The sequence below is a fragment of the Homarus americanus genome, unplaced genomic scaffold (assembly GCF_018991925.1).
Source record: "Homarus americanus isolate GMGI-L3 unplaced genomic scaffold, GMGI_Hamer_2.0 scaffold23598, whole genome shotgun sequence".
NCBI classification, from domain to species: Eukaryota; Metazoa; Arthropoda; class Malacostraca; order Decapoda; family Nephropidae; genus Homarus; species Homarus americanus.
The window spans coordinates 2,453,569-2,525,657 of record NW_024731054.1 but is presented as its reverse complement, the minus strand read 5'-3'; the positions used below and the strand labels follow the sequence as shown (position 1 = coordinate 2,525,657).

The 72,089-nt window shown below is 44.0% G+C and overlaps 2 protein-coding genes and 1 long non-coding RNA gene across 3 annotated transcripts; 1 reads left to right on the top strand and 2 right to left on the bottom strand.

Annotated features, from left to right (window-relative positions):
• Positions 1-3,480: 3,480 nt before the first annotated feature.
• On the bottom strand, positions 3,481-6,815 carry LOC121867451 (allergen Asp f 7 homolog). Its single transcript, XM_042367360.1, has 3 exons — positions 6,720-6,815; positions 4,695-5,033; positions 3,481-4,224 (listed from the first exon to the last, which is right to left on the bottom strand). Exons 1-3 carry the CDS (start codon positions 6,723-6,725, stop codon positions 3,997-3,999), a joined length of 573 nt encoding a protein of 190 aa, XP_042223294.1. The 5' UTR covers positions 6,726-6,815; the 3' UTR covers positions 3,481-3,996.
• Positions 6,816-63,035: 56,220 nt separating this feature from the next.
• On the top strand, positions 63,036-65,523 carry LOC121867506. Its single transcript, XR_006089166.1, has 3 exons — positions 63,036-63,116; positions 63,766-63,921; positions 64,193-65,523. It is a non-coding gene; the product is annotated as an uncharacterized LOC121867506 (long non-coding RNA).
• A 1,017-nt stretch (positions 65,524-66,540) lies between these two features.
• On the bottom strand, positions 66,541-69,656 carry LOC121867449 (vegetative cell wall protein gp1-like). The gene is made up of 3 exons (XM_042367359.1): positions 68,650-69,656; positions 68,275-68,412; positions 66,541-68,020 (listed from the first exon to the last, which is right to left on the bottom strand). Exons 1-3 carry the CDS (start codon positions 69,568-69,570, stop codon positions 67,961-67,963), a joined length of 1,119 nt encoding a protein of 372 aa, XP_042223293.1. The 5' UTR covers positions 69,571-69,656; the 3' UTR covers positions 66,541-67,960.
• Between the last annotated feature and the right edge of the window lie 2,433 nt (positions 69,657-72,089).

Sequence of the window (72,089 nt, the reverse complement as noted above, 5' to 3'; positions counted from 1 at the left end):
TGTACCGTAAATCTTTCCTCAGTGTTGACTTTTTCAGTTACAGGTGGTTTAAATTACAGGTGGTTTAATTACAGGTGGTTTAATTACAGGTGGTTCAAATTACATGTGTTTTAGGGGTAAATAAACACCATCACTGTTATCAGGTTTCGAGGAAAATTTCACTGAAGTTTTTTTAAGAATCCGAGTTGGGTTTTGGGCTCAGTGTTGCCAAGGTTAGGTGGCAATAGTGTTGTCAGAGTCAATATTAACTTAAGACTGTTAAAACGCACCAGTGTTACCAATTGCAGATACTGGATCAACTGTTTCCAAATCACATTTTTTTTCTTTAAATGTCTCCAATATACTAATGTATATATGTACTTTTGTGTATAAATTTATCTATATAAACAATTGTGTATTTGTGTATATAATTGTATGTATTCATTGTACTGTACGTATATACTTCTACATCTATGTATACATGTACCCGACCTTCACTAAGTCCTATGTATACTTCCTATGTATTGTTATTCTCACAGTTCTGTAATGTTCCTAGACCATGTTAGAGGTGACGCAACCGCCCCTCTTGTCTATGTAAATTACCCAGAGCATAGTGTATGTATCCCACCCACACACACACCCACACACACACACACACACACACACATCTCGCACTCACTTCCTCATCACTCTAGGTTACTTGTGTGTTGCCTTCCGTCCTCGTAGAGTGGGATAATGACAGGTAAGTGATGCAGGTAAGTGATGCAGGTAAGTGACACAGGTAAGTGACACATCTCCGACCTTGCGGCACCTCCAGGTACTGGGGGAAGGACATGTCAACAAAACAGTGGAGAATTCTTAACTATTTTTTTTTATTTAACTGTTGGAAAAGGTAAGCTATTTAACTGTTGGGTGAGACAGGCCTTTTAACTGTTACGCTAGACGAACCTTACAATTCCTTCAGAACTCCACCAACATGTTACAAAAAATAATTAACCTAACCAGACCAAACCAATTGAGTACAAAATGGCTGAACTCCTTGAAGACTATGACATTGTTCTCCAGGTGTGGAATTGTCATCATTAAACGAGTTACCTGGTAGTCGCCGTGTTAACAGGTGCCACAAACACATCTAATTAGACTTGATTATGTGAATTATCTCAAGTAGTTTTGGTTGGTCTCAGGGGATTAACGAGGTCGTGTGGGAGCTCGTTAACACACTCTCACACACTTAACTACCGTAACTACTTCACTAACTACCATGAGCACTCTAAATTACTTATACCTTCACCTTCTTTGGTAACTTCAGTTATTCATTTGTTTCCTTCTAGAAATATAGATACTGAGAAATAGATCTTCCTCCCCTAAACACTTCATCACTGCTTGGCTGAATTTGGAACACTTCTTCAGCAACACTTCAGCAACACCTCAGTACACTTCTCCTCCTCTGTGTTTGTTGTAAGTAAGTGTGTTTTAACAGTTCCCAACCTGGTGGCGTTTGTTTACAAGATGTCTGTATTTCGCTGTGACTGTATCATTACCTGTCGACTGTATTAAACTGTACCTGGTAGATTAAACCCTCAATAGGTAATTTCATAAAACATAAACCATAATAAAACAGGAAATTAAACCACAGATGAGAAATGATTCGATAAAATAAACCCGTTTCATTGATGTAATAAATCATGTCATCTCTATTGACACTCGCCTTGAACGCATCCGCTCCAACAATTAAAAATGAACGCGGAGCCAATAAGACCTTGATCAACGCCCCCTCTCATGTCACTCTCAACGCCCCCTCTCACACCACACTCAACGCCCCCTCTCTCAACGCCCCCTCTCACACCACACTCAACGCCCCCTCTCACTCACCACACTCAACGCCCACTCCCCCTCCACACTCAACGCCACCCCTCACACCACACTCAACACCACCCCTCACACCACACTCAACGCCCCCTCTCACTCCACACTCAACGCCCACTCACACCTCCATTCGTGTTTGATAAATCACTGTGAAGTATAAAAGACATTAATTAAAAACTTTATTGTCTTTCTCACTTGTTATACGAGACACCAGTGGTAGAGTCATGTTCCTCCCGACCTTCAGTACAGTGTGGTGTGTCATTATGGGGAAGTTATATTGATTAGGAATTGCATTTTTACCCCACCTAACCTAACCTAATGCTAACCTAACTTAACCAAACCTAACCTAGCCTAACCTAAAATAACTTAAGGTGAAGAAGCTTGGGTGGTTTATCATCACGTTTTCCCCTTTGTCTGGTTGTTAGTCAGACAGTGTTCGCTCCCGGACCTATAGCGAACTCTACTCTGTCTCCAGGTGTTTGTTATGGTCGTATCCCACAAGTTGTTCCTCTTGGCAGCTTGATATGACTTATAATGGCTTAGTTTGGCTTGACATGTTTATAAAACTCTCCTGAATACTGTCGACAAGGAAAAAGATCCTGGCGTTGTGATGGATCATTCCCTGAAGGCGGAGCAACAATAAAGGGGCAGTAGTGAGGAAAACAAACACAGATTTGAATACAAAGATATAGGAAAACGCCCCTTCAACTGTACAAATCTCGCGTACGTCCCAGTCTGGTCACCTTACCTGCAGAAAGACCTAACATCCCTAGAAATGTTCAACACAGAGCGACTAAGATGCTTCCTGAACTACTGTATATCATCTCAATTATCCAAGTAGACTGAAGGCCTTATAGGACTAACAACCCTTCAGACAAAACACAATAGGACAGATCTTATTGAAACTTCTACACTTTGAAAGTGATGGAAAACGTGAACCCGAGACATTTCTTTGTGATGTCACGCACCACCAACACGAGGGGACAACTACAAGCTCTCCACGTTATCATACTGAAGGAACATACGGGAACACTTCTTCACACAGAGGGAGGTAGGCCTATAGAACGGTCCACCAGCCCAATCAAGAACAGTTCTGAGCTTCACAATGGCCCTTGACTAAATTATCAAGAACAATGGAGGGATCCTACACAGGCCGCCGCCCTCCTTCCCCCGGCATGGCCACCTATAGTGGGTGGCCATCTGGGCCATTTGGTAAATAAGGTAAAAATAAAGTTTTACCTCCACCTCTCTCACCTTACCTCTATTACCTCTCACTATCTCTCCTCTATCATCGTCTCACCTCCACCTCTCTCACCTTACCTCTATTACCTCTCACTATCTCTCCTCTATCATCGTCTCTCCTCCACCTCTCTCACCTTACCTCTATTACCTCTCACTATCTCTCCTCTATCATCGTCTCTCCTCCACATCTCTCACCTTATCTCTATTACCTCTCACTATCTCTCCTCTATCATCGTCTCTCCTCCACATCTCTCACCTTACCTCATCTCTCAGTAACACCTGGAAGCGATTTGTTGACATTGTGGACAAAAACAAAAGAACATCAATAATTATGTTTATTTTTCTTTGTACATTAACTTATAACTAAGAGATAAGGTCAGATAATATATAGTGTAAGAGTATTTTTCTTTATTAACGTTATAAAGTACAGTTTTTACAGTGGTGATTGAGGAAGATCTTGGAAGAATAAAAGAATTTGATTCGTTTTCTTCTTCCAAGCCATCCACATGCAGCGCCATTGGCTTACATCGGTATTGGACGGAGATATGATTGGTCAGGCCCCTCTTGCTGGAAATCATGACGTCATGGGATGCTGGCTAGAAGAGTGCCGCTATTGGCAAGAGAATTTTGGTGTGGGGGGGGGGGGAGGAAATCGTGACGTCAGAATTCTCAGTTACCCATGCATGTTTTTTCTATGGTGAGAGAATGATACAATAGTGTATTTTGAAGTAATGAGTGATGATGAACACAAGATTGTAGAGTAAAGATACTTCACTCTAATCCCTCACAGCACCCAGAAATAATCTCAGAACCTGACTCAAAAATTTCCACATCATAGAAACTTTTGAGATAAATGACGGCGGCGGAGATGACGTCGTCCGAATGCGTTGTGATGACCCGAACTACACCTTACTTAACGGGTTCGTAGGTGACTTCGGCTTGGTACCCATTAATAGGATCGACACGGAAACGGACGATCTGCATGCGGTTGTCTGGTAGAAGAACAGAGTATTCGCCAGTGACGTCCTTACCGTCACTGTCCTCTACGTGGTTGAAGATATTGCCACTTTCGGGATCGGACACTCCCCACTTGATGTTGTAGGGCATCGGCATCATGGTGGTGGTGGGGCCGCTGGGCTGGGAGGGGGGGGGAGGAGGGGGAGTCAGTTATAAACACAAGATAAATAAAAATACAGATAAAACCCAGATAACAGATGTAACAGAAGACTAATAGATTGTTTTCATTTATTTATTTTAGTCTTTATCTATCTATCTATCTATCTATCTATTCCCCAGAACTAACTCTAACCTAACTCTATCCTGTCTCTGTCATCATTCCATTTACTTGAGATCATCAATAGGTCACAGCGATCAAACCCAACTATTGTGTTGGGGTCCATTAGAACTGGGGTCAATAATAACCTTGGGTCTATTAGAACTGGGATCTATAATAACTAGGGCCTATTAGAACTGGGGTCTATAATAACTGGAGTCTAGTAGAACTGGGGTCTATTATAACTAGGGCCTATTAGAACTGGGGTCTATTATAACTAGGGCCTATTAGAACCAGGGCCCATTAGAAGAAAACAAACCTCGCATCAACTCACCACTATCACATCAATAATCACGTTCTCTGAGGGTTGTTCGTCTGCAGGTGGTGGGAGGTAAGCTGAAGGTGGTGGTGGGGGAGGAGTGGTGGTAGTAGTGGTGGTAGTAGTGGTGGTAGGAGGGGGCGTGACCTCTACTTTCTCTGAGTTTTGGGCGGGAAGCTCGTAGAGTCCAGAGGGTTGGGCAGGAGGGTCGTAGTTGTAGCCTACCACAGGAGCCTGAGCTGAGGCTATGGCGATGAGAGGGTCGTGGTGGTGGTGGTGGTGATCCAGACCGTCTAACTTAGCGGGGGCAGCCAACGCACTGCCCACCAACACTGATGTTATGAATGCCAGTACCTGTAAGTGGGGGGGAGGAGGAGGTTACAGGGCGTGTAAGGGAGAAGCATAGAGAGAGAGAGAGAGAGAGAGAGAGAGAGAGAGAGAGAGAGAGAGAGAAAACGTGAGGGAGAAAGAGACAAACAGACAGGAAAAGACAGAAACAGACATAAACAGACAGATATTCTAAACACACACCACCAAATTTACCTCCCAACAGATAACCATTTAGACCCTAACATTCCTTCCTAGACACAAGTTTCTTCCTCAGTCTTAAATTCTCTGTAATAACTGAAACATGATCCCACACACCTGGACACACTAACCAAGATGTATGTGTGTGTGTGTGTGTGTGTGTGTGTGTGTGTGTGTGTGTGCGTGTGTGTGTGTGTGTGTGTGATCCCTATATAATTATCTTCATATATAAAGACACCCAAAGGTACCTGCCCTGTACCTTCTCCTCTTCTCCTCATCTGCTTAGCCTCCAACCCACCCCAGCCCACCATAACCCAAATTCTATTCACCCTAACCCACTAACCCACCTAAACCTATCTGCTTACCCAAACGTCCACCACACTCCACCATCCACCCCCCCTTACATAATACTAACCCACCATCCACTACCCAACCCACCCTAGCCCACCCCGGATCCACCTCACATTATAGAATAGAAAGGCACATCAAGGACAAGGTAAGGATAGGATTTCCCTGGGTAGTGCTGGAGGCTGTAGGATACCTGAACCTATCCTACCTATCCTACCAGTCTGTATAACTAAAAATGTGACGCATCCTTTCCCCTAGGGTGTGACGCAGGAGGATTAGGGGAAGGATTTACCGAGTGAGGAATCCTATTTGTGAATCCTTAACATCCTTAAAGTTTATTCTTATATCCTAAACGTATCCATTACCCTGATATAGGACGCTGGAGGATTGAAGGAAGGATACAGCTGGTAAAGAATCCTACATACACATTCCAAAAACTCTCACTGCTCACACCTCACCCTCACCTTCATCCTCACACTTCATCCTCACACTTCACCCTCACACCTCCCCTCCACCTCACCTCCACTTCATCACACTCCTCCTCTACGCCTCCCCACCCCATTTCTCCTCCACTTCACCCTCACCCTCCCCTCACCCTCCCTCACACCTCACCCTCACACTTCATCCTCACACTTCACCCTCACACCTCCCCCTCACACTTCACCCCTCACGCTCCACCCTCCTCACGTGTCACCCTCACCAGACGACCTTCAGTTAGGTAAGGAACACCTGTAATACATTGTCAACACTGCAGTCCCTTCCTTCCCCTCCCCACCCCTAACCCTAACCCCTCCCCTTCCCTCCCCTAACCCTCCCCCTTCCCTCCCCAACCCTCCCCTACCCTCCCTCCTCCTCCCCCTCCTGTATTCCCAGATGAAGGAAAAGCGATATTATTCCTCTTAAGAAATTGTCATATGAGTATTGTTCAGTTTATGTCCACCTCTCTCTCTCGTTTCGTGGGTTAATCTAGGTATTCCAATTCATTTCTTCCTCCTTCTCCCTCTCGCCCTTCTCCCCACACTCTCAGATTTTCCTCAACGCACTCTACTGCCTAACGCACCTACTGCTCCCACAATCACTCTTTTTTTTTCACTCTCAACTGTCCTTCCGTTGCACTCTCCCCCACTCCCCCCCACACACGCCTTGCTCTCGTTCTGTACCAACCTTCATCTCGTAGGCTCGTAGGGTCTGTCCTGTCCTGGCCTGTCCGTCCTGCTACACACTGCTCAACTGACCTGCTCCTTCTGCCGACACCACCGTTTATATAGCTCACTCCCCAGACCCCTCCTCCTCCTCCTCCTCCTCCTCCTCCTGCCTCCTAAGGTCGACCGCCCCTTCCACCCACCGAGCCACGATTTCAGGGTCAATCTTCCTAGCGGGATGAGACGTCATGGAGTATCTCAGACTAGCCCTTCTTCAGGTAGGTCTTGAGGGGCTGAGAAAAGACTTTAATTATTTTGTTTAAGTTATTTTAGTTGTAGTTTATGGGTTTATTTCTGAATACAATTAGTTTTTATAATGGGTGTTGCTGTACGATGTTATAACGACTATATATAAACAGATCTAGTCGTTGAGTCGTAAGGTCGTAGAGGTCGTTTTTCTTTATCAACCCTTTAGGAATCTTTCACCTAGAGGGTCGTCTATGGTATCAACCCTTCACACTAGACGACATAAGGATCAAATTAACCGATCCTTCCCTCCCCTTCATCACCTATAGAGACCGAGGCGTAGCAACACAACACACACCAACACCCACCCTCCAACACTCTGAGATAAGGACCAGATTCCTCCAGCACACACGTTTGGTAGCATCCCGACCTTCAACCAACCGAGTCAACCGAGCTCTTTCAACATGGTTAGTCTCTTCCCGTCACAATACACTCCAGTAATTACCCCCTAAGAGTCATTAACTGAAGTGATTAGCGATAATGAGTAATAAAGTCAAGTCTTGTGAACATGGTAGGAGACATGATCAATTCATCACACGGCTAGCCATATGGTCCCCCTCCTCCTCCCTCCCTCTCCCTCCCTCCTTCCCTCCCTCCTCCCTCTCACACGAAAGAATGTGATCTTATGTACGGCTAACAAACGCTCAGACAGTGATTATTTTCCCTTTGGTCTTACATCAACCATCGGTAATTAGTGGTAGGGGGAAGGAAGGAAGGCTTTAGGTTCCTTTAGTCTGTATTTGAGAGTATAAAAAAAACCTCTAGTTTATTTCACCTGAAGATTAGTAGTAGTAGTAGTAGTAGTAGTAGTAGTAGTAGTAGTAGTAGTAGTAGTAATAGTACAGTGGTAGTAACTAGTAGTAGTAGTAGTCACTGAATGCCGCTTAGATCTGCGGCTCAACTAACCCAGCACAGCAAGGATAGCTACTTATGTATTATTATATTATTTATTGAGGTAAAAAAATGGCGACGAAGGTGTGGCTATTGGGGAGGCTGGAGGCCATTAAAAGTAGTAGTAGTAGTAGTAGTAGTAGTAGTAGTAGTAGTAGTAGTATTCCCTCTCCCTCTACCTCCCTGCCTCTTCCTTCCCTTCCTCCTCTCCCCTCCCTTCCACCGCTGTCTCCCTCTCCCTTCCTCCTCCCACCTTCAACCCCACCCTCTCCTTCCTCCCTTCCCCCCCTCCCTTCTTCGCATATATAATAAAGACAGACGTAAATAACTATCATCATTTCCTGTCACCTAACCTTCAACACCACTGCCGAGAAAATTCCCATGAGGTGAACGTAATAGTGTGACCCTCCCTTTACCCTCCCTTTACCCTCCCTTTACCCTCCCTTCCTCTCCCTTCCCTTCTTCTCCGTCTCCTCCATTTCTTCCTTCTTTTAGAGACTTTTTACATATAAATAGAGTGAGAGAAAGAGAGAGAGAGACAGACGGACACTGACAGAAAAATATACAGACAGACAGACAGACAGACCATACACAGGTGAACACAGGTGACAGGGGCGTGGCTGTCTGGGTTCTACTGTTATGGTGTGGTTCTGACACACACACACACACACACACACACACACCTAGTGCCTCTCGGTGCAGTCATCCATCACCCGCCACCACTAACATCGCCAGCACGACCAACACCGTAATCATGGGATTTAACCTGCCTCGTCTAACACCTGTGTCTCTCTGTGTGTCTGTGTGTGTGTCTGTCTGTGTGTCTCTCTCTGTGTGTCTGTGTGTGTGTGTGTGTCTGTGTGTGTCTGTCTGTGTGTCTGTGTGTGTGTCTGTGTGTGTGTGTGTGTGTGTGTGTGTCTGTGTGTGTGTGTGTGTGTGTGTCTGTGTGTGTGTCTGTCTGTGTGTCTGTGTCTGTGTGTGTGTGTGTCTGTGTGTGTGTCTGTGGCTGTGTCTGTGTCTGTCTGTGTGTCTGTGTGTGTCTGTGTGTGTGTGTGTGTGTGTGTGTGTGTCTGTGTGTGTGTGTCTGTCTGTGTGTCTGTGTGTGTGTGTGTCTGTGTGTGTGTGTGTCTGTGTGTGTGTCTGTCTGTGTGTCTGTATGTGTGTCTGTGTGTCTGTCTGTGTGCGTTTGTCTGTGTGTCTGTGTGTGTGTCTGTGTGTGTGTGTGTGTGTGTGTTCTGTGTGTGTGTCTGTCTGTGTGTCTGTGTGTCTGCTTGTGTGTGTGTGTTGTGTGTCTGTCTGTCTTGTGTGTCTGTATGTGTTTGTGTGTCTGTCTGTGTGCGTCTGTCTGTGTGTCTGTGTGTGTCTGTGTGTGTGTGTGTGTGTGTCTGTGTGTGTGTGTGTCTGTCTGTGTGTCTGTGTGTCTGTCTGTGTGTGTGTGTGTGTGTCTGTGTGTGTGTCTGTCTGTGTGTCTGTATGTGTCTGTGTGTCTGTCTGTAGTGTTCTGTCAGTGTGTCTGAACGTAATGGTCTTGTCACGTTCAGTAGGAGAAAAAATTACAATCTTATCTATTTCGTAATTCTGGTTTACTGTATAGAAGAGAGAAAAGAGAGAGGAGACCAGAAAAGAAGAAAGAGAGAGAGAGAGAGATAATAAGTAGAGAGAGGGAGATAAAGATGGCTGAACAGATAGATAAAGAGAGAGAGATGCAAAGAACGGGAGACAAAATGGAGTAAAGGACAAAAACAGACAGACAGACAGACAGACAGACAGACAGACAGACAGACAGACAGACAGTGAATCAAAATGCAACAGCTTCTTAATAATAATAAATTAATTACGTTTCCTCACCTTCGTCACCACACAGTGTTACCAGAAGCTACACCCCACCACACAGTGTTACCAGAAGCTACACCCCACCAGGCAGTGTTGCAGAAGCTACACCCACCACACAGTGTTACCAGAAGCTACACCCCACCACACAGTGTTACCAGAGCTACACCACACAGTGTTACCAGGCTACACCCACCACACAGTGTTGCAGAAGCTACACCCCACACCACAGTGTTACCAGGCTACCCACCACACAGTGTTGCAAGCTACCCCCACCACACAGTGTTACCAGAAGCTACACCCACCAGGCAGTGTTACCAAGCTACACCCACACCGCAGTTTAGAAGCTACACCCACCACACAGTGTTGCAAAGCTACACCCCACCACACAGTGTTACCAGGCTCCCCACCACGTGTTACCAGGCTACACACACCACAGTGTTGCCAAACTTCCACCCACACAGTGTTCCAAAGCTACACCCCACCAGGCAGTGTTGCCAGAGCTACACCACAGTGCCAGAGCCACCACAGTGTGAAGCTACCCCACCACAGTGTTACAAGCTACACACACGCAGTGTTACCCAAGCTACACCCCACCAGGCAGTGTTCCAAAGCTACACCCACCACACAGTGTTACCAGAAGCTACACCCCACCCACAGTGGCTACACCCACCACAGTCTTGCAGAATACACACCACACAGTGTTACCAGCTACACCCCACCACACAGTGTTTAGAAACTCCCCACCACAGTGTTGCAAAGCTACACCCCACCACACAGTGTTACAAGCTCCCCACCACACAGTGTTACCAGAAGCTACACCCACCACACAGTGTTACCAGAAGCTACACCCCACCACACAGTGTTACCAGAAGCTACACCCCACCACACAGTGTTACCAGAAGCTACACCCCACCACAGTGTTGCCAGGCTACACACGCAGTGTTACCAGCTACACCCCACCACACAGTGTACCAAGCTACACCCCACCACACAGTGTTACCAGAAGCTACACCCCACCACACAGTGTTGCAAGCTACACCCCACCACACAGTGTTACCAAGCTCCCCACCAGGCAGTGTTACCAGAAGCTACCCCACCCACAGTGTTACCAGAAGCTACACCCCACCACAGTGTTACAAGCCACACCACAGTGTTGCCAGAATACCCACCACACAGTGTACCAGAAGCCACCCCACCACGCAGTGTTGACTCACCCCACCACAGTGTCCAAGCTACACCCCACCACACAGTGTTACCGACTACACCCCACACACAGTGTTACCAGAAGCTACACCCACCACACAGTGTTACAGAAGCTACACCCACCACAGTGTTGCAAGCTACACCACCACACAGTGTTACCGAAGCTACACCCCACCACACAGTGTTACCAAGCTACACCCACCACGCAGTGTTACCAGAAGCTACACCCACCACACAGTGTTGCAAGCTACACACCACAGTGTTCAAGCTACACCCCACCAAGGTGTTGCAAGCTACACACACAGTGTACTACACCACAAGCTACACCCCACCACACAGTGTTACCATACACCACACAGTTTGAAGCTACACCACACAGTGTTACCAGGCTCCACACAGTGTTACCAGGCTACCCCCACCACAGTGCCGGCTACCCCACCACACAGTGTTACAAGCTACACCCACCACACAGTGTTACAGGCTACCCCCCAGTGTTCAAGCTACACCCCACCACACAGTGTTACCGAAGCTACACCCCACCACACAGTGTTACCAACTACACCCCACCAGGCAGTGTTACCAGACTACACCCCACCACAGTGTTACCAGAAGCTACACACACACAGTGTTACCAGAAGCTACACCCCACCACAGTGTTACCAGAAGCTACACCCACCACACAGTGTTACAAGCTACACACCAGGCAGTGTTACAGAAGCTACACCCACCAGGCAGTGTTGCCAGACTACACCCCACAGTGTTACCAGAAGCTACACCCCCACCACACAGTGTTACCGGCTACACCCACCACAGTGTTACCAGGCTACACCCACCACAGTGTTACCGACTACACCCCACCACACAGTGTGCCAGGCTACACCCACCAACAGTGTGCAGGCTACACCCCACCACACAGTGTCATACACCACACAGTGTTACCAGGCTACACCCCACCAGGCAGTGTGCAAGCTACACCCCACCAGGCAGTGTGCAGGCTACACCCCACCACACAGTGTTACCAGAAGCTACACCCACCACACAGTGTTACCAGAAGCTACACCCACCACACAGTGTTGCCAAGCTACACCCCACCAGGCAGTGTTCCACACCCCCCCACCACACAGTGTTACCAGAAGCTACACCCCACCACACAGTGTTCACCACACACACAGTGTTACGACTACACCCACCACACAGTGTTACAAGCTACACCCACCACACAGTGTTACCAGGCTACACCCCACCACAGTGTTACAAGCTACACCCACCACACAGTGTTACCCACCAGTGCAAGCTACCCACCACACAGTGTTACCGAAGCTACACCCACCAGGCAGTGTTCCAGGCTACACCCCACCACACAGTGTTACCGGCTACACCCCACCACAGTGTTACAAGCCACCCCACCACACAGTGTTACAGAAGCTACACCCACCACACAGTGTTACCAGAAGCTACACACCCACCAGGCAGTGTTACCAGAAGCTACACCCACCACAGTGTTACAAGCTACACCCCCACACAGTGTTACCAACCCCACCAGTGACCACACCCCACCACACAGTGTTACCAGAAGCTACACCCCACCAGGCAGTGTTGCAAGCTACACCCCAGTGTTACCAGGCTACACCCACCACACAGTGTTACCAGAAGCTACACCACAGTGTAGCTCACCCCACCAGGCAGTGTTACAAGCTACACCCACCACACAGTGTTACCAGAAGCTACACCCCACCACACAGTGTTACCAAGCTACACCCCACCACACAGTGTGCAAACTACACCCACCAGGTGTGCAGCTACACCCACCAGGCAGTGTTACCAGAAGCTACACCCCACCACACAGTGTTGCAAAGCTACACCCCACCACACAGTGTTACCAGAAGCTACACCCCACCACAGTGTTCCAGAAGCTGTCGTTAAGACCTTGAAACATAACACTATCACATGTGCCGACCTCTCGTGTGACTGCCTGGGTACACACTGAAGCCACACTACACCACAGCCACTCTATACCACAGCATAGCCACACCATACCACATTCTAACCACACCACAATTACAGCCAACCCACAGCCACACCACACCCACAACCTTGGAACACACACACACACTATCCACAGAAACCCCACCCACACACAACCCCACCCGCATCCACACCAACCCCTTCCTCGTGTGTGTGTGTGTGTGTGTGTGTGTGTGTGTGTGTGTGTGTGTGTGTGTGTGACAGAGACTCCCACTAACAAGCCTCGTGACTCTACATAGGCATCCGGTTATGGCAGCAGGTAATGTAGCGACCACCAGGTGAGGGGTGAACATCAAGAACAAGAACATGAAGAACAACAACAATAACAAGAACAAGAAGAAACAATCAAGAATAAGAACATGAACAACAACAAGAAACATCAAGAATAAGAACATGAACAACAACAACAATAACAAGAACAAGAAGAAACAATCAACAAAAAGAACATGAAGAACAAGAAACATCAAGAATAAGAACATGAACAACAACAACATGAAGAACAAGAACAATAACAAAAAGAACATGAAGAACAACAACAATAACAAAAAGAACATGAAGAACAAGAACATAAAGAAACAAAAGAATAGGAACATGAACAATAACAACAACATGAATAACAACAATAAGAATAAAGGTAAGAACAAGGATAACATGAAGAACCACCCATCTCCCCTATAATCCACCCCACCATAATTCATATCCTCCCCACCCCACCCTCCCATCTCCCCTATAATCCTCCCCACACACGCACATATACCCATTTCAAGACATTTCCACGAATCTTAGGACACGTGTACGTCTCAACCTCCCCTTCCTTCCCTCCCTCCCTCCCTACCATGTCCTTCTGGTCACCCAAGACACATTTCCTGACCTAAGCGTGTCCTCACCTGCCCCTCAATGGACACACCCATTTCCTGATGAACCAATACTGACCGGAAACATCTGAGGAGTGATACTGAGGAGTCTGTCTGTCTGTTTATCTGTCTCTTTTTGCGTCTGTCTGTCTGTTTATCTGTCTCTTTTTGCGTCTGTCTGTCTGTTTATCTGTCTCTTTTTGCGTCTGTCTGTCTGTTTATCTGTCTCTTTTTGCGTCTGTCTGTCTGTGTGTTTGTCTGTCAAGGATCACAGACGCCTTAAGGATCTCACAACACATCCTACTGAAGAGGCAACAAGACTTGACACGCCCCTGGGAAGTCCGTGTGTCCCTCCCTCTCTCCCTCCATTCTTCTTTCTCCCTCCTTCCTTTCCTCCCTTTCTCTCACTCAATCCTTCTCTACCTACCCTCCCTTCCTCCCCTTTCTCCCTCTGTCCTTCCTTCCCTTTCTTCCTCTCCTTCCTCCTTCCTCCCTCCCTTCCCTCCTCCCTCCCTCCCTCCCTCCCTCCTTCCCTCCCTCCCTCCTCCCTCCCTCCTACACCGATGCCCCAAAATAGGTTTGAGATGCATACTGGTTTTAGCTTAGGCGGATTAAACAAGGGGTTAAAACTGGTTTAGCTTCAGGGGGAAGAAGAGGCTACACAACATGGTTTGCTTCAATGGGTTTTTCCGCTCTTGTTGTTAGTGGGTCATACGTTCGTTATTATTGTCGATTTTGTCTATTCCTCTTTCGTTAATGGACAGATAAGGAGAGAGAAAAGTGCTATATAAGTTTCTCTTATGTTAAATAGGTCTTTCCTCTCTTCTCTTGTTTATGTCCTTTATTATTGTATATTATGTTTATTCCTCATTCGTTAGGGAGAGCTGGAGTGAGGAGAATGCTATACAACATATCAACATGAATAGGGATTTTTTCTGACTTTTCCTGGTTACTCGTTCGTTAATATTGCTCTCTCTCTCTCTCTCTCTCTCTCTCTCTGTTATGAATGTAATATATGTATGTATGTATGTATGTATGTATGTATGTATGTATGTATGTATGTATGTATGTATGTATGTATGCATGTATGGATGTATGTATGTATGTATGTACGCATAAAAGGTGACGTTCTCGTGCCTACATATGTAAGTGCCCATCAGCATGACGTCACAGGGCCACAGGTTGACCTTCTATGAGCTGGTATTCCCCGTGACCTCAAATATGTGGTCAGCTGATTGGGGTCACGTATCACGGAAGAGAGTGTGAGGGCTCATATCATATTAACTTTGTGTGTTTGTAATGTTTTGTTTAAGTTGTTCTTGTAGGGTGTGTGTGTGTGTGTGTGTGGACATACATACATACATACATACATACATACATACATTTATGGTGAGCGGGCGGACACACACACACACACACACACACACGACACGTAAGGTAGGGTAGACCCCCTCATTAAGAGATCGTGTTACCTGCCCATCCATCACAGGTGAGTGGGCGTCACATCCGTCACTGGGTGTTACGGCTCTGTGTTACGTGATATTCGACGTGTGTGTGTGTGTGTGTGTGTGTGTGTGTGTGTGTGTGTGTGTGTGTGTCCGTCACTCACCATAAACACCTCATTTAACTTAATTATCTAATCTAACCTGTGTATTACCTGGTGTACCTGTGCGGTGTCCTGGTAGGTGGTAATGGACAGGTAATACCCCTCCTTTATCTCACAGGTGACAAGAGATACACAGGTAGGCAGTGACAGGTGGTTGGTATCACTCTCTCACCAGCTGTTGTGGTGTGGTATCAGCTGGTACTTTATACACCTGAGTCTTGTTCTTATCACTGAAATATTTTGTTCCTTGTCAGTCCTCCCTTGTACCTGGTCAGTCTTGTCGCCCCTACCCGGTCCTCTCCTTTTACCTGTCATTTACACCTCTTACTCACCTGTAGCAACACTTCTTACTCCCTCTATTACACTCTTTACACCCCTGCCACAACCACTACACCTCCCCCACACTCCATACACCCCTCCCATACTTCTTACACCCCTCCCACACCTCTCCATAGCTCTTCTCTCTCCTTCCCACACCCTTCTCACCTCTCTCCCTTACCCTCCTTCTCTCTCCCACACCCTCCCCTCTCCCCCCACACCATCAACAGGTATATAGTGTGTGTGGGGGGGTCATCGCCAATCACCTCATACCTCCCTCCCTCACATGTTTCTGCTGGGTCGACCAATCCAGGAATTTGACACGAGAATCCCTGACGCGTCGAGCACACAAATGACCCTCTCGACCTTGAGGAAGACCAACACCTTGCATAAGTCTGACCTTGAGAGATAACTCCACCCGAGGACTTTAACTATATATATTTACTAGAATTTATATATGTAAATGAGTAACTTTATATTTTATGTTCTTCTTGTTCTCCTTCTTCTTGATGTTTGAGTGATACTTGTAGGAAGAACAAAAACAAAAGGAAAAACAATAACATGAACAAGAAGCATAACAAGACGTGTGAAAGGCCAGAGTTCTTAATAGTCCAGGAACAAACTGTACCAAGCAGGAACGACAAACTGTACCAAGCAGGAACGACAAACTGTACCAAGCAGGAACAACAAACTCTCTCTACCTATTTAATTACACAAGACTATACTGACCTTCCACTGTAACGCATACGGAATAAAACACCACATATATCATCAGTAGATAGAGACGATAAACAACTGTATCTTTACATAATGTAGTCCTTAGTGAGGTGGTTGGGATAGCACTGTGTTGTTGAGATGGATCGTAGAGGGTTAAGTCAGTCGTGGATGTGAACTAAGTCAATAAAATGTAAACAAACAACGATGAACAGTCGACTTGATGGGTTAAATATCAGTCATGTCGCCTCTTGTTCTGCTCCACCAATCTCCTTGAGATTCAGACTTGTGAATCCGAAGCCTTTATGGACAGAATAATGCATTAGTGTCTATGGGTTCTGGTTCACGAATCTGAATCTCGAGGTTCGTGGTTCAGGGGAAGAGGTGACACGACTTTTGTGGGGTGACTGTACATTACAAACAACATCCGCCTCGACTCAGCAGCTTTATCACCGACGGTCTCTCGCTCTCTCTCATGACAAAACACAACTAGTAATAGAAACTTCCCCTCACACGCAGCCTCACTAACATCCGCCATCACTATCTCAATAGAAGTAAATGATAAGGACATCTAGACATGCAAACTGTCCTAATTCTATCAATTTTCCTCTACGTGTGTCTGTCTGAAGGTCGCTCTTAAGGTAATCATCTGCCCACTATGAGTTTCTGAAGGAGAACTTGTTTTAAAGTGACATACACGTAAGTTGAAATAATTCTATAAATCTTGTTCATCCAGAGTCAACTATTTCTCTCAAGGTCGCTGCTGATTGGCTGGTTGGTTGGGTAAGATGCTGGTCTCCACAAGGGCGGGAATATACCCACGAACCACTGCTGTTTTGAGACACGCTAATGCTCTAACAACCCTTAAATATGGAAACTGTGGTAAAATCTATAAAATATGACGAAAAACCTTGATGTTTATTCATTGCTCGCGCTGGCGTAAGAATGTCAATGCCAGACGGTCAGTTTCGACAGTGATTCTAAATTTTAAAGGTACTTGCATCATCCGTCAAGAAGGTCGACCTGTACCTCCCTGACCAAGCAAATTTTATATATTTACCCGCGACATTAGTATTCCTGGAGAGGCTGAGTTGAGTAATTGTTGTTTGTGAGTTGCATCTTGTGAAGTGGAGGATCTAGTCAGCTAACTAACCACTATGAGTAGAGATGCTCCCGACTTATGTAGGATATCTTATCAAGTTTTAAGAGAGTTAATTTGTTGTATGTTTTCCAAGTGATGTTGTTAGTTATAAGATAGCCAACTGTTTGTATATTTACGTGCGACTTATGTATACAGTTCTTATACTTATATGAGACACACACTTTCCGTATACTTACATAAGACCTGTATAGTGTTTGTATATTCATCACCAGCTTCTCTTATCATCACTACAGAACATCATCAACATAAGAGTCACGAAGATCGAATTGAATAAAGAGAATAGTGTATCAGCTTAGCCACGAGATGGTAGTCAAGATGGCGTCATTCATCCGGGATCTTTCTTAACTAACTTGTGCCTTCTCAAATTCATATGAAGGATGAATATTAGAACTACAACAGTAAATATATAATGAAGGATGAAAAAATGAAGAACGTGATATTAAAATTCATCTTACACAACAAGTTTAATTAGTCATGTGAGGCTGGCAGACAATTACCCAGTAAACAATAACAACACTACGAGCCTAAACTAGACTCAGCCATTGTGTTTATACCTCACGAACTCACTCTTTCTTCTCGCTCAATAAAAATATAATTATGTAGTTCATATTTCGCGCCGTAATTACTCTACAAGCGCTTGACTTCTTGATTCTAATAAATTGTCTGCAACAAAAGGAAGAGTCACTGAGGCAGTAATTATGGAGACCACCCGAGACCTTGCACGTCCAGCGCCCGGCGGCCACATTAAACATTCTCCAGCAGTCTCTCCCTCGCGAGCCACCCGGAGGTGATCCAATTTTGGTAGACGGAAGTCGTCCTCGCTCGCTATTGTGTTGGCGCGGCGGGAGGGTATTTGGTGACGTCAGGGTACTTGTACTACAATGTCATCCTGCTGACGTCATAGTTTTAAACACCAATCAGGGCAGTTATAATACGATGCCGTCTCTATGTGGTCAGTGAAATAAAGGCCAACCAGGGCCCTTCATCCGGGTGACGTCGTGGTATTAACATCATCCAGGAACTTTGGTCACAATGACGTCATCGTTTCCAAGACCAATCAGGGCACAATGCCGTCGTTTTGCCCATTCATTACTGTAAGCATTGTTGGACACAAGAAAGTTTTACATTTTAAAACTCAAGACAATTTTCTCAGAGCGGGACCCCCTCCCCATACACACCATCCTGGACACAAACTCGGAGGTATCACGTAAATTACACGCTGACCAATCAAATAGTCGTACTACTATGACGTCATATAATTATCATCCAATCAAAGCGACTATCCTTGAGACGTCATCACCCCAGTTCTCGGCAATACTTAAGAAAGGTGACACTGTTGAAGGTCACTGTAGACTTTCCTGATCATTATAGTGAATCTACCTGGAGGTGATGGTGACACAGGTGATGGTGGCGCAGGTAACGGTGACACAGGTGATGGTGACACAGGTGATGGTGACAAACTGATAGATTAACTGTAATTAGATGGTTATAATCACTGAGGTAAAATTAATTATGGTGTATGTGATCAAGTGACCTTCATTACATGGTATAGATAGATAGATAGATAGATAGATAGATAGATAGATAGTGTGTGGTGAGAAGCTTCCAGGAACTTGTCGTGGGTTGTGACGTAATGATTAACCGTGAGGCGCTTTGGAATGTTGTGGCGATAAGGAGGAGGCGGTTCGGAGGAGTAGGAGGCGGTCAGGAGGAGCAGGAGGCGGTCAGGAGGAGCAGGAGGCGGTCAGGAGGAGCAGGAGGCGGTGGGGAGGGAACGAGGAGGCGGTCAGGAGGAGCAGGGAGCGGTCAGGAGAACAGGAGGCAGTCAGGAGGAGGCAAGGGAGGCGGTCAGGAGGCAGGAGGCGACAGGAGGAGCAAGGAGGCAGTCAGGAGGAGCAGGAGGCGGTCAGGAGCAGGAGGCGACGGGGAGGGCAGGAGGCGACAGGGAGAGCAGAGGCGGTCAGGAGGTAGGAGGCAGTCAGGAGGGCAGGAGGCGGTCAAGAGGAACAGGAGGAGGCGACGAGGAGGAGCAAGGAGGCGACGAGGAGGGCAGAGGAGGCGGTCAGGAGGAGCAGGGAGGCGGTCAGGGCAGGGAGGCGGTCAGGAGGGCAGGAGGCGGTCAGGAGGGCAGGAGGCAGTCAGGAGGAGCAGGAGGCGTGAGGCAGGGAGGGCGACGAGGAGGGCAGTCAGGAGGAGCAGGAGGCGGTCAGGAGGCAGGGAGCCCGGTCAAAGAGGGAGGAGAGCGACGAAGAGGAGGAGCAGAGGAGGCAGTCCCAGGAGAACAAGAGCAGTCCCAGGAGGAGCAGGAGGCGGTCAAGAGGAGCAGGAGGCGGTCAGGAGAAACAGGCGGTCAGAAGGAGCAGAAGGCGATCAGGAGGTGGAGGCGATCATGTAGCTTCGGAGGAGTAGGAGGCGGTCAGGAGGAGCAGGAGGCGGTCAAGAGGAGCAGGAGGCGGTCAGGAGAAACAGGCGGTCAGAAGGAGCAGAAGGCGATCAGGAGGTGGAGGCGATCATGTAGCTCCACGAGACATCAAGTGGCGGTGATCTGGACACACTACATCCTGGTGACAAGTTCCGGGTTATGTTACCTGTGTGTGTGTGTGTGTAGGGAACTGACAGGCGGGGTTGAGAGCATATCTAGTATGGTTTGGTTAGGGTTGGTGAAGTGGGTAAGGGCAGGTGAGGTGTGGGCAGGTGAGGTGTGGGCAGGTGAGGTGTGGGCAGGTGAGGTGTGGGCAGGTGAGGTGTGGGCAGGTGAGGTCGTTTAGTATGCCTGAGTTAATATAGGGATTTCAGGTGACGGACGTAAAGCTTGTACACAACACAAGGTTATCTCTCTCTCTCTCTCTCTCTCTACCACTACCCTTTGAACTACTCTCTATCATAACTATAATCCTAAGACAGGTCACCTAGCCATACATAGACAGACAGACAGACACTCGCACCCATACACCACAAACATCTTCTCGTGGTCTTCCTCCCTATAATAATAAGAGGAGCAGCCACAGACCTTTACAGCCATCAACGAACCACAACACTTGACTGACTCCTTCCCGACTGCTCATAGGTATAACAGAGGTTTGGGGGCGACCTGGCTATATTTGGCGGGTTTTGGCCTGAAGTGCATAATTTGGGGCTGATTTTTTTTAATTTGGGGCTGATTTGGGGCCATTTCAGGAGTCTTTTGATCAGGTTTGTCCAATTTGAAGCAAACATAATTACGGTTCTATAATAATCAGTCATGCAAAACCAAAACATAGAAACAAAAACACACAACACCACACAACAGACCACACCACACCACAATACACCACACCACAATACACCACACCACAATACACCACACCACAATACACCACACCACAATACACCACACCACACCACAACTATCTCAGGTGTGCCTTTAGCCATATAACCACCCTGGCCGCCGTCACCTGGCAGAACAAGACTAAGATAAAAAAATTAACCTTTTGAAGTAAAGATCTGATGATGGTGACCAGTCAGCCACAGCATCAAGTGAAGATGGTCTAGATCAACCACTTTTACTCTCAACTAACCCTGCTCCCTCCCTCCCTCCCTCCCTCCCTCCTTCACTCCCTCACTCCTCCCCCCCCATGCTGACCTTCAGTTTCTCTCCCTGCCTACGCTCCCTCGTTGCCTGCTCTCTCTCTCTCTCTTACCACTACTACTACTAATAATAATAGATTGTGAAGAAATAATTATAGGCGCAGGTAAGATTGTTTTAAGATGACATCAAGGATCGTCCGGGACCAGAAGAGAATGTTGAGGTGAGGTTAGGTTAGGTTAGGTGAGGTTAGGTTAGGTTTCTTTACCTAACCGACCGTGATAACATTGCTCTTAATAAATACACTGACTAGGTCTTTTAAGTAACATATATCTGTGGTGTTTATATTACCTTGTGCAGTAACAGTCGCTAAATAAAGTTCTATTTTCATTAAACTCTTTATAAAGTTTGTGTCGGTGTGGTTTAATAGACACCACGTGAACCTTAATGACTCACCGTGAGGGTAAAAAAATAAAACCTCGGCAGTTAAAACACATAAAACAACAAGAAATATTCACTAGTGTAACACTCTCAGTGGCTCCTGTGTCTCCCGTTACCAAAATTGGATCTGTTTATTGTTCAGGAACTCCTTAAAGTACAGGTGTGACCCTGAACACGGCCGAGTGAACCGTGAACATTAAATTCACCAAAAAAAGCGAAACTAATCCGTGACATTCCTGGCGGCCGGTGTGGGAACTAATGTGTTGAATACCTCCACCACGACCTAACCTAACTTAACCTAACCTAACTTAACCTAACTAACTTAACCTAACCTAACCTCTACCTGGACCCATTAGATTTTATTCCCAAATATCTGGATAAAAATCTTGACACTATATTCACTTTTACTTTCAGCTAAACGACAGACGAAGATGTTATGTTGATTTGCATGGTCGAGCTCGGTCGTGTGTGTGTGTGTGTGTGTGTGTGACTGTGTGAGTGTTAAGACGGAGGGAGAGTTTTTGCATTATGTTTATTGACGCTTATGTACAGGTGCGTGTGTAATAAAAGTTGATTTCTTCCTGTGTGTGTGTGTGTGTGTGTGTGTGTCCTAGCCTACGATAGAACAATTTATCCTTGAAATCCAGTACGTCTCTCTCTCTCTCTCTCTCTCTCTCTCTCTCTCTCTCTCTCTCTCTCTCTCTCCTACCCTACGATGGAACAGCAGTATCCTTGAAGTACATCTTATGTGTAAACTATTTTTTTATTTAACATTTCACTGCCGTTAAGTTTTGCTCTACAAGGTTAAGCGTTTTATGATGTGTCTCACGCCTACTGTGTCTTGACCAGCGGCTGTGTTGGTTTTGCTGTTTCTTAGTAGTAGTAGTAGTAGTAGTAGGTGTTGTAGTAGTAATAAAAGTAGCAGTAGTAGAAAAGTAGTAAAAGTAGTAGTAGTAGTTTTGTCATAATCAGTTTTATTATCATTATTAAAATTTACATCAAATTTAATATAACAATCACTATTCTCTTTATCGTCACCATTATATTTATTAATAGTATCATTATCAATATCATCATTATCACGAGTATTGATAAAATCTCATTACTGAATTATTAAATCTACCCCTTCATTAGGACACAAACACCTAAATATATTGAAGAAATATTTTAGGCTCGTTGTAACAGACGTAAACAGAAGAAATATTTTAGGCTCGTAGTGACAGACGTAAACAGAAGAAATATTTTAGGCTCGTAGCGACAGACGTAAACAGGTGTGGGAATCCTTGTGAGCTTCGTGACTCGGGGGAGACACCAACTGTTAGGTGATCCAGTAAGGTTGACAAACATACGACACGATCATGGCCAACTTGACCTTGTCCCCTGGCTGTTGGGAGAGAGAACCATCTTGGCGCTCATCCTTGCCGCCGTTAACTGGATTGTGTACATGTCAACTCGGTCTCCACAACAAGGAAGTGAAGGACAATAAGAGGAGGACGAAGCTTAGAGTACGTCTCTTTAGGACTCTCCTAGAAGGACTATTTTATATCACCAAGGATGTGTAGGATACTTAGTGAAGGATTTTTTTTTTTTTTGGTATATTCCTACGCCGCCTCCTCCTCCTCCTCATCTCCCACAACCATCACTCAGCCACTCAACTCTCACACTAGAAGAGCTGGCTGGTTTAGGCTGGTTTTTATATGTCAACATTCCTTATGCAAATGACAGATGCATATGGTAGTGACAGAACCCACCTTGACACGTCTAACATCGTGCCTGGTATACAAACACACCAACACTTTTCTTTTTTTTACATAATCTGCAGCCGAGTCGTGTGCCAGTACCAAGGACACAACGGGTACAATACTAACACAGAAAATTCGTATAAAATCATTACATGTAAAATAAAATACCATTACAACTTTACTATATCTAAATACTTATAATTTGTGATCGATAATTAACAATACCAAACGATAGATAAGACACAAGGAGGGATAAGTCTCGGGGTGCAGTGTGGAGCCAAGGAAGAGAGGGGGGAGGGATATTATTCTATGGGTGAGTCGGCCAGTACAAGGGCACTCTCATAGGGTTGACAGACGCAGCTACGGAAGGACAGAGAGGTGATGGATGAAGGTGGATGTATAGAGATGATGTGTTTTGGGGCGTTGACTGTACCTAACCTAACCTAACCAAAATGAAATAGGAAATAGACAGAGTTAAAACACACGTGAGATGGCGAATTGAATCCCAACAGAGAGGAAGATGAAAAGACGATCAAAAACTATAAATACAGAGACTAGAGAGATGAAAGCTATCCAATCCTCTTTAATAGTATTCAACTCTCTCTTACCATTCACTTAATCCCCTTTATACCTCACTTAATCCCCCCCACTGTGATCCAAACCTAATAAGAATTCTTCAATCTTTCTCTCGTTTCATTCACCGGTAAATCACTCCAGTAAATCCTCCATATAACGGACAAACCTCTTATATAAAATCCGTTATAAGGTTTCATATATAACGGACTTGGATATAACGGACAATCCTCTCATATAATAGTCCTTTAAATAGAGTTTTCACTATACCTCACCCCCACCCCCTTTAGACACCATAACCCCGCTATAAGAGATTCAGTACCTCACCTTTATCTCAGGTAACTAATTATCGTATTAATGGATCAGTAACTCCACCTGTGCCTCATCACCAACACCTTACCTGTTCATCTTCACCTGAGTGTCCGGGAGGCTGTCTTAGCGTCCCCATCACCTGTGTTAAAGTTAGTTTGATTCTGCGTCTCTTAGTGTTATGTGTTGTTCCTTTAGTGATGATTGTTGTTGTTTTTGTTATGGGTGTTGTTGTTGTTGTGGTGGTGGTGATGGTGGTTGTTGCCAATGTTGATTTGTTGTTGTTCTTCTTTTTGTTGTTGTTTTTGTTGTGGTTGTTGTTGCTGTTTCTTTCTATTGTTATTATTGTTGTTATAATGTTATCTTACTTAAGGGAATGCGTCTTCGTGCTCAAGGAGTTAAAACATCACACTTAAAGGGTTAAACACATCAACATGAACCATTACAATTTAACCAAAACAAACAAACAAACAAACTTACACTTATATATAAAACACCACAAGTATTTGGTCTATAAGAGTTAATAATCACCTGTAATAAAAAAGAGTTAATTAGTCTTTCTACAGGTGATTCAGCCGGTAATTAACATAGGTGAATAGTGAATTAATGAGGCCTGGGACAATACCTGTTTATTACGTGGTTCTGTGGATTAATCAACGGTGGGTAATTAGTAGTATGGTGATTATGATAATGAACTACTCAATTAAAATAATAGAAAAAAAAGGTTCTAATGTTGATCTATTGATATTGTTTGGGGGAGTCTCTCTCTCTCTCTCTCTCTCTCTCTCTCTCTCTCTCTCTCTCTCTCTCTCTCTCTCTCTCAGGTAGACTAAGACCTCTCCCCCAGCCCGACACTGACACAATATAAATCGGTGTGGTCGGCTGGTCTATTCTACCTGACCATGTACAGCTCTGTACAGGTCGGCTGGGAGACAATGAGACAGACTGTTAGATATATACGGAGAGTGTCATAGCCGGTACAAGGTCCTCACTCCTGTAGGGTGGATGGTAGTGGCTCTATATCCTGTAAGAGGTGGTGATGGAGGAGGGAAGGAGGAAGGGAGGGTGGAGGAGGGAAGGAGAGGAGAGAAGGAGGAGAAGGGGAGGTGGTTGGGAGGAGTGGAGAGAGGAGAGATAGAAGGAAGATAAGGGAAGTGACAAAGAAGTAGAGAAGGTGATGGGAGGTGAGGAAAGGTGATGGGAGGTGGAGGAAAGGTGATGGGAGGTGAGGAAAGGTGATGGGAGGTGAGGAAAGGTGATGGGAGGTGAGGAAAGGTGGGGGAGGTGAGGAAAGGTGATGGGAGTGATGGGAGGTGAGGGGTGATGGGAGGTGAGGAAAGGTGGTGGGAGGTGAGGAAAGGTGGGGGAGGTGAGGAAAGGTGATGGGAGGTGAGGAAAGGTGATGGGAGGTGAGGAAAGGTGGATGGGAGGTGAGGAAAGGTGGTGGGAGGTGGAGGAAAGGTGATGGGAGGTGAGGAAAGGTGATGGGAGGTGAGGAAAGGTGGATGGAGGTGAGGAAAGGTGATGGGAGGTGAGGAAAGGTGATGGGAGGTGATGAAAGGTGGAGGTGAGGAAAGGTGAGGAAAGGTGATGGAGGTGAGGAAAGGTGATGGGAGGTGGAGGAACGGTGGTGGGAGGTGAGGAAAGGTGGTGGGAGGTGAGGAAAGGTGATGGGGGAGGTGATGAGGAAGATAATGGAGAGAGAGAGAGAGAGAGAGAGAGAGAGAGAGAGAGAGAGAGAGAGAGAGAGAGAGAAGGAAGGTGAGGGGTGAGGACAAAGGAGGAGTGAGGGCGGGGGGTATCTGTGTACAGGTGAGATGCTGCAGGTGAGCTAGGCTACTAACACCATCACCATATAAGGCTAAACCAATTACTCGAATCTCAGGTAAACGATGACGTCACTCCGGTACACCTGTAAGTCATTTGTGATAACGTGTGATTAGCGCGTCATTACCTGGCCTGGCTGTGTGATTATAGGGAGAGAGACAGAGACAGACAGAGACAGATAGAGACAGATACAGCAAGGCAGATAGAGAGACAGGCAGATATATAGATAGACAGACAGACAGACAGACAGACAGAGATAGACAAACAGACAGACAGAGATAGACAAACAGACATAGTGAAAATAATAAGGAAATAAAGACGGACAGATAGACAAACAGAGAGAGAGAGAGAGAGAGAGAGAGAGAGAGAGAGAGAGAGAGAGAGGTTAACCTTGTAATATTACTTAAGGCTGCAGACTACCACCTCACAGGATAATCATAAACCAGTTCTGTTTTATTTTTAGGTTAAACTTGGTGATTTATTCTGTTGTTGTTGTTGTTGTTGTTGTTGTTGATGGTGGTGGTGGTGTTTTTCCTTAATTGTTTTGTTAGGTGTTTTTTCTTGTTTTTTATTTTCTTTTCTCTCTCTCTCTCTCTCTCTCTCTCTCAGCCCATCCCCCTCCCTCTCTCCCCTCTCCCTCCCACTCAGCCTCCAGCACGCAGCATAAGAGTGAGAGTGGTATTAGTGGCTCGTCTTGCCATTGATTTCGACTGAATGATTATTTCTTTGTTTATCTTCTTTGTCTCTTGTGTTTACGTCCTGGTATTGTTATAGAAGAGTTTGTTTGCTTGTTTGTTTGTTTGTTTTGTTGTTGTTTGTCTTGTGGTAGTGGTAGTGGTTGTGGTTGTTGTTGTTTTCTTGTTGCTGTTGTGGTTATTTTCTTGTTGTATTAGTAGTAGTAGTAGTAGTAGTAGTAGTAGTAGTAGTAGTAGTAGTAGTAGTAGTAGGAGTAGGAGTAGTAGTAGTAGTAGTAGTAGTAGTAGTAGTAGTAGTAGTAGTAGTAGTAGTAGTAGTAGTAGTAGTAGTAGTAGTAGTGTTTCAGAACCTAGCAGGACCTCGGTATGCAAATTCCGTAGAATATCGTTGTGCCTTCCTTACAAAATATTTCCACTATGTACTTATATTATTATTAGACAGACAAAAAGATAAACAGACGAACAGACAGACAGACAGACAAACATACAGACAGACAGACAGACAGACAGACAGACAGACAGACAGGTGTGTTCCTACCATTATTCAGTTAATCACATTGAGGTGCTTCAACTACTAGGGTTCATTAAACACCGTCACTGAAGTATTATTTCCTTATTCTAAACAACTTACACAGGTGATAACAGAGTCTAGTGTTAATTACTACATCTCACCTGTACACACACATCTGTTCAAAGCTTCAGGTGTATGTACAGTAGGTGTTTGTAGTGTTTCAAGGTGTCTTTTTAATTAACCTACACACCTGTACACCTACATGTGATACTTTTACACACTTATCTCTATTCCCGCCCACATTCACGCCCACGCCCATTTTGATAATGTTGTCCGCGCTTACACGCCCACACCTACGCCCATCCTCGCGCCCACTCGTGTGTAAATAATTACTGTGAAACTAATTAATTATCAGTTAAGCATCAAGGTCAGGTAGCAGCACCTCCCACCACATGCAGGTCTATCTATCTATCTATCCATCTATCTGTCCATCTATCTATCTATCCGTCTGTCTGTCTGTCTTCTCATCGATAGACAGACAGACACAGATGTTATATAATGGCAGATAAGGAGTGTGGGTGAGCCTCCCCAAACATTACCTCCCACGCCCTTACAACCACATAACAAACCCATCATCACCGCCAAGGCCACACACACACCTGGTTGTGGTAATTAAAGGCTGTAGATCAAACAGAGGAGGACCCAATATATATACCTGAGGGACGCCACCGCCTAACGCAGCGGATCACAGCAACCACTAATGGCTCTCAGGTACTGTGACCTTCCCCTCAGCAGTATACTTTAACTACCACCTGTACTACCAACACTACCACGATCATTACTTATGCTACCACGACTACCACTTACACTACCACCACAAAAAATGATGTCTCAGCAAAAAATATGACGGAGTTGACCAAAATATACGACCATCTCACGCAAAAAAAAACAACCACACGCAAAAAACACCACACTCAAAAAACAACCCTCACTCAACATCAACAAGTATGATCTTATAGGCTGCCATCGTAACCAATGTAAATCCTTGTTTCAATTCCAACAATATTTTTCCACCAATCACAATCCCATATTTTGGTGTAAACAATAAAACAAAAGCGCGGGAAAGTTCTCACCATCAGAGCATCTCACTATATCAAGGACCTCACTATACTGGGGGAGTTTTCTTTACATAATAGTGAAGATGATCATTGTATTGTTTCATCTAGATTGTGTAGGTGAGGATGTGTGGATGTGGGTGAAGGTGGATGGGAGAGAGAGGATAGGGAGTGGGAAGGATAGGGAAGAGGAGAATGTGTGGATGGGGAAAGATAGGATGAGGAAGGGAGGAAGAATAGAGGAAGAGGATGTAGGAAAGGCAGAGGATGGAGAAGGGAGGAAGCGAAAGGGAGAGGATGGAGAAGGGAGAAAGAGGAGAGGGTGAAAGGTCTCCATCAGTACCTCTTCACTTTTCACATAGAACAGGACCCCAGGAGACAGCTGGGCAGGTGACTCGGGTCGTGTGGGTTAGGTTAGGTTAGGTTAGGTTATTTACATCTATTTATTTATATTTATCTTAGCATTATAGAGTATATATTCATGTTATGTATATGTTGTAATATATAACGAAAAAACAACATTCATCAGCTATATATCAATCCTATATAACCGACAAGTATATTTAGATTGAAACTACATCTCATAACACTTAAATGAGAGTAATTAAGGTGTCATTTAAGGTGATGTAGACCAATTAAGACGAGGTTATTAGGTTCACAAGGAAGAGGAGAAGGGGGGTAGGGGGAGCATCAGGTAAGGTCAATTGATCTGCAACAAAAAGCCTATGGGTGACCTTCGTGTGGGTGACCTTCCTGCCGGGTGACCTTGCTCTATGGGGAAGGGAGGGAGGAAGGGAAGGAGGGAGGGAGGGAGGGAAGGATGTCTTAAATACAACCTGGTGAACGCCCACACGCCCATACTATCTCATAGACGGTGTGGGTGGGTTGGGTTTGGCTTCTGGGTAGTATTTATGTTGTGGTAGAGAGAGACAGAGAGACAGACACATAGACAGAGGAAGGAAAGGGATAAAAAAAGAGCACGAGAGAGACAGAAGAGAGAGAGAAAGACAGACAGTAAGAGAGGAGACAGACAGAGTAAGAAGAGACAAAGAGACAGACCAAGAAAAACATAAAAATGGAAAGACAAAGAACAGACAGAGAGACAGAGGAAGAAACAGAGAAAGAGGTAGATAAAAAACATAAAGAAACAAACAAAAGAACAAAAGTCACAACAAAAACAAACAATAACATCACTCAGACGTAGTAAGAGACCAACTGCGTCACCAGGTGTTCTTTGACCAACACCTGAGTGACCTACCTGTACAACGTGACCTCGACAACCTCACCAATTAACCTGAGACGTGCCGAGGGTGTTGAAGATGAGGGAGGCTGAGTGCTATACAATACATCCCTACATCATGTTGTTCAAATCTGTTCATGTTTGTTCAGCCAGTCCATCATGCTGTTTCAGTTCGTTCAATTAGTGTAGCATGTTGTTCAAGTCTGTTCAGTTAGTTCATCATGTTGTTCATTACAAATTTGTTCATTACAGTATAATATAACGTGATAGAATGGCCTATTAATGTTATCTGAAAGTTTCATGTTATCTGGGGGAAGTTTTAGGGCCCTAGGATAAAGTTTTAGGGAATTTTTGGGGAAGAGTCAAGACCACTAGAAGTTTCAGGGTTTGGGATGATGTTTCAGGACCCCAGGATGAGATTTCATGTCCCCATCAGGAAGTTTCATGTCCCTACTACGAAATTACACGACCAGTACTAAGTTTCAAGGGTCTTAAGGAAGTTTCAGGGTCCTTAGGGAAGTTTCAGTGTCTTGGGAAAGTTTCAGGACCCCAGGAAGAGATTTCATGACCCTTGGGAGAAGTTCTATGGGTCTTGAGCGAGAGGATGAGGCAGCTGGTGGCCACAGATCTGACTGACAACACCAGTTTTATGGATGTTCCTCACTATCTCTGCCAGGCTCAGCGGGGGATGATGGGTCGGCGGCCACCTCCTCCTCCTCCTCCTCCTCGTCTTCCTTGGTCCACTTCCTCAGGCCTGTTTCACCCCTTTAAGACTCCTTGTTCTGACCCTCAAGATTCCTCCTCCTCCTCCTCCTCCTCCTTCTCCTCCTCCTTCTTCCGCCCCTGGAGATAGCTTGTTCCGCCCCTGAGGTCGGCTTCTTCCGCCCTTGAGATCAACTTGTTCCATCTCCGAGGACGACGTGTTTCAGCCCTAAGGACGACCTATTTCACTTTCGAGGACAGGTAGGATGTTCAGTTAATGATGTCTTACAACTGAGTCCTGACCTGACGTAACCTAACCTAATCTAAACAAATTTAACCGAACTTAACTTAAGCAAACCTAAGCTACCTTGACCTAACCTAACACAACCTGTGATGTGAGCGTAAACTGAGAGCACGCACACACACACACACACACACACACACACACACACACACACACACACACACACGCACACACGCACACACACACACCACGTAAGCGCCCCTCCACCACCACGACTATCCCAAGATGTCGTAACATACCTCGTCCCTCTGTGGTCCAGCAACCAAACCTCCCCTCTTTCTTAACCCTCCTTCCCTCCTACCCTCCCCCCACCCTCCCCTTCCTGCTCCCTTCCCTTCCCCCACCCCTCCTCCTCCTCCTCCTTCCTCCCCCACCCTCCCTTCCCTCCTCCTCCTACTGCAACCAGCATGCCTCCCCCCTCACCCCAAAAATAACCCCCCAGTCACTCCCCCGTCAAGGCTGGTGTTGACGGGGGAGAAGGATGCCCTCACGGATCTGGTTTAGGGGGGTGAAAATGATGGTACCTTCTCTCGGCGTCCTTCAGGGGGTCACTTGAGGCCGCTGCTGTCTGTCCATGGGCCTCTGTGTTGGTTTTGTGACTCGTGATGTTTAAACGTTTAGTGATCTGCTTCGTTTTGTGACTGTTAATATCTACAGGAATATAATTGGCTGGACAACCTGTAGACTAGTCCCCCCCAGAGTTTATTTCACCTTAGGATTAACACCCGAATGTTAACCTAACCTCACGATAACCTAACCTAACGCTAACCTAACATTAACTTAACCCTTATTTAACTTTGTCTAACGTAACCTAACCTAATCAAACCTAATCTAATCTAACGCTAAATCAACCTCAGCTAACGCTAACTTGACCTAAACCTAACCTAACGCTAACCTAACCTAACCTAACCTAACCCCCAACAGGTAGCATTAGAGTGTTTAATCGCCAGGTGAGATATACCTGAGGATGAAACTAATCAACAGGTAACACAATAGACTACCTATCATACCATTACTAATTTATCACCATTATTATTAACCCCTGTCTTTATATATCGACTAAAAAACAATAATAAGGAAGAAAGAATAAAAATTAAAAAAGAAATATTGAAGTGATAATAAAAATAACGATTAAGACAATATTATATAAAGGTAAATACATATTATATCATCCTTGTGTATTGGTAATTAGCCTCTTTGTTGTTGTCGAGTATTATACATTAGTACACCTGGTGATAATTTGCATATAATTAGTCTTGGTTTTATGTCTTTGATGTAGTTGTTGTTGTTATTGTCTTTGTTACCTGTTGAAGATGTTACCTGTGTCTCTCTCATTGTGGTGATAGTGGTGGTGATTGTGGTGGTGATTGTGGTGGTGATAGTGGTGGTGATTGTGGTGGTGATAGTGGTGGTGATAGTGGTGGTGATTGTGATGATTGAGATATTACATATAAATTCATCACTGTATTTGCGAATTCCACCACCACGACCACCATCACCACTACCACCACTACAACCATTATCACCATCACCACCACTACCGCCATCCCTCAGGTGTTCAGTTAACTGTGAGGAGTCAGTTATAACCAGATGACTTGACAGGTGTGTGGAGGGAGGGAGGGAAGAAAGGTGTGGTAGTGGGTGAAGAAAAAAAAGGGGAGAACAGAAAAGGGAAGGAGGAGTAAAAGAGGGAGGGGCAGAGACAATGAAAGGGAGAGAAAGAAAAGAGAAGATAGAATGAGAGAAGAAAAAATAGAGAGGAGAAGGGAGAAAGGGAAGGAGGAACAGTGAGGAAGGGTGAGAGAGAGGGAAGGAGGGAAGAGGGGAACAAAAAAGAGAGTGAGGAAAGGTGATGTGGAGGGAGGGAACAAAGAAAAGAGTCAAGAAGGGAGGGAATTGAAAAGGGAGAAACAGGGAGGGAGAGAGAGAGAGATGGGTGGGTGGAGGTCACACAGGGTGGTATGATGCGTCAGCAGTTCCCTATCTGGTGCAACGAGGGCGTGTGGGCGTGTCTGACTAAGGAAGGCGTGAGGGCGTGTGGGCGTGTCTGACTAAGGAGGGTATGAGGGCGTGTGGGCGTGTGTTAAATCTCTCTCTCTCTCTCTCTCTCTCTCTCTCTCTCTCCCAAAAACTCATTTAGTGAAAGGAAGCGAAACTTATTTAACCTCTCACTGACCTCACTAGTCACCAGCCTCCCCGTGATGAATGGTGATGAGGGCGGCCACGCGATAAACTCATCACACATTGGCTAAATAATGAGCTAAAACTCATCAATGGTGACGGGGATGAGTAATGACGTAATCCATAGAAAACGGAGGATGGGGGAGGAAGAGGAGAGACTATAAGAATTCTAAAGTTTCAAAAATTGGATTGGTGGAATTTTTAAAGTTGTTTTGTAGTTTTTTTTGTCTTTATGGTGATGATAACCTACTGAGTACAATGAATTAGTCCTTTTTTATTATGTTTGGATCTCATGAGTACGATGACGTAACCCCTTGAGTACGAATCCCTTTGAAACGATGATTTAATCCCTTTCAGCACGATGCCTTGACCCTTAGATTACTCAAGCCCTAAGCCATCGTACTCAAGGATTAACCCACCAGTTCTCAGGTTGTTGATCAGATTCTAAAGGCGGAAATATCACAAATCTGTTCTACTGGATCCCGATTTTGTGGTTGAAATCGTGATTAAAAAGACCCTCAGATTTAGTCAATTTCCCAACGTTATTACAAAGGTGTTAATTAAGTACAGGTAGAGTGATTGATTTGGGGGAGAGAATGACTTGCTTGTTCCTGGTGTGGTGAAAAGAGGGCATAGTCAGGTGTGTGTGTGTGTGTGTGTAAAATGAGAACACACCTATGCAGTAGTTTGTGTCATGCCCATATACTGTACGCACACACTGTAAACATCTTCTACACACACACACACACACACCTCTCTCTACCCCCACCGTTCAAAACCCTTTTAAAAAACACCCAAACATGAATTCTTTGTCACCATTAGTATTCAACACCACAAACACACGACTCTATGATTATTACTTCCCTCAACGCCTCCCGACACCTACACCCCTCCCCTCCCCCCCACCAACCCCCAGACACGACTCTAGGTAGGAGAGAGAATGCCAAAGACCATCAATTGTCGCCGTTTCTGGGGATTTAATGATACGGTTGAGGTATTTTGGCCGCGTTTTGGGCTAGAATTCCTCGCCGGCAGCCATTTTATAGCCAAGGTGGTGTTGAGACGCAGTGGTGGTCGAAAAGGTCCCGTGATGTCATGTTACCAAGATACTGTGTAAGGTGAGGGTTAGGTTAGGTTACTGGTTAGGGTAGTGTTTGGTTTGGTTAGGATCCGCCCTTATGGTTAAAGCCACATTTACCACAAGTCTGGAAGAGACCAACATAGAACTAACCGAATGAACTTTAACCTAATGTTCTTAACCCATGACCCACGTTAACCAGACACATACAGCTCTCGGGACTACTGCTGTGAGGTCACTTAAAGAGGTCACATCTGGGGTCAATATTGTCGTCACCTCGAGTCTTGTACGTGTTGATTTCTGGAGACGTGGAAATTTTACATACTTCTGTAAACACACACACACACACACACACACACACACACACACACGTAAACACTACATCTTTATATCACTCAATTTTTTGCCTTCAGTCAAACAATACAAACAAGCAAATGATGATCTTTGTTTGCACCTATAAACACGACAGACAAACAAACAAACAATCACCATAAAACTCCTAAAATAGAGACAACTTTACCCTTACTCCTGACAAATATTCTAACTAAAACTCTCCTTTATTATTCCCCGCACTCAACCACAAGGCATATAGCAACCAGTAGGCTACACGTCGGTCGGTCGGTCAGTGTGTGTGGTCGTAATAGGTTGATGGAGAAGATTGTTTGGAGGGGAGACAGGTAAGATGATGCCCTTGAAGGAGTGATACCTGCTTGTGGTGCCCTCTGTTGCTTCTGTCTCACCTGCCTCTGTCTCACCCACAGTAACCAGCACCCCCTTCCCCATCCTTCCACACCCCCTCTCCATATTCTCCCATCACTTTCCTCCCCATCCTCTACCCACCACCCCCAACCCCCTCTCTCCCTTCCCAGATTGAGGAGGACGTGGGAAACACACACACACACACACACACACACACACACACACACACACACACACACACACACACACACACACACACACACACACTCTTTCTCACGTCCCATATCACTTTATGTAACCAAACACGATGACCTCTGACAAGGACACACTGTTCCTTCCTTCCTTCCTTCTTTTACAGCCCATACTTACACTCGGCAACAGACATTCACACTCAACAACACACACGCACTCAACAACACACACGCACTCAACAACACACACACTCAACAACACACACACTCAACAACAAAACACTCACACTCAACACACATCTTTCCTCTATTAACACTTCAATTCGGCCAATTTTTACAGTTCTAATCATCATCACAGACACAGTCCTCTCCAATCACCTAATCACACATAGTTATCTAATCACATGAACAACAGAGATACTAATCTTCTTCCGGCGTTCAGTTTTTATTGAACTTGTTGATAACGACTAAATAATCACTTATATTCATCTATAAATTCAATGACACGAGAGTTGCTTTGTTGACATAGATCAGCTGATGCGTGTTTACATGAGACAGCTGATGCGTGTTTACATGGAGTCATCTGTTTGTTGCTTGCAGTTACCCGAGAGAAGTTTAACTAAATGTCACTTTACGAAGGTGTATTGACATAGGAAAATGAGATAAAGTTAAGGTTAGTTTTATCGATTCTGATATGTACATATTTTCCTTCGTTTTTCACTCACTTGTAGGCGGGAAAGGGAGAATTACCGCGGCCAGCTTATACTGTACTGTTCCAAGACACACACCTGTTAACTTTCCGTTCCAACGATATTTCTTTCTTCCTCTCCAAAGTCTTGAAAAGGGCGGAAAAGATTATTATTACTACTACTACTATTACTACTACTACTATTAATAATAATAATAATAATAATAATAATAATAATAATAATAATAATAATAATAATAATAATAATAATAATAATAATAATAATAATAATAATAATAATAATAATAATAATAATACCAATAACAAGTACAACAAACAACAAACTTTTACAACGCAACACAACCCGGGAAAATAAAACACCAAAATAAAACAATATGCAAATCTCTCCACTCCCTCACCACTACCAACCCTCTTATGCAAATTCTCAGGCAACAAGCACTGCAGCGTGTGTCTGGGTATACCTCCTATCACTACCTGTCATATATCCCCGTCAAGGAAAGCAGTCGAGTGTATATACCCAACCAGAGATACCCTGACCACATACATGACTCATTTACCTGGGAATACCTGTAGATACCTGACCTATATATATATATATCGGGACATATATATACACCTGACCTACTTCAAGCACAGTATAAGGTTGGCTCACTATAAAGAGGATCTCATAAATTGGCTGTTGTTGACGTATTTAATCACAGGTGATAAATACCCACCATTAGGAGTGTTTACCAATCAAGATGGTTAAGTAATATTAGGTTGTGTGGGGTCTATGAGGACTGGGGTCTATGAGGACTGGGGTCCACCTAACCATCCAAACACTCACTATCAAGAAAAATTGAACTACCAAAAATTTACGTATATTTTTTTCTTTTTGACAAGTCCTTCAATTCGAGGCGTTAGGTGACCTCCTTCAGCGTTTATTGTCCTATCACGAACCCGCTTCTGGATTCACTCGGATCATGACGTAATCTAGACGAACGCCTCTCTCTGATGAACGGCACCAAAGACAGTGGCGTTCTTCCCTCCCGAGAGTGGGGTGGGTGGGTGGGTTGAGAGAACGGTGAGAGGGAGGGGAGAAGTGTGATGAGAGGGGGAGGAAGGGGTCAGGGGAAGAGAGGGGATGTGGAGGGGAGAGGGAGTGAGAAGGAAGTGAGAGGGAGGACAATAGTGAGTTTTTTCCGTACCAAGAAGTAAGAGTTATGATCCAAGTTCATATCCGGACCTGAACTCAAAGCCGGACCTGTGACTTATCATTCAGGATAACCGAACCCTGACCTGCACCTTAAATACACTTCCTTTATCGGTAGTGAACCCCATATGTATAATGTACCGTAAAATGTATAGTTCCCAACACAACAACCGTGAAATACACCGTAAAATGTATAAGTATGAATACAACAGATGTATAATAAACGTTGAGACGCCCAGCTGTTGGGTCGTGAAGACAAGAACCAATAAAATGTTTCTCTCACAAAAGAACGAATGGTGAGGAGGCCAGAGAGAGGTTGGCCAGGGGAAGAACTACAGGGTTACAGGTGAGGCTACAGATACAGGTGTTGATACAGGTACAGGTGAGGCTACAAGTACAGGTGAGGCTACAGGTACAGGTGAGGCTACAGGTACAGGTGAGGCTACAGGTACAGGTGAAGCTACAGGTAATCACAGCTCAAGGCAGAAAACCATCAAGTATGACCCATCCAAGGTAGACACAACACCTACACTGCTCTCCCCACCACACCGACCCGTAAAACATATCACAATGGTCGCATAATCACAACCAGGAAATCATAGAACAAGGATAAAGCCTAGATCGTGACCCCCAACTGGCTAGATATGAGACTGGGATTCCTTGTACCTGCGTTTAATTGCCTCGTTAAGCATATAAAGGTGGTTGGGTTCACAGCAGGGGTATATTGTTAGTTGATCACCTACCAAGATGACTTTAAAGATCTGTGGACTACCAGGGCAGGTGTATGTGGTGTCTGTGAGGATCGGGTGATTGGTCATAATGGTTCCTAATCCTTGTAAATCATAACCTAACCTAACCATTGAGATTAGAGGTCCAGTCCTTAATGGTCCTATTACTAGCGAGTCCTCAGTCCTACCAGGCCCTAAATGCATTGAACCTAACCTAACCAAACGGATCCCAGTCTTCCCCCTCTCTCATCTTTCTCTCCCTTCTTTTTTCCTCAATCTTCCTCCCCCCGGCGACAATGTCCACACAGCTTTGATTAAAGACTTAATTAAAACTCACCACTAAGGGTCATTAACCTGTAGTGACGAGTGTCTAATGAACCTCTCTCTCTCTCTCTCTCTCTCTCTCTCTCTCTCTCTCTCTCTCTCTCTAACCCTAAGTCTTAACCATGTCGAAAACTAAAGGTCTAACTCCTTCCCTATCATCAAACACTGGCGATAATTAAAGGTCAGTCCTATATGACAGACCGACGGCGCTCTGTTTAATGACGTGGTCTATTGAGTTTAATGTTCCGTTGCTTAGTTAAGTACTGACGATATTTATGGGGCAGGGGGGGGGGGGCGGTATGTCTAATTAAATGGACGTCGCCCTTTGAGAGCCACACGACCTATGGGTAGAACCTTTGTGTTTTATCTGTTCGCCAGGCGGTCGTTAAGGTCATCCTATTCCTTTCGCCAGGCGTTCGTCAAGGTCAGGCCATCGACACGCTTGAGTCACTTAATGCCAGAGGCGATATTTTCGGCGCCTTGCTGTCCCGATGATGATGATGATGATGATGATGGTGGTGGTGATGGTGATGATGGTGGTGATGATGATGATGGTGGTGATGATGGTGGTGGTGATGGTGGTGATGATGACGATGATGATAATGATGATGACGATGATGATAATGATGATGAATATGATGACGATGATGATGGTGGTGATGATGGTGGTGATGGTGGTGATGATGATGATAATGACGATGATGACGACGACGACGACGAGGCTAGGAGACGTTATAAGGGTAAAGAAGAAAATGGTGAAGACGATAGCAAGAGACGACGAAGATAACGAAGGAAAAACAAAGCATCACTTCCTTAATTACACCAATCACCAAGACAATCACCAAGACAATCACCAAGACAATCACCAAGACAATCACCAAGACAATCACCAAGACAATCACCGAAGACAATCACCAAGACAATCACCAAGACAATCACCAAGACAATCACCAAGACAATCACCAAGACAATCACCAAGACAATCACCAAGACAATCACCAAGACAATCACCAAGACAATCACCGAAGACAATCACCAAGACAATCACGAGGAGACGGAGATGATTAGTACCTGTATCTAATCAATTAACTTCATTCCCTACTCTTAAACTAAGTAACTCCAATCACTATAGTTATATCTAATCACCACTCTTAAGGGAACTCATTAGCTCCAATCCCTGTTATTAAAAACTAACCGTTGAAGTTAAATTAAAAAGTTATTTCCAATCTTTGTAATAAAACCTAAACTAACCTAACCTATACTAACCTATACTAACCTAACCAGCAACCAAACAACACAAACAACAAAACCAAACAAACAACAAACAAAGCAAGCAAGCAAACAAACAAAGCAAGCAAACAAACAAAGCAAGTAAACAAAGCAAGCAAACAAACAAAGCAAGCAAACAAACAAAGCAAGCAAACAAACAAGATAAGCAAGCAAGCAAGCAAACAAAAAAGCAAACAAACAAAGCAAACAAGCAAGAGCCCTCGTGAGCTTACAGTACCCACTATTGGAAAGGTTTTTTAAATAATGTACCATATTTTTTCTTCTTCCTCTCTGAGTCTTACAGCGACGGAGTGACCAGAGGGGAGAACCTCACTTAACCCTTCCTGGAAACACAGAGGTCAGGTTCTTCTCCTCCTCCTTGTCCTTCTTCTCCTCCCCTTCCTCCTCCTACTTCTTCTCCTCCTCCTCCTCCTCCTCTTCCTCCTCCTTGTCCTTCTTCTCCTCCCCTTCCTCCTCCTCATCATCATCATCATCATCATCATCATCCTTCTTCTCCTGGTCCTCCTCCCCCTTCTTCTTCTTCTTCTTCTTCTTCTTCTCCTCCTCCTCCTCCTCCCCCATCATTACTGTCCAGACTCGTACCAAAAGGTCACTAGCCCTTCCCTTCATCATATTCTTCCTATCTCAGTCTTTGTCTAGCTATTTTCCTCCTTGTCTAACTATTTTCCTCTTTGTCTAACTATTTTCCTCCTTGTCTAACTATTTTCCTCCTTGTCTAACTATTTTCCTCCTTGTCTAACTATTTTCCTCCTTGTCTAACTATTTTCCTCCTTGTCTAACTATTTTCCTCCTTGTCTTAACTATTTTCCTCCCTATTTCAGTACACATATTAATAAGAAAAATTTATCCGTGAAGTGTCCGGTTTCTAGAGGGTTTATTACGGACTATTTTACGGTTAACGTCTTTAGTTTCGGAGTCCAGGGGTTCAGTGGGTGATGTCCGGTTATTGGATCTTTGTCCGGATTCTGGGAAGGATTTGATATGTTAAATATTATGCTTAATGCCTTTGTAAACCGGATCATACCCACCCTCCCTCCTTTCTTTCTTTCTCCCCCTCCCTTCACTTTCTTCATCTCTTCCCCTTCCATTCCTCTATCCTATCCCCTTTTCTTCCCCTCCTCTACCTCCCCATCCCTTTCCCCCTTTCCATCACTTCCCTCTCGCACTTTCCTCCCCATTCCACACCCCTCCTCCCTGTCCCTCTTCCCCACCCTTTCTTTCCCCCACCCCAGCCTTTTCTTATATTTTCTCCTATTCCACCCATTCCCTTTCTACCCCTAAACCCTCCCCTACCTTCCCTCTACCCTACCCTACCCCTTTCCTCCCCTCTTCTCCCCTACCCTACTCCTTCCCCCTCTACCCCCCTCCCCTAGAGTCAGGTTGCCGGGGTAACGTGGTACAGGGCAGCCACCAGAGTCTTGCTGATGTGACATTGGCCAAGGTTATAGTGGAGCCTTAGGGGGTTAGGTAGGGGGATATGGAGGGATGAGATATTGATGGGGAGGGGGAGTGGAGGTACTAAAACATAGAGTAGGGGAGGTATAGAGGAGTGGGGGGAGAGGCAGAGAAGGGGGGGGGAATGGGCTGGAGGAGAGAAGGAGGAAGACACAGGGAGATGAAAGGGAGAGAGAAGGAAAGACTTGGTGAAGGTGGAAGGAAAGGTAGGAGGGAAACATTCAGGAAGAGAAGGAGAGAATGAAGGAAGGAGAAAGTGAGAGAGAGACACACAGACAAAGATATATAGAGAGAAAGAGAGAGCGGGGTGAGACAGACAGACAGACAGACATAGACAGACAGACAGACAGACAGGGAGGGAGCACAGGGCCAACAATTTAATAATACACTCAACAATATACTCCAGTGTACAGAGGAAAGGTCACACTAATAGAGCCTCCACCTCCTGGTCTGAGAATGTGGAATTATTATGAAAGATTTACCACTGTGAGGCAGTCTCTTAGTGAGCACTCTAGCTTACTGGTGAGATTATCTTAGCTTACTGGTGGGATTATTTTAGCTTCTAGAGGCAGCACCTTTATAATACTGTACTCACACTGTATGAAAATTACTGTACCTGTACTTTATATCTAAACCTTTAACTTATACCTATATTTGTATCCCTCCACCTGTACCTGTAATTTAATCAGCTGTACTTTATAATTAGATATGGTATGTACCTGTAATTCATATCTCTACATCTGTACCTTTATCTTCAGCATAAACTAAACTAAACCAGAGGTCGAGTTATGTAGGAGACAGAGTGAGGGCAGAGGAGAGGAAGAGCCCAGATGGAAGAGGAGATACGAGCCCACTTGTTTATTTTTTGCGTCTGAGTCTTTTTGTTGGCCCCGTGACCCAGTAACTCTTCCACGCGTCCTGTTATTTCTAGCTACTGTGTGAGGGTTGTTAAGCTGGAGGGAAGAATCGTAGTTAAGTAACGTTGAGTTACCAGCTACGAGGGGCGTGATCGCGTATAAGGATACTACTTGGGAGAATTTATTAGCCATTGTTGTTGTCCTTTCCTGATACAGATAATAGTCCCGTATCCCCTTGATCTTATTTCCAGATGCCGCAAGATTAAGAGATGAATAAATATGGAGTTTACTTATTTACGTGTTCAATAAAGGTATATAATATGTCAGTATTCGTACACTGTCTTCAAACACCTGGTTGGCCCCACCGGTACATACCAACCAGTCGCGCGGGGGTAACGGGGCGAAAAAAAAAAAGAAGCGCCAAGTAGTAATCAGGTGACCAGTGGACTGTGGCTGGGTTTTCCCGCGCTCCAGGTGACTTGGCGGGAACTACGACCACCTGTTACCAACCCTACAAGACACTTAGCTCCTGGGGTCCAACTCTAACATCAAACTAACTTAAAAAAAAAAATCAGTAAATAGATAAATGAAAACGCTCCAAGCTCGTTCACTTTCACTCGTACACAAAAGATGAGTTCTCAAGGTTACAGGAAAGCGTCCACTCTTACACGATAATGTCTGCCTGAAGTGTACTGAATCTCCCACAATTCACTACGGTATCTTGTTTACAGTTACAGTAAAAATAAATACCGTAATAACTAATAAAAATCCTGATAAAAAACATAAGAAGAAGTTATTGGTTTACTGTTATGAGAGACAATGTTAAAAGTCGTCTTAAGTGAGTCAGTTAAATACGTTGAGTCAGTTAGATACGTTAAGCGAGTCCGTTAAATACGTTAAGCGAGTCCGTTGGATACGTTCTTATGTGAGTCAGTTAGATACGTACCTTAAGTGAGTCAGCCAGTTACATTCTTAAGCGAGCCAGTTAGATACGTTCTTAAGTGAGTCAGTTAAGTTATTAAGTGAGTCAGTTAGATACGGTCTTATATACCCTTATACGGAAATATTATCGTAAGTATAAAAAATCCCCCTCGGTGGTATTTCCTTGCAATGTTTCAAATTACTGGTCCGAAACTTCGATCACGAGAGGTTATATTTAACTAAAGGGTTGACCCATCATTTGGGGGCCCAAATTTGCATGTCTAGCCTTCATCAATAAACTTGGTAAATTTTAATGGAAATTTTTGTATAATTATAAAAGATGATTAACCAAGACTGAGATGTTTAAGTTAGTGAAGACAAAAATTATTTATATATGGTAAAAATTGGTATAATTGAGACTTAAAAAATTCAGTCAATAATAAAGCTCCTACTGTAAAAATTAAAAATAAACATAAATAAACGAATAGAAAAATTAGAATAAATTTGTGAATAAAGAAAAAAATACAAAAAAGGTTAATAAATAAATAAAATAATTCAGGTATTTTTATAAAGTATTTTGGGATTATTGGGATTACTATAAGAGGATCGGAGATTATTGTGTGGTATTATGTTATTACTGTGAGTGATTATAGGGATTTTCTTAATAGAATTTGGGATTAACATAAATTCGGGAATATTGTAAAAGAAAATGGGACTATTAAAGAAAATCCGGAATTATCAGAGAGAATCCGGAATTATCAGAGAGAATCCGGAATTACCACAGAGAATCCGGAATTACAAACGAATAACCAGACTTTACTATAAATAATGTGTTTTTCCCCATCAGTTTGGTCATCAAGTGTCAAGGCAGGAGACAATGGCCGCCCTCAGGTTGTAAACAAAGTGACGGAGCAAAAATGTGTTACGTAAGGCAGTGGTGATTGCCGGAAATGCTCCAGGCGGATTCTTGTTGTTCATCTTCGCGTGAATAATGACTTGATTCCCGGCGAGATATGAACATCTTTCTGCTGCAGGTGGTGATAGGGGTGGTGGTGGGGAGTGGGGTTGCTGGTGGTGGTGGTGGTGAGGACGATAGTAGTGGTGATGGTTGTAGAGGTGGTGTTGAGTGCGTGGTGGTGCTGGTGATGGTAGTGGTGAAGGTGGTGGTAGTGGTGAAGGTGGTGGTAGTGGTGAAGGTGGCCGTGGTAGTGGTGATGGGGGCGGTGGGGAGTAGTGACGGTAGAGATGCTGATGTTGGTTCACTACAAGGGGAACATCTCGCTTGGTTTACGATAGTTTGCCCATCATTTACAGTAACCTTTGTGTCCGTTTTCTGTGACTTTTGAAGGAGAGACGAGTGTATTTATTGGAAGTGTTTAAAAGTTCTTAATATGTACAGAAAACGGTGGTGGGGTACCGTAAGGTTAAGATCCCGCTTGGTTTATGGTCGCCTCTCCTTCACAATTATCAATCTCAATTTCCGGACTTCTGGAACTTTTAAATACGAAAAAAAAACGTACATCTATTAGTGATAAGTCAAGTTCTAAATATATACTGTCAATTACCGGGAACTTTAGATAAGCACCGAACTGTAATGTACGTTGTGCCTTCACGTCCTTGGTCCACCTCACAGTTACTTCCGCCCCTCACCATCACCCGGGTCACGCGCATTACTCCCTCAACTCCAGAACATTAATAAAACTCTTAACACATGAAAATTTATCCTCTAAAGCACCGAACTGGTTTATACGGGTTTATGCAAAGTTTTTATTCCATTACGATTCTATTATGTTGTCTAGCAAGAGTTAAATGACGACTGGATGGTAATGTTATCAATGTTATCACCTCCCACGACACGAGTGAAGCTTCGAACTTGTCCCATCAATATCCTTCACCTCCAGTAAGGATTCAAGAGGTCCTGTAGGATTACGGATGTTAAGTGAAGATCCTCCTAACCAGTCTCACCGGTTCCTTCAATAACAAGCTCAGGAGATGTTATGATTGACTCTACAATTCGGTACAGTTTCGCCCCCGTCAGGCAGGTCTCGCCCCCGTCAGGCAGGTCTCGGAGTGTCGTGAACCTTGATGTGATACAGTAGTTGTAGAGCCTTGATGATGCGGAGAATAATGGGATGAAAGTTTAGTATTTTCACTATAGAGTTTTAGTGTTGATTTGTCTTAAGTTTTGTTGAGAATAAATAAAGTTTGATATTTTTTAGTTGTATTATAACGAAAGAATGTCTAGGTTATCATAGTCTTACACACAAACAGACACGCGTATACACAAACGCACACACTAGTACCACCACAGGTCACAACACACACACACACACACACACACACACACACACACACACACTAGTACCACCACAGGTCACAACACACACATACTTACACCAGTCTTCACGCACGACTGACCAAAACTCCCACTACTAATCCCGATCCTATTCTTGACCTTTGACCTAAGCGAGGACTCCCTACGAGGTCACCACCACCCTCAGGACCTCGACCCTGGAGGCTTCCGAGATGAAAGTAATGTATAAAAGAGGACGATCAGGGGTCAGGGATAAGTGGAGTGGGGTCAGTGAAGTCAGTGTTAGAACGTGTTTGTGACGTGTTAAGTCCTGTTCACATCTTTAAAGGGTTTTCTAAGTATTGCTCTCTCTCTCTCTCTCTCTCTCTCTCTCTCTCTCCTAACTGTAAATCAGGGAGATAATGTTATCCTTGACGGGGGGTCAGGGGGCAGGGTGAGGGTACTGGAGCGTGGTGAGGGGGAGGAAGAGGGTGTATTGGAGCATAAAGGTAGAGGATTGGAGGAGGAGGTGGTGGTGGTGTACTGGAGCGTGAGGAGGAGGGGGGGAGGTCGTGTACTGGAACGTGAGGAGATGTACTGGAGCGTGAGGAGAGGTGCACTGGAGCGTGAAGGGGGAAGAGGAGGAGGAGGAGGAGGGAGGTGTGTTGGAGCATTATGGGGAGGAGCGTGAAGAGGTGAACTGACTTAATTAACTGAACAAGGCCGAGAGGTGAAGTAGGTGAGGCGACAGGGTCAGATGAGGCGAGTGAAGCGAGTAAAACAGATGAATTAGGTGACTTAAATGAAGAAAATGAAGCAAGTAGGTGAAGCAGATAAGTGAAATGAAGTAAGTGAAGAAAATGAAGCCATGGAAGCAAATGAAGTAAATGAAGAAAATAAATATTAATTATTTTTTATCCTTTCAAATAAAGTAAATCATAACCTTTATTATTTATTCCAATGATTATTTTTTCAGGATATAAGTAAAAGTAAACGAGAAAATAAAAAAGTAAATAAAAGTAAAGTTAACGAGAAAAAAGTAAATAAAAGTAAAGTTAACGAGAAAAAAGTAAATAAAAGTAAAGTTAACGAGAAAAAAGTAAATAAAAGTAAAGTTAACGAGAAAAAAGTAAATAAAAGTAAAGTTAACGAGAAAAAAGTAAATAAAAGTAAAGTTAACGAGAAAAAAGTATATAAAAGCAAAGTAAACGAGAAAAAGTAAATAAAAGTAAAGTTAACGAGAAAAAAGTAAATAAAAGTAAAGTTGACGAGAAAATAAGCAATATAATGTAGTAGGAAAGACAGGAAGGTGAAAAGAAGATATTTATATTTTATTGAGAGGAATTTCAATGCAGCTTCAGGTAGTGGATCTGAGACGTTGATTTAAAGCAGAATAAATTGTTTAGTTTTGTTAAAATATTCTGTAAGGATTTGTTTGTTTTTATTTTGTATAGTGATTTTATTTATTGTTGTGGTAAGTGAACGACATAAATATATTCGCCAATACTTTCACCAACAATTACCCTCACCAACAACAATTACCCTCACCAACAACAATTACCCTCACCAACACCCTCACCAACACATGATCCACAAATAACGTCAGATAAGAGTTTGTTGCTGTGTAAAGATTATAAGCCAGACTCACTGATCCGTTCCTGTCCCCTTCACCCACCACACCACACCACACCATACCATACCACACCACACCATACCACACTACACCACTACAAACCACACTACAGTTTATCTCATGATCATTGTACCGTAGCGACCTGTAGCCCGGGCAGTACTGAACCTTAGGGCTAATAACCCCCCTTAAGCAGATATATAAGACCGTCGGTAACATAAATGATCCTCAGAGATTCGTAAGTTAAATTTCCCTTGACTGGTGACGTTAGATATAGGCTATGACGTCAGAGAGGGAAGTGTGACGTCAGAGATGGAACAGTGACGTAAGAGAGGGACTTCAGATCTAGGTCAATCTTAACTATCACTGAAGAGTCAACATCGTCCATCATATTATGGGATATTGACTGTTTGTGTGATGGTGAGAGACAGACAGACAGGCAGGCAGGCAGGCAGACAGGCAGACAGACAGGCAGGCAGACAGGCAGACAGACAGACAGACAGGCAGACAAAGACATACAGACAGAAAAAAAAATTGCCTCTACTCCAACACCACATTTTCAATCACCCCGTCACACACACACACCACAACACACCTCAACCAGACTCTCTATATTAAGATTTACGAGCTGACAATATTACCAGCAGTCGTAAATGTCCTTCCCAAGTCTTGTCTCCGTTATCGTCTCCTGATTTACGAGTGATATAAACAGTACGTGTGTGTGTGTGTGTGTGTTGTATATTTTATTGAGTGTTTGTGAAGTTTTAGCTTATGTGTTACTGGTTGAAGGTATAACTCGTATATTGTCTCGGTGTTTGGTACTGTGTCTCACCTGTGTTGATTATGCCGGTACAGGTGTAATGACTCGTGAGTGAAAGGTATTATGGTTTGGGTTTGTAAGTGTTGGTAATATCTATTATTGTTCTTATGTTCAGTTTACAGGTAAAGTGTAAAAAGTGGCAGAAAAGTGCTAAGTTGACACACACACACGGCCGTCTCTTAGTGAATGACTCGAGCGTTCTCAATTAATCACAATAGGTTGTTGGACAGGTCGGTCAGGAAGAGGTTTATGTAAGTTCAAGTTTCCATCTTGGCTCAGCGGGTTGTCTGTATGAGACGCTCTGAGTGGGAGGTTTTCCTTGACGTGTGCCCCCCCCCCCCTCCCTCCGAGGTGTGGGGGACGAGGATTATCCATCATGAGCTCTACCTGGGGTAGTGACCCGCCAACCCCTCCAACAAAAGAAAAGTTTCCAACGGGAAAGGATAACGTTTGCACGTACTCTATTAGCTCCCACTGTTAACCTATTCCCTGTGTGTTGTTCCCTACCGTGTCACTGTGTGTTTGGCAAGAAGGTTATTGAAGACCCTTCTTCGTGTGTGCCTATGAGCGACCCCCGCACAGTGGTGTGACATGCACGATCACCGTCGTCACTGTGGGCTCGGCTCGGTAGTTTCCCCGACCTCCAATGGTACACACAAACCCACGCTACAGTGAGGTGAGCACCACGGGAGGGGCTCCGGTACGAATACCTGGGCATGATACCCACGCAGGTACCTCGGCCAGGGTAAGGAAGAAGAATTTAAGTAGAGGCACAGCCCTCAAACCACGTCAGGGCCACAAGTCTAAGCTGCTCTCCGCAGGTGTGTGGGTCACTCACACACCTGTAGGGAGAGCTGGCTACGGTTGACAGTCCTAAACGCTCGTGAGGTTGTCTTAACTCTCTTAAGAGCTCAAGAAGACGGCGTTAAGTAGGGGTGACGGTGTCTCAGACGGTCAGCACGTGGCCGTAATACCGAAGGAGAGGAGTGGTCGTACGTGTAGACCGTCACCTAGTATAGCAGGTCACCTTCAGTACTCCTCCTGCTCCTCACTCCTCGCTGTCCAGTCTGGGTGTGTGAGTGTGACCAATCACGGTAGTCCACACACAGACCACTCGAGTGTACTGCTATACTCGGACGGTCAACTCTACATACACACAACCAACGCCATCTTTTGAACAGATTTTTCCCTTCATCATATTACATAAGGAACTCATTAAATTAGTTCTTCATAACAGAAAATAATAAATTAAACAATAAATATATAAATAAACAAAAAAAATAATGCAAATCAAGTAAAAGTTTGTCAAATATTTTCACTTTCTAAAACTCTGTTTATTAGTGAAATATTACACTTTCACACCTGACTCTCACCTGTGTGGCTATAAATTGTTACGTCGTCATCCTCTACGTCACATAAGCGTCAGGTAACACGTGTTATCTCCACCATAAACAGAGGAGATGTGACGGTATCTTGTAATCAGTGACGGGTTATCTCTTATCAGCCTTCAGGAGATAACGATTTATATACTGACTTTGTTTCTCAAGATCCGATGATAATTGGTAAGGGGGGGGTTCACACACACACACACACACCCACACACACACACACAAGATGTAGGGTAATGAGGCCTTGAGATTGGTTGGCATCTTGATCTAGTTGTGACAAAGGTGTGGACACAAGGTTATAGGTGTTGGTTCCAGTGTGAAAGTAAATCTGGTTCATGTCCTCTTCAATGTGTGAGTCCTTGTGTGGAGTGTCACGGAGGAGGAGGAGGAGGAGGCGTGGGGGGTGTGGTAGTAGGGCGCGGGAGAGGGTGTTTTGAGAGGCGTGTGTAGATGTGTGAGGTGTGACGGAGGGGCCTAAGGTACGTATATTATTGAAGAGGTCACATTGTGGTTTGATAGTTGACATTAGTGTGTGTGTTGTGTGTGTGTGGGGACCTAAAAATCAATATCATAGGCACTACACCCCCTAATACGACCCCCATAAAGAACCTGTTCTAGTCCACCCTCTCAGACGCCCTACAGCCAGAGATGAAAACAAACAACCACCTCCTTCCTTCCACCCACACGCCTCGACCACCACCTCCTTCCTTCCTTCCACTCCACACGCCCCCTCAACCACCACCTTCCTTCCTTCCTTCCACCCACACGCCCTCGACCACCACCTTCCCTCCTTCCACCCACACGCCCTCGACCACCACCTTCCTTCCTTCCACCCACACGCCCTCGACCACCACCTTCCTTCCCTCCACCCACACGCCCTCGACCTCACCTCACCTTCGCCCTCAATACACATCTTGCTACGTCAACTATCTGGGTCATTTTTCCTAAATTTATTCACATCTTTAATGACCTTCTATACAAAAAGTCTCTATATCTGTTGTTCAAAGTATAAGACTCTATGAAAGTATAATATATCGCCTCGTTGATAAATATATATACAAAAGACTGACCTTCAATATGAGGCGTAAAAAGTGGATGAGGAAAGATGGAGGATGAAAGTATGGCGACCAATCGTAGACAATGGGTGATATATTGATCGAGTTTTTACCCTTCTACTCCTCAATGGTCGACTATTATCTCACTACCACCTCCAGGACTAGACTTGTGGGGTGAGGGAGGGGTTGGTGAGGGGGAGAGTTGGGGGGGTCACTTCAAAGAAAGACTCAATAATTCAGTTAACGTAAAACTTTCAGCGTAACTTGAATCTTGCAAGAATCGACAAAAAACAAAAAAAACATATGAAGGCTGGAGTGCGCAACCTCTCGTAAAAATGTAAACATGATACTTGAGAGAGACAATTGCGTTAGTCTTTTGTTTTAGGTTTTCTTTTGTTCCTGTGAATGTTTATAGGTTTATATATATAAATGCAAGGTCTGGTGTAGAAGATAATTAAGCGTCCAGCTAATCCACAGGTAATTATCCATTGTAAAACTAGTGAGATGGTAGTGGCGATGGTGGTGATAGTGGTGGTGATAATGGTGGTGATGGTGTTGGTGATGGTGGTGATAGTGGTGGTGTTAGTGGCGGTGGTGATGGTGATAATGATGGTGAATGTGGTGATGGTGTTGGTGATGGTGGTGATAGTGGTGGTGTTAATGACGGTAAGATGGTGGGTATGATGATGGTGATAATGGTGGTGATGGTGTTGGTGATGGTGGTGATGGTGTTGGTGATGGTGGACGGTAGATGGTGGGTATGATGATGGTGATAATGACAGGATGGTAAGCAGATTGGTGGTGATAGTGGTGGTGTTAGTGACGGTGGTGATGGTGGGTATGGTGATGGTGATAATGATGGTGAGTGTGGTGATGGTGAAGGCAGCTAAGGGTAGTATACTGTGACTGTGGTCTGTGTTGACACCGCCTCAACTACGATTCCAAGGCAAATTGTCTGACCTTTGACCCCGTATTGTGATGGTCATGTGTTACTACCAGTGGCGCACACAAACACACCCCCTACCTGCCCCACACACCAACACAAACACCTCCCCCACAAACACACCCCCACCCCCCCACACACCCACACAAACACCCCCCACAAACACACCCCCTTCCTCCCCACACACCCACACAAACACCCCCACAAACACACCCCACCTCCCCACACACCCACACAAACACCCCCCACAAACACACCCCCACCTCCCCACACACCCACACAACACCCCACAAACACATCCCCTACCCCCACACCCTCCCACACACCCACACAAACACCCCCCACGCACACCCATAAAAAGATTACCCCTCCCCCAATTAAATATAATTAAACTAACCATCAACAAACATTAGTATTCAGCTCAGGAAGTCATTTAAGTGTAAGTCATATTATTGGCTCCTATAAGGGACGTCCTGGTCTGTTATTTACAAGTTTCTTAACAAGGTGGTTGGATGTTTAAAGACCATTTATTTGTTTATTTCTTTTTGATTGATTTTTTGTTGTGTGTTTGTTGAACGTTATTTGTTTTTTGCAGTGTTTTTGTTTTGGGGTTATTGTTTTTGTTTGTCTTTGTTTGTTTTCGTTTGTTTGTTGGGATTTGTTGATGTGTTTGTGTGATTGCTAGGTCTAAGACACATAAAGAGAGAGAGAGAGAGAGAGAGAGAGAGAGAGAGAGAGAGAGAGAGAGAGAGAGAGAGAGAGAGAGAGAGTAATTCCTCGTTTGTTTTCGTTTGTGTTTTTCATGTTACTTCTATGTTTGTTTTTTTTCAGTATTTATCTTCTTGTGTTTGTGTTTTTTCGTGTTGATTCTCTGTTTTTTGTTTTATTTTTCAGCGTTTGTTGTCTAGTGTAAGCTTGATGAGGTCTCGTAAAAGTGAGAGGTTTTGTTTTGTAATGTCTTCCCACCTCCGTCTCCTGCATTATCACCTCCTGGGTAAGACCTCTCGCCTTCTTTGCCTCCCTCACCTCCCCTCACCCCCATCCCTCACCCCCCATCCCTCCCCCTTAGCAGGTCAGGGCTTCTTCGGATCTCAAGGCAACAGCACCTACTTGAAAGCACCTCCATCAACACGACCTGATTTCCGGGCTCCCAAACTCCTGACGAAGGGAAGAACCTTATCAGAACACCGACAGGAGATATTTTTAAGAGGTTCCTACGTTGAATATTTCCTCTCAACTCACAAAGACAAAGTATCTTGTTGAAGTAGAGTCTCAGTTTGATTTCGACGCCATTGTAGTTGTTGTGTTACTGACGGTGGTTAATGGTGTTAGTGAGTTAGTTGTATTCGTTCTTACAGCAACACTTAGACGAGAAAATATATCCTGAGAACGTTTTAATAATTGTATCCTCAAATATTTCTTAAATAATCTCTAAAAAACGTTTCCTTAATGACTGACGCATGAACGTTTGTTAGTTGACTTATTAAAGAACGTTTGTTTATTGTCTGGTCCATGAATGTTTATTTGTTGTCTTGTTAATGTTTATTTTTAATGTTTGTTTACGAATCAAATTCCAAATGAGTGTTATTCTTCACCAGGACCTCCCCCCCTTCCTCCCTCCATCTCTCCCTCCCTCCACCACACCATCATCGTCATGGTTAGCACACACTAAATCCTTCCCTCCTTCCTTCTCTGGCAAAAAGGAGCCTCTACCACAAGGAACAGCTCAGTGGCGGCAGTACCAGGAACAATGGGCATTGTGTTTGGCCGCGTGTGCTCTCCTCCCATTACAGTAACACCACTATAAAGGCGCCAATATCACCGTCAACCATACAAGGAAACGTGAAGCTTACTGGCGGGAGATGACAGCACCAGCGGCGATGTATTGGGCGGCATCACGTCAGTCTTATAGCCCAGGTGGCGGGGAACTGGCTACTATTCCCTTCAGCCGTTGGTTGGTGTTATACAAGTCACTTCCTGTGTTTGTTTGTCATGTTGGTGATTCAGTTATGTCGATCTTTTATTATTTATTAAAACTTTGGTATTTTGTTTCCTTTAAAATAGTGAAGTTTGATAACTAAGTATAGATAAAGGAATAATTTGTATATAAGACAAAATAAATTAATATCTATAGACAGACATATATAGATAGATAAACACGACAAACAGATAGACATAAATAAACAGACAGACACATAGACAGATGAACATAGATAAAAAACAAGACAAACAGATAAATAAATAAAGAGACATCTGTCTCACGTGAGCATCTTGTTATTGTTTTTATCCTTCCCTCACTTCCTTCCTTCTCCTCCCTCCCTCTCTCCCTCCCTCCTCCCTCTCCTCCCTCACTCTCCCTCTCCTCCCTCACTCTCCCTCCCTCCCTCCCTTCCTCCCTCACCTGACCATGATCGCCGCCAACAATATCAATTTTAGCGAGAAATTTACCTTAATCATCCATTAAGTGATACAAAGGTGGTGTGAAGTGAGCTGTGTACCCCCTCCTGTGGCGCCCCGGAGTGGAGGAGGCGGAGGAGAAGGGGGAGAGTAAGGAGGAGGAGGAGAAGAGGTAGAAGAGGTGGAGGAGGAGGAGAGAGGGTGAGGAGGAGGAGGAGGACTAACACACGACTCCATTAATCTTCAGCACGTGTAAGACACCTTCTGCCTCGCCGCCGTCAGGAGAATATATATGTGTGTTAAAGACCCTCGTTAAAACACCTCGAGAAGACCTGGTGTTGGCCTGAGTTAAGACCTGGGCCACACACACACACACACACACACACACACACACACACACACACACATACACACATACTGTACACACACACAGACAACACAGGAGAGGCAGTAGATAGTGTCCTCTTTGTCAACAGTATTTACCTGTGAGGGAAGGTGATGTGTGTGTGTGTGTGTGTGTGTGTTTGTTGGGTTATATTTTCCACCGATATATATGAATACACACATATACATATTTACAGTATATATACATGTACACATTCCTACACACACACACACCGCCATAAGGATATTTGAAAGTATTTTAGCGTTGAAGGTTAACGAGAAGAAGAAGTGGTGATAACGAAATCACATTACACTGCTTCGTTAACCACCACCTCGTTAACTACTGCCTCGTTAACTACTGCCTCGTTAACTACTGACTCGTTAACCAATCGCTTCGGTAACTACTGCCTCGTTAACTACCACCTCGTTAACCACAGACAAATTAGAGAAGCGTCACGCACGCCTCATCATCCTCATTGAACGCTGGTAAAACTGTCTCCCATCTCCCTCATTAATATTCATAGCTGGTGTGTGTGTGTGTGTGTGTGTGTGTGTGTGTGTGTGTGTTGTATTCTTGTTTCATATGATATTTTTCACACACACACACACACACACACACACACACACACACACACACACACACACACACACACACACACACCACCACCACCAAAAGGTTCTCTTAAGTGCAGTAATTTATCTCGTAACAAGAGACGTATAAACGCACTTAAATGGTTTACTTAACGCTCAATGGTGCATAAATAAACTTACAAAATGGCGTCAATGTTATACTGAGACTGTAAACGGGTTAATATGAGGGGTTTAATGTTGGTGTTCGTATGGTGATGTTTTTGTGTCTGACTGTCTGACTGTCTGTCTGTCTGTCTGCTTATGTATGTGTGTGTGTGTCTGTCTATCTCTCTGACTGTGGTTTTTCTTATCTGTCTGTCTGTCTGTTTACGTATGTGTCTGTGTCATAAACCGAACATAGTAATTTAAGGTGGAGTCTCAGTGTAATTCTACCGCCATTTTCTCAACTTATTATTTACTGCTTGAGCTTATCTCAGGTAGGTTGGAGCCACCTCACCCTACCTCAGCGTGTGGTATAGCGCTGTCTTGTGCCCTCATTTGCATATTGGTACACCTCTCTCACACCCGGATCTTGTCTTGTTCTTTTTTTCCTGTTCTTGTTCATGTTCTTGTTCTTGATCTTGTTCTTCTTGTTCTTGATCTTGATCTTGTTCTTCTTGTTCTTGATCTTGTTCTTCTTGTTCTTCTTTTCCTGTTCTTGTTCTTGTTCTTTTTGTTCTTGATCTTGTTCTTCTTGTTCTTGATCTTGATCTTGTTCTTCTTGTTCTTGATCTTGTTCTTCTTGTTCTTCTTTTCCTGTTCTTGATCTTGTTCTTCTTGTTCTTGATCTTGTTCTTCTTGATCATGTTCTTGTTCTTTTTGTTCTTGATCTTGTTCTTGTTCTTCTTCACTAAATTTAACCATACGTAATGAATGTTTGATAATACGAATGTTAAACGGTAGAGGAATAATCCGTACAATTGTGAATGTTACAGATATCGGAATGTTGTGGTGACGATGTTTAAATACCGATAACTAATGAACGAGTTTTATCTCTAGTTAACAAAATCAAGAATGTCCCGATAACGATATGTGTGTGTGTGTGTGTGTGTGTGTGTGTGTGTGTTTGTTTATTTGTTTGTTTGTTTGTTTGTTTGTTTGTACTGTCCAGAGAACTAATAAAGACGGTCCCCAACATCTAGGTCAAGGCTCCACCCACCAAAACACCGTCAACAGCCAATCATCTTCCTCCTCACCTACTACGTCATCAATCAGCTGATGTGATGTCAACATGATCATCGCTGAGTAATGTGAAGGCTTTCCAATCATGACAAGCCAATCGTCTCTGAGCTATGATTGGTAACCGCTATGCCCACAGCTGTCAGTAGTGATGACAGCCAAAGTAGAGGAAATAGTTGAGGTTAGGTTAGGTTATGTTACGTTACGTTAGGTTGGGTTAGGTTAGGTTATGTTACGTTACGTTAGGTTGGGTTAGGTTAATCTTTAAGAATATAAAGCAATTTAAGATGACAATAAGAACATCTTTTACTCACTGGCTCAACAATAAGACTCCACAGAAGAAGTTTGGCACCGCAATAAAAAAATTCCCGACGTCTTAAAAGATTCTTCGAGTGAACACAAAATAAAACTGAGAGGATTTCGGTCTACCCAGAAAGTTTACGAGACATCAACAAGACTGTGAAACACCTCATTAACCTATAAACCTTCCTGGGAGGTTGAGGGCACTGGAAACATTGTAAACTCTGGAGAAGGCAAGATCCACAGGAGAAATGACGACCTCAGGTAAACTGCCACTCTGGAGACCTCTGATTGCCACAAGAACATACAGACTGACTTTAAAAACACGTAATGATTGTCCACACTGATCCCCACTGACGAAAGACACTCTGTAAAGCCTGTCCGTGTTTTATGGCGTTGCGTTACTCTTCTGGAAGCTCACAAGAGTTAACCTTCCCACAGCCTAGAAACATAACACAGACTAAATCTTTCGTTCCAGATGATTGAAAAAGATGAAATGATCTTAAGGTTTTGATAAATTATTAGAAGACAATGTATGATCATTTAAGCAGCATTAGGCGTCTAGGAACACGTCTCACTCACATCATCGCCCGGTAATGAAATCTTCGTGATATTCTGCAGTGCACCGGAACGCCCTGGAAAGTCATACAGGGTGCTGGAAGGCCTTCAGAAACACTGGGTTCTCCCCGAGTCATCCTGTGAGGTCCCGGATATTAAAGACCAAGGTGTACCGGAGTCACCGACCTTGTAAATTCTCATATCATCACCTGAAGAAGTTCAACACAACTGACGCTGCCGCTTCAGTTCCAGGAGAGACTGAAAAAAGGAAAGAACTTAACATTCCAGAGACCTTACGCCGCCGTGAGCCTGGAAGACACGAAGAAACATCCAGTAAACACGAAGTAAGGAAGTGATGCTGGAACGTTGAGGTCGCTTACGTTCCAGGAATGATGTAAAGACGATGATGATGATGAACCCACATTCCAGACACGGTGGCCATCATCCTCAACGACTCCAGATGGTGAAGGAAGAGTTTTTTCTGTAGCTGAGACCTGTAGCGTAACATTCCGGCTGTTGGTCCAGACCTCAACCAGAAACGAAAAAAAAATGATATTCCAGAGATCAAGGCCGCTATGTGAGTCCAGAAGCTGTGGTGTGGAGGTGAGGTGAAGTGAGGTGAGGTGAGTGAGGGGAGGATCTGGCTGTGGAGTGGAGGTAAGGTGAGTGAGGGGAGGATCTGGCTGTGATGTGGAGGTGAAGTGAGGTGAGGTGAGGTGAGGTGAGGTGAGGTAAGGTGAGGGGGTCGAAGGGAGGATCTGGAACGTGAGGTTGGCCTGGATAAAGGAAGGAGAAATCAGGATCATGGGTGAAGGTCCCTGACGCAACAGTAGACTCCCTAAAGCATTAAGAGGATCACCAGGAGGAAGAAGGAGGAGGAGGAGGAGGAGGAGGAGGAGGAGGAGGACCTGTGTGTGGCAGGGTTAGGTTAGGTAAGTTAGATGAGTCACTTTTAATCTTTGCAGCCAGATCAAAACATCCCCGGTAAGAGACGGTTATATTATTATCATTTTTTTTATACTGGGAGTACCGGTAACACCCCCAGTGACCTTACACAGCGGGAACACCTCACCAGTTACCTCTCTACTTTCACTTTCTGACGACGGCGGTGACGGAGGGAAGGAGTGACGAGAACCTGATGAGTGACACCCCACCATACATACATACATACATACATACATACATACATACACTACCCCCTCCAGGAGAGTACCACTGATGACGTCATATGTACTTCAACAACAGGAAACATTAAAAAAATACAAAAAATAATAATTACATAAAAAACTCCATTACGAGAGATACAAAAAATCAGCCTCTGTAATAATGCTCATTTACCTGCCTCACGGAGCAATAAAATCGACGTTAATGAGAGAGATAATTACCTTTATATCTCACAAACACAGGTGTCTTTGTCTGGTAATTACAGGTATCATTGTCTGGTAATTACAGGTGTTCGATCATCAGAGAGATGTAAGATTATCATTATGAGTAATTATAAAGAATTAGTGATATAATTAGTGATAATTTGAGAGCAGTTGTTAATAAGTTGATGGTTAGTTCAGTATCCAGCCGTTAGGGGGTTGCCTGCTGTGTCTTTAGATAGCTAGATAGATAGATAGATAGATAAATGGGGAGAGGTAAAGTGAGGGAGAAAAGGGAGGGAGAGAGAGAATGAGGGAAGGAAGGAGAGAGGGATGGAGGGAAGGAGGGAGGGAGAGAAAGAAGGGAAGGAACGAGAAAGGGGTGGATGAAGAGAAATGGGTTAGGGAGGGAGGAAGGGGAGGGATATTGAGGTGTAGGATATGGTTGTGTGTGTGTGTGTGTGTGAGTGTGTGTATTTTATCGTTGGGTGAGTCTGCGTACATGTGCGTATTTCTGTATGTGTACTGTGTGTGTATCTTCTGTTTATGTGTATTATATGCATCATTACTCCTCCAAATTCCTCCACCAATCACAGCACAGCAACAGATGACGTCACACCAAAACAGTCACCCTGAACAGAACCCTCAATAACCACCTCTATGTCTCCTAACCACACGGGGAATTTCCTCTATCACAAGTGGGGTTCCTAAGGCAAGTATCTCACAATATTAAAAAAAAATCATAAAATTTCCCCCCAAATCTCTTGAAAAATCGAAAAAATATCGTAAATATGTACTGGATTTTTTTGCCTAGATATTAATGGAAAGTAGAAGAGGTTGCCAAGTGTTGTTCTTATGTAGTGTTTTTGTGAGCAGGTAAAGCGTGAAGGAGATGATGAGGTGTTCGTGATATTAATTTACGGTCGATAGTGAAGGTGACGTAAGGTGAGAGATAAGGACGATTGATTGTGTATATTTTATGTAGAGGATTTAATTATTATGTAGAGGGTGTAGCGGTGTGTAGTGTATGTGTAGTATGTGTGTAGGGGTGTGTAGTGTATGTGTAGTATATGTAGCGGTGTGTAGTGTATGTGTAGTATGTGTAGTGTATGTATAGTGTATGTGTAGCGGTGTGTAGTGTATGTGTAGTGTATGTGTAGCGGTGTGTAGTGTATGTATAGTGTATGTGTACTGGACACCATTAATACACCATACATACCATTTACTTCAGGCTTACCACACTAATGGGTAATGGGTGAGATCCAGCATACAGCCACCACGCTAATGGGTCGCTGAATCTACACCTGTACCCGTGGCTGTGTACATCACCTACCTACACCCATACCTGTGTAGCTGTGGCTGTGTACACTGTGTAGAGGAGCTGTATTGAGGGTGTATAAGTGTTGACTGTCGTGTGTACTGAGTTCATGGGTGTTGTGTAAGATTATTGAGAGAGATGATGAGTGGTAAAAATTTGATCAAAGGAGAATTTTGCTACGTAGGAGAGGCTGCTGAGAGAGAAAGGAAGATAAGAGAGGAAATAGGAAGGGAAGAAATGGGAAGGGGGGGGGCAATGGGAGGGGGAAGGGAGGAAAGAGGGGGGACGAGGGGAAGGGGATGAGGTTGTAGTTGGTGACTTTCCCGTCGTTCAGTAATTATTCCCCGCCGCGGCCTCAGTAGCGATCGTGTTGGTTGGTTAGTTGTGGTAGTGTTTGTCTGTACGCATAAATGTATTGATTTACTGAATAATTTAAATAGTTGTCATTCTAGAGTTAATAAGAAGAAGAAGAAGAAGAAGAAGAAGAAGAAGAAAGAAGTAGAACAACAGCAACAACAACATAAATAATAACAACAACAATAAGATAAATAATAACAAAAATAACAACAAGAACAAACAACAACAAATAATCTCCCTTCAACATTCACAACTAAATAACAACCGACCTTTTAAATAACACAAAATTACAGTAATGGATATTTTTCTGAATGAATCTTTGTAATTCCTGTATTCACCCCCATTAAGGTCCACCCAGCTGGCCCGTCCTCCGCCGTGGGTCCACATCCCATTGAATATTTCTCAATTACTCGAAGGTAAATAAACTGTCCTTGTGAATCAACTGAAGGCATTTGTGTATATACGCTGGTAATGTTATCTGTGTGTGTGTGTGTATGTCTCCCTCTCTCTCTACTCTCTCAGGTCAGGCCAGATAACTAGGTTCACCACTGACCTCACACACACACACACACACACACACACACACACACACACACATTAAGTAAGCCATTTGAGAAGTATTTTAAACTTACACTTAATGGAAAGATATAACTTACATCCCTTTGAGGGGCTCGACACCATGTACCGCCTTTAACAACTACACCGTGCTGCCAGTGAGCCAAGACCTGGCGCTGTGTGGGGGGGGGGGGATATTTTTATGTATGTATTCATAATTTTCTGTACGTATATGTGCACATTAATTTATATATGCATATGTGTCCAAGTATAGTATATGTATATTGGTGTATGTATGTTTTTGTGTATATTATATACATATAATGCCAACAAGGGAAGCTCGGAGATTAATCTTTAAATATTAACTTTTTTTTGCAAATAGGAATAACTAATTTTGTTACAACTTAATGGAAATTAATTGGGATATGGTTAGGTTCGGTTAAACTAGGTTAGATTAGGTTTTTCTATGAAACTATTTATTTGTATGTGTTAATATCTGCTTGATATCTACAGAAGTTTAAAAGATAATAACTACATATCATTTCTTTCGCTATTTGACAGTTATCCCAATTTAATGCAACATATACCTGGAGGTACAATATATACCTACGACACAGGTGTACATCTCGCGTGTCTCACTAAGGCAGAAGTACATTAGTGAGTCAGTTTTTAACATCCTAACCTTGTCACTACCAACTCACTCACTCACGACCGTGTTGGTGTGTGTGGGGCGAGGGAGGTGCGGGGTGGCCTGGAACAGCGGAGGTCAGGTCACGACCCCCTGGTCTGGCGTGAGAGGGAGCTATATAAGCATGGACGTCTCGGTGACAGAGTGCAGTTGGTCGATACCTTCCAGTGCGTCATCATGGTTTGTAAGGTAAGTGTAGCACTCTGTCTGGCACTCACTCACTCTATCATTCCATCACTCACTCACTCACTCACTCTATCATTCCATCACTCACTCACTCACTCATTCTACTACGATGAGGGAAAGAGGGGTGTCAGGGCTTTAGGACGAGGGGAAATATGGAATTAAATTAGAGGGAAACAACAGTACCATCAACCTCCATATATCTTCTAATAAGGAAATATTGTAGGGAGTAAAGAAGCTCAGGGCGAGGGGGAGATTATGACGTAGGCGACTGTCTTGATAGTTGTGCTGGATAACAGGAGAAGAAGCGACCTTAGTAATGACTTGATAACAGAGATAAGGAAGATCTACGCCAGGGAACAGAGAGCGAGGCAACGACGAAGAACAGTTTCATAGTTAACAAGACGAAACCAATATCGATTTTTACAAGTTTTTTATGAATATATGTATTAATATATGTCTAAAACTTATGTATACTGATAATATAGCCCTTTAATATACACGTATCTTATCAGTTAGTAGAATATAGCTATGACGTAGATGAAGAGTGAAGGTAGAATTGAAAGTTGTAGTAGACAAGTTTTCTGCGTAACTCAGGGACTACAGTAGACAAGTAGGGAAGACTATCGTAGATCAAGAGAATGTTTCGATATGGTTTTGTGTGTTGTGAAGACATACACTCGAAGGTAATTAATCATAGGCTCTAAGGCACAAAAAACAACAATAATGAATCAATTGTTAGTTTATTATATCATAGTTAACCCTAAAAGCTCCCAACAAAGCCATAGTGACTAAACAACTCCGTACCATTATGACAGTAACTGGAGGTGCGACAGCCATCCTCCCTACCGCTGATAATACCGTAGTTACCCCTACACTAAGCTCTTATAATTTCCGTTTTCTTTGATCTTTTTTGTTTTTTTTAGATTCGGATTATTTATTCAAACACAAGAATAGCAATTGAACGATATATTACGAATTTATCAGAGAAAATAAAGATGAAAATGTCGTATCAATTGGCTCCAGCGACCAACTCATTTTTGTAGCAGCGACGAGAACATGATAAAATTTCCCTGGAGGCATTTTGGCGCCAATTCGAAAACCAAAATATTCATAGTGTTTTTTTTGGCACCGTCAGAATACAAAATTGTTCATGAGGTCTTTTTTTGGTACCATGTCAATGTACAAAAACGTTCATGGTGTGTATTAGGGTAACTTGTTGTAGTTCTTGATATGTGATGAGTGAAGATGTACAACGATCACTTTTATGGGACGAGTTAAGGTGACCCCGGGGAGAGAGAGAGAGAGAGAGAGAGAGAGACAGATGTTTGCCCTTCTCTCTCTCTCTCTCTCTCTCTCTCTCTCTCTCTCTCTCTCTCTCTCTTCACGTAGAATATGAAATTATCTAGAAATAACCAAAATATCATAGCTGGCATTTTTCCATTCAAACTTTCATCTCTATTGATAAAAAGAGTTAAAACAGTTCAAATTAGTTAATATAAGCAAAGTGTTGTTAATGAGGAGAGGTTTGTGTCAGCCTAAGTCCAAACTCTCAACAGATATCAGAAGTTCCCACCAAAAACTCCCAAGCATTGACTAAATACATCAACAAAACAACACTACGATAATAATAGGTTTGAATACTACATTATGACGTGGATTCCCAGTAAGGCATTGTATCCCAGGAGGAGAAAGTATCCAATGCTTTATGTTGCTGTAATTGAAGGGTTCAGATGAGCCTCTCCAAGCACGTAAATCAGATGTGAGTTGACCCCCGGCAGCCAACTTATTGTCCACACACACACACACACACAATACAAGGGCCAGGTCCAAGGTTAACCAGAGGACGACTGGTCAATTAACTAAACGTATTGCGCATAATTAACGTAGGTCGTAAAGGTTTACTCAACGACGAGTCCGAAAATAACTAAACTAGCCAGGGTGGATCATATGAGTCATGCGGTACAACCAGTTTTTTGTTACCCCGGATATCGTGTGCCTGGCAGCGAGTGAGTGTTTTTGTTGCCAGAAGATGAGAAATAATAATGAGTGTTTTTGTAATGCAATTGTCAAACTTTACCGAGTATTCTTCCGTGTTCTTGTGTCTTTGTATTTTATGTTATTTATTATTCTATATTTGTTCTTGCGATGTTTTTATGCGGTTTGTAATTGTAAGTTTGTGGGTGTAAGACCAGGGCGGGTCAGGGGCGGGTCGGGGGCGCACAGGGAGCTGGGTGAGGCGGAATGAAGGATGTAGTCCAGTTAGTTAGCCTCACCCACGCCCTAACCAAGGTCGTGGGCGTGGAAAAAGCCCTGGGCGGCGTCGACACACACACACACACACACATCCTGCAAGCAGTTAAAGTGACCCACACATCCGTTTCCTAGGTGAAGCTCCCAACAGTTACCATGGCGGGTACTGTGGCTCCTGACTACACACACACACACACACACACACACACACACTATAATATTTACGATGATAATTATAATTAGTTCATAATAAAAAATAATATGGAATAATATCACCCATTAATCTATAATTCACCCTCTCCTCTGCTCCTCCTCTTCCCCCCCCACCCCCAGCTTGTTCTCGTCGTCCTTATAGCTGGGGTCTCCCTAACTCTCCCCCAGTACAACTACCAGCGTCCCCAGCAACCCACTGGACTGTACAGGCTGCCCACCACGCCGCCCACCACCACCACCACCACCACCGCCCACCCCGCCCACCACCACCACCGGACCACCCCCACCAAGACCTCCTCCCAGTCTACATCACACCCCAGGCAACCAACATCCGCCCCAAGACCTACAGCGTGAGTACTACTGACGGTGTGTGTGTGTGTGTGTGTGTGTGTGTGTGTGTGTGTGTGTGTGTGTGTGTGTGTGTGTGTGTGCGTGTGTGTGTGTGTGTGTGTGTGTGTGTGTGTGTGTGTGTGTGTGTGTGGGTGTAAAGAGACAGTTTGCCTACAAGTATACTAAGTCTATCTCTCCTACAAAATATTTATACTGTAAATTGTTCCAAAGTCTACGGGCCGCACCCACCACATTTCACTTCAATGCCTTAAAAATTTATCCCTAAAATGTCGAAAATTTACCCTTTAAACAACTTAGACATTTATGGCTAACTGTCTGTGTAATGACTACTTATTGACCACTCCTCCAGGTTAATTATAACGTCTTGAAGGTGAGGTACAGACAGGTGAGAAACATTACTGTGTACACTACTGATGACGTCACAGTAAGACGTCATCATCCTTGGCTTCTTCAAAACAATAGACTAAGTCTCTTTAACATTATTTACGTCACTCAGGAAGTTTTTTTAAGAAACTATAGATTAAATTATCCTGTTTCCTGGTCAGTTTTATTACATGTGAGTGTTTAAATGCGGAGTTTGTTGTCTGTGTGTACGTTACTTCACGCCGCCATGATACACTGCTCACTGTGGAGGTGTTGTGTCGACAGCCTCCTCCCACCGGGCCTATGGAGGGGATGCCTTACGACTTCCAGTGGGGAGTGACGGACCAGGACAGTGGCAACGCCTTCAGCCACGTAGAGAACAGTGACGGCCGAACCACCCAGGGGGAGTACCGCGTCCTGATGCCCGACGGTCGTACTCAGGTGAGTCCGTGTTATATTGTACTGCCCGACGGTCGCACTCAGTTAACTACCACGTCATGCTCTCAGCTAGTTCCATACATCATAATTTATGTATAAAAGAACAACAGAAACACCTCCTGACCTCCCCGGTGTGAGCTAAGTCGTCACATACTCTACTGTCTGCCTCCGTCTGTAGTTACCCAGCTGGTACAAGTGTCAACCATCTGTGATACTTCACCCCCAACACCCATACCATCTGTCAGGTGGCTCACAACCCTCATCTCTCCCTCAGGTGGTGACTTTCTATGACAACGGCGACGGTTTCAACGCTGATGTCACCTACGTGTAGCGGCCCTCACCTCCCCAGGTCCTCAGGAGCGACGACTCCACCTTCAGAACACACGAAGACTCAGACACTGTGAACCTCCACCCTGGGAAGAGATTCTGAACACTGAGGCGCTTCATAACACACTCGAAACATCAAACCCCGACTTCAGCAACTCCTCCAACACCAACTAACATGAACCTCGTACTCTGAACAGCTTCATAACACACTCGAGACACCAACCTTCAACAACTCCTACACAAGACAACCTCCATCAACTCTGAAGCGCTTCGACTCATGTGTTCGGAACTTAAACCAAAACCTCAACAAGATGACAGAAGCCAACGACCACCACGAACCTCCTCCCTCACCTCTCACGACCACCACGAACCTCCTCCCTCACCTCTCACGACCACCCGAACGACTTTCCTCCAATATAGGAAACGTTAGAGAGTTTATTTCCTTCTCCGCTGCTATAGTAACATACCTCTCATAGTGCTTCTCTCTATAATATATAATGTAATATAACAAGAGGCTCCGATATACAAGTTGTGATATATGTGTACAGTAGAGGCTAAGACCCCAACCAATATATAACTAACATATAACTAAGACGATAATATTTCTCTCATTATTCTATTCATCGACAGAATTGGTCAAAAATTCCTTTCTTTATTGACATTTCAGATACGAAAATCATTATTAATATATTTATTTTATTACTTAATACTTTCGTCTTTATTATCAGCCATTTGTTATTTTGCCAATTAAAAATAATATATTCAATTAACCTAACCTGACCTAACCTAACCTACCCGAACACAAAATTACCCCTTTGTGTATTATTGAATTCGTTTTTAAGTAATTTTTATTCTTTTAAAATAATTCCTTCACCTTAATCTCATCCACAGTATTATATGTATATATATATATAATGAATCTCTATGTACAAATTAATTACACCAAATTATATCAACAAATTCAAAAACAGGTAATTACTCAGCAAATATAATCCAGTAATTATTTATTCTATTATTATTCTAACTAGCCATTAACTAACACTATCAATAACAACTACAACAACAAGTATTATATTGATCTTAAACAACAAATGCACATAAAACAACAAACCCGTATCATTCATGTTTTAACCTCCGTCCCTGTAATATTCTCTAACAAACTTTCTATGTACATTCATTTCTATATTTCACTTTAATGGATATAAGCTTCATTATCTCTCTATGTTTGTCTGCCTTATATAGTCGTGTTCTCTATGATAAAATATACTTTATGTTGAAGTGATGTTTTCAGTATCCGACCTTGGTGAAAAACACATATAAAATAGTGTTTGTTACTGCAAGACAACGGCAAAACCTTACTCAACACACAAACGTTCTATAAAAACACAAACATCTACTGAGCTTGTGTGCCTGTGTGTGTGTCTGTGTGTCTGTGTGTGTGTCAATCCAAACGTACCCAAGACGCTTCCATACCAGCCATATACCAAACTTTTCCTCATAACAAAAACATCAAGACAGTTAGACAAAGGAAAGACGAGAAACAGTATTAGATAAACAACTTCATTCATCATTTCCTTCAAACTCATCACAGGTATAATTTACACTACTCATCTTTAGTTAACATCTAAAACAATAAATTCACTTACTTTTTTTTCTTATCTTCTTTACTCTAAATATATTCCTGGTATTAGATTATCTCGTTTCACTTAAAGATCTTCACTGTTAAATACCAAAGTTATTTACACTATGAGATCGGTTACACTACCATGCTTAATTATCGTATATGCATTAGAGAAAACGGGACATCGTCAGGGCTAACTACTTTATAAGAGGATTTCAAGCACTCTACTCGCTTTACGTTCATTTTAGCGTAATTTTCTGGTTATATTTATCCTTCATTTTCTCTACACTTTCTCCCTCATTCTCATGTATCTCTCTCAGTCTCTCAGTCTCCTATCTCCAGTGAGGACTCACAGCACAGTCGAGTTTGTGGTATTTTCTTTCGTCGATTTTCATTTTACTTCAGTGAATTTTCTCCCTCACACCACCTTCTCCTCCCTCCCCTCATGGTATTAAGAAGAAGAAGAATATCCACAACAACAACAACAACAACAACAACAACAACAACAACAATAAGGCTTTGGTGCCACAAACATAAACAAAATAAACATAATCGTAATAGATCAACAAATACCAAATATGTGTGTATGAAGGAAACATTTACTCAACATTATCAAGACGACTCACGAACACAGGTGACAGGAGGTGAAGGAAGACAACAGCTGATAACAAGATGTTTATTGTCCGAGGTAAACATACGTGCGGCGGCCGAGTGAATACAACACTCGCCTCCTATCCTAAGGGTCACTAGTTCGAGGCCGGGGGCACTCCCAATCCATCCAGCTGGAAATGGGTACCTAATTTTACAGTTGGGGAAGTGAAGGCGGTCGAGTGCAGTACCGGCCATGTTGCCTCCTTGTGTATCGAAGGCTTAGTGTACTGTACAGTGTGCTGTATCCACACCGTCCCTAACGGGCAGTATGGGACCAACTCTCACATATGTTACACAGAAGAATATGTACAATACTATTTATAACTTTCATCATACTAGAAATAATATACAATTGACAGTTTGTGTTTTTATCCGTCTCTCTGTTTGTATACGTGTATATGTGTGTTTATGACTGATTAAGTATATGTCTATGAATGTTTGTGTGTATGTATGTGGTTATGTATACATGTGTGGTTGTGTGTATGTTGGAAATATATTTGTACTTGTTTTCATTTTTCATCTGCTTAGTATGTGTGTTTGTGACTGTATTTTGTTGTTGTTATCACGTGTGTACTTGTGTCTACACTCGAGTTAGTCACAACATTAACTATATCACAAACTAAAGACCATCACGTGACGTAACCAACACACAGATGGTTAGTGTCGTTCATCCACCTGGCTGTAGATGACCTCAGATGGCCATACAAGGCCCAAGTTCGACCACATGTAACTGAGAACTATAAAGACCGGACCGTGAACCTGATCTTTGAGCCAAGAAACTTGAATTACGAGGACGACTTGAGGAGGCTGAACATATCATGACTACTGGCGCCACCGCAGGATATTTGAGGGATACGGTCGAGTTCCTTTAACATGATACAAGAGATGTATCCTGAAGACTCCGCTCACCACAACACCGCAGGATGGTCAAGATGGTCATGATACAACAGGATACACAGATTTAAGCTTTCAACAGACGTCCACAACATTAAGCTGAGACCAAAACAGCTTTTTTCACAACACGTTCTGGACTTATCTGAGAAGGGGTCATGTTTACTATTACATTAACCCGCGAATAATCGATTGGACAAACGCTGGGAAGTTTAAAATATTATATTCAACTACAATGTCCTTAAATATGTTGTAAAGCCTCAAGTTTATCCGTCATGGCGTCGAGGAATGTCATAGAAGCAGATGATGAAATAAGTGACTGTAGACGTGGCACCATGCGTGACGTCACTAACACTAAACAAACACTCCATCCACACTCAGAAGCCATCGATAACTCCACAAGATTATCAATAAATGCGATACAAAACCCAGTATATACACCTATACATATGGCAACCGTGGTATATCCCTCCCTGCGTAGGTGTGCAGGTAGATATTAGCACTACAACAGGTAGATGAGGTAGAGTGAGGAGAGAGGAGAGAGGATGAAATTTACTTCTCATAAGTGACTTCTGCTTGATAGCCTTCACCCGCGTCGTAGAATCTCACAACCTGGAAATACGTGAAGAACCGATTAGCTTTTGTTTCTACAGATACTCTAACATATAGACAACTGTAAATCAAATGAATACAGACGTCATTTTCACCCATAACAACATAGAATCAGATCATATTATGTTGATTAATTGTAAAAGAATCTCAAGAAGCATTTTGTAATGAGAAAAAGTATGTAGGAAAGAAATTATTGCTTATTCCTTTATCACCTGAGTACGACCGTCGGTCAGTACAGTATAACACGGACTCACCTGAGTACGACCATCGGGCAGCAGGACGCGGTACTCCCCCTGGGTGGTGCTGCCGTCACTGTTCTCTACGTGACTGAAGGCTACACCACTGCCCTGGTCAGCCACTCCCCACTGGAAGTCATAAGGCATCCCTTCCATCTGTTGAGGACAAACACTCATACTCCTAAGTTCAACACAACTAATAAACTCTTGTCAATTTTATGTCCAGAGAATATTTACAGGAAACTTGACTGGCACTTTCCCACTCTTCCCTGCTATCTTTACTTTACTACAACCTCCCCACCTACAACCTCCCCACCCACAACCTCCCCACCTACAGCCTCCCCACCCTAACCTCCCCACCCACAACCTCCCCACCTACAACCAGATACTCACGGGTCTCGCCACGTTGGGTTGTAGGTTTTGCGCTGCCGCCTGGAGACTCGGCTCTGACGCCAGCGACACCTCGTTCCCTCCTGACGGTGCCTGAAGGTCAGATGGTCGTGAGGGAGCCTGGATGGTGTCAGATGGTCGTGAGGGAGCCTGGATGGTGTCAGATGGTCGTGAGGGAGCCTGGATGGTGTCAGATGGTCGTGAGGGAGCCTGGATGGTGTCAGATGGTCGTGAGGGAGCCTGGATGGTGTCAGATGGTCGTGAGGGAGCCTGGATGGTGTCAGATGGTCGTGGGGAAGCCTGGATGGTGGCAGATGGTTGAGATGGTGACGACACCTCCTGGACGACGTCAGATGGTGTTTGGAGGAGATCCCCGGGTTCAGATGGTGAGGGAATGAGTTCAGATGGTGCCAGGAAGGAACCAGCTGGTGCAGATGGTGCTGAGGGAGTATCGTACAAGCCAGATGGTGTAAATGGTGATACTGGGGTTTTATCCAAGCCAGATGGTGCAGGTGGTGGTACTAAGGGCGCCTCATACAGTCCAGATGGTGCAGGTGGTGGTACTAAGGGCGCCTCATACAGTCCAGATGGTGCAGGTGGTGGTACTAAGGCCGCCTCATACAGTCCAGATGGTGCAGGTGGTGGTACTAAGGGCGCCTCATATAGTCCAGATGGTGCAGGTGGTGGTACTAAGGGCGCCTCATACAGTCCAGATGGTGCAGGTGGTGGTACTAAGGGCGCCTCATAAAGTCCAGTGAGGTGAGAAGGGTCGACGCGGGAGGATTGGAAAAGGTCTGAGGGCTGGTAAGGGTCTGAGGGCTGGTAAGGGCCTGAGGGCTGGTAAGGGCCTTGAGGAAGGAGTAAGTCTTGTATACCAAATTGAGGAACAGCAGAGACGACGGAGGCGATGAAGGCAACACTCATTAACAAATGTCTCACCTGTAACAGTTCAAAAACACAGGTAAGGTAGGGTAGGGTAGGGTAAGTTACCAAGGATTTCACACACACACATACACACACACACACACACACACACACACACACACACACACACACACAAAACACACACACACACACACACACACAGGTTAAGGGAACAAGAGAGAAAGTCATGTACCTCAAGTATTAGCTGGAGTGAACCTTGACCTTAATGTTCGTGTACCCAAGTATTAGCTACACTGACCTTGAGTTGATCACCCTAACACTATTTGGGATGATTAGGTTAGGTTAGTGTGTGTGTGTGTACAGTAGAATCTACACTACTACCATCACAATTACAATAACCAGCACCACCATCCATCACCACTACCACAACCACTAACATCACCACCACTACCACCACTACCACCACAACCCACCACTCACTACCACCACCACCACCCACCACTACCACCACCACTACCACCACCCCACCACTCACTACCACCACCACCCACCACTCACTACCACCACCACTACCACCACCACTCACTACCACCACACACCACTCACTACCACCACCACTACCACCACCACTCACCCACTACCACCACAACCCACCACTCACTACCACCACCACCACCCACCACTCACTACCACCACCACTACCACCACAACCCACCACTCACTACCACCACCACTACCACCACCACTCACTACCACCACACACCACTCACTACCACCACCACTACCACCACCACTCACCACCACCATCAAGGACCTACAGTTCCCTCGGCAACAGTGAAAGTAGATCGGCCAACAATCTCGGGTTTCCTCCTTCGAACCCCCGAAATAATTGACCCTCACTGATACTTTCTCTCCCACACGGTCTCTCTCTCTCTCTCTCTCTCTCTCTCTCTCTCTCTCTCTCTCTCTCTCTCTCACTGCACGTTATGTCTTCTGCACACAAGCGAGGCACTGCACTCAACAGCCTTCACTTCCTAGACGGTAAAGTTAGGTCCACATTTAAAACTGGGATCGAACTAATGACCCTTGGGAAGAGAGGAGAGCGCAGATCCCACTTGGCCACCGCTCGTACCCAAATAATACCGTAAAATAGTTAAACAGATACGTGCATTATATAAACTGTTGTCGAGTCTTATAAGCTGTCATATACCGTCCATACACAATATATACAAAAATATATATATATACATTATAAATTACAATATACATTTCATAATATAAACAAAAATACGTATATACCTCATGAATTATATAACTACTTCTCTACCAAATGATATAAAAAGCCACAGAGTCATAAAACAGACACACATCACGGAGTTATTAAACACACGTAAACAATATTTATAACATTACACAACACTCACACAAGGGGCCATGTTGACAGGGCGGCGGCTCCACCCACACTGACTTCCCTCTATCTTGTCCTGTCATATATATATCACATGTCAACCAGCCGTGACATACAACTTTCACGGAGCTATATAACTCTGTCTTCACATCCCTATATGTCTCTCTATATGATTCCTTCCTATATACCAAACTCAAGTGAGAATTTATTAGTATCGGTACAGTTTTAAGTGTTTAAGTACAGAGGTAAGAGGAATTTACTTAATACTACTTATATTAGTAACTGTGGTACTTAAAACTATTATATTAGTTTATATATCTTAAGGTTTTCGTCTGTTTTTTTTTCACATATATGACAAAAATTTGGTGTAATTTGGTTTTAGGGAAATTTATGGAATATTTTCTTTTTAAGGGGAAACTAACTTACTTTTAGACATGAATTAGGAAGTTAACCTAACCTAACCTAACCTCCCTGTTACAACCTCCCTGTTACAACCTCCCTATCACAACCTCCCTATTACAACCTCCCTATTACAACTACCCTATTACAACCTTCCTATTACAGCCTCCCCATTTCGACCTCCCTATTACAGCCTCCCTATTACAACCTCCCTATTACAACCTCCCTATCACAACCTCCCTATTACAGTCTCCCCATTTCGACCTCCCTATTACAGCCTCCCTATTACAACCTCCCTATTACAACCTCCCTATTACAACCTCCCTATCACAACCTCCCTATTACAACCTCCCTATTACAACCTCCCTATCACAACCTCCCTATTACAACCTCCCTATTACAGCCTCCCCATTTCGACCTCCCAAGGGAGAAGTTAGCTGAGTACCTTACCTATCCTCCCCGTTAGAGTCGTTAAGAGTCATTACGGCCGGTGGTCTCCTCAAGCACAGACCAGCGGCAGAGGGAAAGTTGTCTCGTGTGTTTTGGAGGAAAGTTTTACTGAATTACGATACTTTCTCTGGGGGAAAGTAGGTGATTTACGATGAATTGAAAACTGTTGAAAATATTAGAAAGTTTTTTTGGATTTTGGGGTTAATGGTGGGGATACATATATGGTTATTGGTATACATTGATGCACATATTGTATACATAAACAAGCACAGATATACATACAGTATATATGCATAACATT

What these genes read in the sequence shown, in the direction of transcription:
- LOC121867451 (XM_042367360.1), bottom strand. An exon ending in TGATTATTGATGTGATAGTG is followed by an intron (nt 4,225 to 4,694) that starts GTGAGTTGATGC and finishes CCCCCCTCCCAG; the next exon opens with CCCAGCGGCCCCACCACCAC.
- LOC121867449 (XM_042367359.1), bottom strand. Translation starts at nt 69,570, where the DNA reads ATGAGTGTTGCCTTCATCGCCTCCGTCGTCTCTGCTGTTCCTCAATTT. An exon ending in AACCCAACGTGGCGAGACCC is followed by an intron (nt 68,413 to 68,649) that starts GTGAGTATCTGG and finishes TGTCCTCAACAG; the next exon opens with ATGGAAGGGATGCCTTATGA. An exon ending in TGCCCGATGGTCGTACTCAG is followed by an intron (nt 68,021 to 68,274) that starts GTGAGTCCGTGT and finishes ACGTATTTCCAG; the next exon opens with GTTGTGAGATTCTACGACGC.